The sequence below is a fragment of the Elaeis guineensis genome, chromosome 10, assembly GCF_000442705.2.
Source record: "Elaeis guineensis isolate ETL-2024a chromosome 10, EG11, whole genome shotgun sequence".
Lineage (NCBI taxonomy): Eukaryota > Viridiplantae > Streptophyta > Magnoliopsida > Arecales > Arecaceae > Elaeis > Elaeis guineensis.
In genome coordinates, this window is record NC_026002.2 from 26173461 (window position 1) to 26245549 (window position 72089).

The 72089-nt window shown below is 38.3% G+C and overlaps 2 protein-coding genes across 3 annotated transcripts; both read right to left on the bottom strand.

The window, feature by feature from the left end:
- Window positions 1–26209: 26209 nt before the first annotated feature.
- Window positions 26210–31686, bottom strand: LOC105059932 (putative disease resistance protein At3g14460). 2 transcript variants are annotated; one of them, XR_012134670.1, is made up of 4 exons: window positions 28129–31686; window positions 27268–27982; window positions 26986–27159; window positions 26210–26633 (listed from the first exon to the last, which is right to left on the bottom strand). XR_012134670.1 is itself a non-coding variant. In XM_073244067.1 (3 exons), exons 1-3 carry the CDS (start codon window positions 31522–31524, stop codon window positions 27134–27136), a joined length of 4137 nt encoding a protein of 1378 aa, XP_073100168.1. In that variant the 5' UTR covers window positions 31525–31686; the 3' UTR covers window positions 26823–27133. The 2 variants fall into 2 exon arrangements, 1 of the variants encoding a protein (XP_073100168.1); XM_073244067.1 differs by lacking the exon at window positions 26210–26633 and having other exon boundaries at window positions 26823–27159.
- Window positions 31687–63250: 31564 nt separating this feature from the next.
- LOC105059991 (putative disease resistance protein At3g14460) lies at window positions 63251–70647 on the bottom strand. Its single transcript, XM_019855578.3, is given in 5 exon segments — window positions 63251–63525; window positions 63636–64146; window positions 64294–66150; window positions 66153–67402; window positions 70236–70647. Coding segments are annotated over 4 exon segments (3507 nt in total). The 5' UTR covers window positions 67266–67402; window positions 70236–70647; the 3' UTR covers window positions 63251–63499.
- Window positions 70648–72089: the final 1442 nt, after the last annotated feature.

Sequence of the window (72089 nt, forward strand, 5' to 3'; positions counted from 1 at the left end):
AATGAGCAATAGAAACTCTAAGAAAACTTATCTACTCTAATTTAATCAAACATGATCTAGCTAAATGAGATAATTTATCCATTGTTAGACTTTTAAGATCTATCCATGATCAAACCTCTTGCTCTGATACCATAAAATATCATGCCCCAAATTCGGAACATAACATAGCTATGCTATCAAGGAGTATTGTCCTCAATAATACGAAGCTTATCAATCATAATTAGTTAAAATCTATTATAAATAAAATATAATCAAAAAAATTTAAGTTTCATCATTCATTAAGTAATTAAATCAAAATTGATTTAGAGCATCTAAATCCAAAATCATATGTCAAACCCATATATCAAAATTCATCAATAGTTGATTATAAGTCTATAATTATCATATAAATTAAGTTCAACCATAAAATTTTCAAGTTTGCTAGCGTAGAACCTCAAGTCTGAATCATCTTTCAGTCCTAACCTTATTCATTTGAACAAAAAAGAAAAAAAAATATGAGCTTCACTAGCTCAATAAATAAACCTTATATTATCTTATCTAGATTGCATTATCTTATTCAAATCAAGCATAAGTTTAAACATGTAATAATAAATTATTTAAAAAAGATAATTATCATTGAAACATAACATCTACATAATAATAATATATCATAAATCAATTATGCTCTTGTATATGCACAAATCATGCAATTTATATAAACATAATTTTTAATACATAAAATAAATAAATTCATAAATCATGTTAACTTTATAGATAAAGTCATAAATCATCTATCATTTTATCATATCATAATTCTTAATAATTTTCTCAAACTAAATGCTAAGATCATCATTATACCCATAATAAGACCATAATCATGTACCAACTACTATTATTCATTGGTAGGGTTGTATACCAATTATTATTATCTGTTAGTAGGATTGTATGCCAACTACTAGTATCTACTGATAGGATCGTATGCCAACTATCATTATCCGCTGGTAGGATTGTCTATCAATTACTATTATCTACTGACAGAGTCGTATGCCAATTACTATTATCCACTGATAGAGTCATTATCATACTTCTTAAAATAAGCATTCTTAAATCATATTTCATCGAATCATATTTTTTTAAATCATCTATAAACAAAGTACTAAATAATTTTTATAGAGCTCATGGATCATAAATAATTTTTAATAATAAAATAATCATGAAATCATTCTTTTTATGATAAAATATAAATTTTATAAATATGGAGTTTATATTTTATAAATAAGTCATTCATAATAAAATATTCATAAAATTATTATTTTATGATAAATCAAGAATTTCACAATGCATATACTCGATTCTTATTTTATGAAAATACAGAACAATCATTTTTATGATAAAATAATCGATAATTCAAAAATAAGTAAGAAATATCGGAGTTACTTACCTCTTTCGTTTTAGCCCTTCAAACTTTGCTAAAGAATTTATTGAACTTATATAACATATTAAAACATAATTAATTCCTATTCGATAAATTCAATCATAAAAAAAAAGACTATAGATTGGATGGTCGGTTTGACAGGATGTTCAGGCACCAAGCAGTTCAGGATCATCTTGTTGGAGTCAATATAGATCCCAAAGGCATGGCTCAATACTGAAATCTTTATGTCTTCTTAGAGAGAGAAAGTAGATGAAGAAAGAGAAAATAGAGAGAGAATCTTCATATCCCTCAAATGCGAAACCATGATTTAGATCATCAAGGGTCATATCAGGATGAATCAATAAGGGTGATCAGATCTAATAAACTACATAGATATCAAAGTGATTGTAGGTTATCTTGTTTTCATCTTAGGTTCATACTAAGATTCATGGATCAGATAGAAAGAGAGAGAGGATAGAGAGAGACATAAAAGAGAAGGAGAGAGAGAGAGAGAATCCTTCTCTCCCTTTCTCTTTTTTTTTAAATTTTCCTTTTCTTCTTCTTTTCTTTTCTTTCTTTTCTTGGTCGAACAGGAGAGGAAGGGGAGGTGGTTCTTGGCTGGAAGACCGATGGCAAGCCATGGTAGCAGGTGGCCGATGGCAATGGGCAGTTGGTAGCAAGGTTCAGTCGGTGAGAAATCATGAAAAAAAGCTTGAAAAATAGGGCACTCAGTCATTTTCTTGATTTTTTCAGCCATTGGCTGGTCATCGATAGTCATGGCACCATCGAGGATAATCATAGGGAGGCTAGGCTACTTAGCTTAGGGCTCGCCTTCAAGGAAAGGCAACATTGATAGCCAGAAAATTGAAGAAAATACTCGGCCAAAATGGGGGATTTTTTCTTCGTGGCTTTCTGGCGAGATCGGTGGTTGGTGACGATGCGCAAAGACATGGAAAGAAGGGGAAGGAAGAGAGAAACAAGGGTTAGGGCTTTTTACTTTGTTTCATGTGTTCTTCACCTCCATTCTCTAATGTGCATGATGAGAGGGTCTGCAGACTCAATGGGAGAAATCAAGGAGAAAGAAGAGAGAGGATGGTTGGTGCTCATCATGATTGGTGGAAGAAGACTCCATCATTTTTCTTTTCTTTTTTTTTTTGTTGTTGTTTTTTTCATACCCCATGATTCATGTGGGGAAAAGTTTTGAGCTGGGTATCACATGCTATGCATACCATGCTATCATTTGCTGCATATTTTTTAAGTATTTCTTATAAATAGGGATCCTCTGAGTATTGCTCCTTAATCACCTCTAAGCCAACAATGCTAATAAACATAGTCTTTATCAGGTAGGCCCTTAATTCTATTCAAAGCATCAATCACTTTATTTTGCACACCAGCCTTATGTCACTGAGAAAATGCATATTCTTATAGAAATGACATCTATTTTGCATGTCTCCTGTTCAGCTTCTTTTGAGAATTTAGGTATCGCAAGGCTTCATCGGAATGCAAGATGAACTCCCTTTGGATTAGATAATGTCGCTAAAATTTCAAGGCTAGGACAATAATGTAAAACTCAATGTCATAAGTCAAATAGTTATGCCGAGCTCCATTGAGATTCTCACTAAAGTATGCCACCAGATGTCCCTCTTTGCTTAAAACATTTTCAATCCCAACCTTGGATGTATCCATGTCAAAGAGCTTATCAAAATTTGGTAAGGCTAGTATTGGTGCCTTTGTCATCATCCTTTTTATGTCTTGAAAACTCTCTTCGGCCTTTGCTTGTATTTTTCACCCTTAAGGCAATCTATAGTTGGAGCCATTACAGTGCTGAAGTTTTTGATAAAGCTTCTATAAAAGGTTGCTAAGCTATGAAAATTTCTGATGTCTGTCAATATCTTTGGAGTAGGCCAACTTGTAATAGCTTGAATCTTCACTAGATCTATCTCCACACTCTTGACTCAAATAACAAACCCCAGAAACTCCAATTTTTCTACCATAAACCTGCACTTCTTAGCATTTACATACGACTATTTTGCCTTAGAAGCTCTAGGATAGCCCTCAAATGTTTTACATGATGTTTGTTATCCTTGCTATGCACCAATATATCATCGAAGTAGACAAGAACAAAGTTCCCAATGAAAGGTTTTAGCACCTGATTCATGAATCTCATAAAAGTGTTGGGAGCATTTGAAAGTCCAAGCGACATAACAACCAAATTCGTAGAGCCCTTCTTTGGTCTTGAAAGCTGTCTTCCACTTATCTTTTAGTCTTATCCTTATTTGATGATAACCACTCTTCAAGTTAATCTTCAAAAAAATTCTAGATCCCAATAGCATGTCAAGCATATCATCCAATCTTGGAATTGAAAATCTATACTTGATTGTTATCCTATTAATAGCTCTACTATTCACACACATTTTCCATGACCCATCTTTTTCAAAAGCTAACAAAGCTGGCACAGCACACGGACTTAGGCTCTCTTGAATAAAACCCTTCCTAAGAAGCTCCAAAACCTGTCTTTGAAGTTCATTATGTTTTTCTGGACTTATCTGATAGTGTAGTAGGTTTGGCAGGGTAGTCCCCTAATAAATCATATATTTATGCATATATTTTATGTATTTTATGTATTTAATGGTGCTAACATCTTCAAGAAATCCCAATTTCATACATAAGTTGGACTTTCTTGCAAAATTAAATATTTTTGAAAATAATTTAAAAAAATATGAAATTAGTATATATTCATAAAAAATAGATGTCGAGTTGATTCATTAATCTAAGCATCAAAAATTAAATTTCACACCCATTAAAAAAGTTATGAGAAATTTAATTTATGTTACTTCCTTATTTGATAGGTAAATTCAAATCGCCAGACATTTTTTGAAATCCTAGAGCCTCAGAACCCTAGTCAGCCACTCACCCCATGAAACCCTAACCCCACACCTTTTTGTTGATGCCATCAACCAGGAAAGGAGCTAGGAAGTGTAGAAAGCAAAAAAAATGCAGTTAAACTCTTCCTTGGCCAGACCCCCTTAATTCTCACACCTTTGGCATAAGGACCCCTAAAAGATAGGCTACAGGACTCCAAATGAAGTAAGACTAGATCCTACAGAATCTTGATAGGAGCAAGAAAAGAATATAATTTATAAAAGTCAATTAGGATTTTAGATGAGATAGCTACATTGAATTAAAGTTGGTAATAGTGCTGGATAAAACAAGAAACACCCGATACACCTAGATTTTTTTTAATTTTTCTTGGGGCAGAAACCTGATATAGCAACCAATTTTGGATGGAAAAAAGATAACCTGGAAGGAAATAAATAACAGCAAATGGGAGTCCAAAAAGATTCAGCATGAGGAGCTTGGGTAGCAAAAGTAAATAAGATAATTTTTCATGTGACTGTTTCTTAAATTGAAAAGATATAGCCTTCCAAATCAAGAGGGATTTACACGGCATAAATTCAAGAAAAAAATATCAAAAAATCACCAAACCCTAGGCCTTTTTAAAGGAGTATGCGTATCATGCATGTTTTCGAAAACAAAGGCCAAGAATTGCTTATGCTGAATCTTCCCCAAAGTGAATGTTCCCCATGCATTACCTTCTTCCACGTGTTCGATATAGTCAGCTTGTTGTCTGATGAAATGACCTGGTGCATTAGCAAAAAAATTAAGAATAAGGGAAATCTGTTGGCACATGTATTCCATACAGAAGCTTCAAACGTACAATCAGAGAATGTGTAGGCTTATTTCCTCTTGATGATCATAAGATGATTTGAGTTTGATCTTATGCTTTAGGCTTATGATGAACTTGGACTATAGGGAATGATACCCCATTTTAATTACCTACTTTTGAATTCATTATTTAGCACTAGCAGTTGCATGTGCAATACATGTGGTTAGCCTATGGGAAAGGAGTGGCAATTATAAAAATGTAATAAAAGTGGGGGCTACTTGGGGTTGGAGTTATGGAGGGCTTCCAACAGAAATGTGGCATGATTTTTTTTCATCATTGTGACTTTAGAGGCCATTAAACACAATATTTAAACATGTAGAGTTGATGGAAGAAAAAAGAATGTCATGTGATATTTTTATCCCCTAAATGGGTCATCCGATCATCTCTCCATATGTCACGCTCCGAACCCAACACCCGGATCGGATACTGATGGCCGCACACTCCTTAGAGTAAATCCTAAAGAATATGCAAGGCCAAAAATAATTCATTACAACTTCAACATCCATAATATCTGATTTCAAAAATAAATAGTAAAACTTGCATAATTATAATTGAAATTCTTTCAATCCTCTGATTAGATATCATGACGTTCTATCATCCATCTGCTCATCCGTAAATCCAAGACATAGCCAATCATCAACATCCTATAACTCTGAGAAGAAAAAGAAAAATGAAGGGGTGTGAGCTTTACAGCCTAGTAAGAATTTTCATATCACACCAATATAATAATATAATCTAAAAATAAGAATAAGCAATAAAATATAAAACCTCATGTTCAATATCCGAAATAATATAAATATTTATAAATTATCTGTCTTGTCAAAAAAAATGCATCATCATATGTTAACAGGTGAAATACTTTTGTTCAACAATTATTTCATATCTCATCTTTCATTTCTCTTTTTATAATCACATAATTTTTAACCTTTTCTTTCTGGCTCTGAACTAACCAAGTCTATACCTCAGTCATCATCTGAATCAATTTTTACTTAAAAGCCTTTCAAGACTGTCCCAGGATGAGCTCCTGATCGGCTGTCCCATGTACGAAAGTCCATGAGAGGCTGTCCCATGCATAAGCTCCTGGCAGACTGTCCCAGGTATAAGCTCCTGACCGGCTGATCCACCTATAAGCCAGTGGGGGCTATCCCTGGCATAAACTCCTGGCGAGCTGTCCTAGGCATAAGCTCCTGACCGGCTATCCCAGACATAAGCTCCTGACGGGCTGTTCCACATGACAAGGCTAGTCCATACCATATATCTCTTTCTTTTCATTTAATCATTATATGTTGATTTCATCAAATCAATTTCGACTTACATTATGATCAATTTAGATATTTCATATCCATATAATCATGCCATCAATCTCTGATACATATATATTGACATAACATACTCATGCTCAAAATTAAATAACAATATCTCAGATATAATAAATTCATCGATCTCAAATCTGACGATACAAAACCAATGATGCAAGATCAACGGTAAAATAGCATATATATAATGGTGATCATATACAGGGATTCTTACCTTTATCGGTGATTGATCCAAGCATAGAAATCAATGTTCTTCTTTGATTTATGAATTTTAAAAATAAGATATTCCACTCGACATCTTATGCAAACAATCGTATCTCTTCATGATTCTGATCAAATATAAAAATCATATATGAAGAAAATTACCGATAATCGATCCTAATAACACAAATCTAGGACCTCTCTTAGGATTAATCAAAATTAAGATTTGTCTAAGTATCTGGATCCTCCACTGATCCATAAGACTTTTAGAGAGAGAAAATCCATGAAGAGAGAGAAAATTCTAGAAAAAAAAATAAAGAGAAAGTGGAGAGAGAATCTTCGTATCCTTCAAATGAGACAATCATGATCGAGATCATCAAAGATCATATCAGGGTGACTCAATATAGATTAACCATGATTGATGTTATAAATTTCGAATAAGAATCAGATTGGGATCCAACCTATTACACGAATTTCAAAACAATCTCAGGTCATCATATTTTTATCTCAAGTTTATCCTAGGATCCGTGATGCAATTAGAGAGAGAGAAAGATCCTAAAGAGACAAAATCCATAAAGAGAGAGAAAGGTCTACAGAGAGAAAATAGAGAGAGAATTTAGAGAGAGAAATTGGAGAGAGAAGATAGAAAGAGGAGATAGGAAAGAGAGAGAAAGGAGAGAGAAAAAATTTTCTCTTTCTTTTTTTTTTTCTATTTTTCTTTTTCTCTTTCTCTTTTTCTTTTTTTTTCTCTTTTTCTTTTTCTTTTCTTTTCTTTCTTCCTTCTTCTTCTTCTTTTCCCGTTTTCTTCTTTCTTCCTCTTCCTTGGCTGAATAGGGGGAGGACCAAAGGGAAGGGCTTGGTGGCTCGAGCTCTGACGAGGGTGGCAGCATCTGATCGATGACGACAGAGTAAGGGGAGGCCGACGGCGAGGTTCGATCGGTGGAGGATTTAAAGAATTTGAAAAAAATAGGAGATCCACCCCTTTTCTTTTTATTTTTCGATCATTGGCTGGTCACCGGTGGCCAAGACCTTTAGAGAAGAGGGATAGAGAGATGAGGGTCCTATCCTAGGGGTGAGACGCTACAAACGACGGCGTCGGTGGTCGAAAAAGAGAGGAAAGGGCTCAATCGAAAAAGAGCAAAACAGGGTTCATCCTTTTCATGGATTTTTCAGTGAGCTCGACGGCCAGTGAGGGCGCACCGTGCTGTGGAAGGGAGGGGAAGGAAGAGGGGAAAGAGGAGAAGGGCTTACCTCAAGCTTCAGCAGCATTGTCGGCTTCAATTTCCAGTGAGCATGGGTACGGGAGGCCTCAACTTCAATTGGAGAAAACAAGGAGAAAGGAGAGAGAGAGAGAGATCGGTGATCATCGTGGGTTGTTTAGGAGGGAGAGAGGGGGTCTTATAGAGTGGAGGGAAGGTCGAATCCTTCTCGGATCCGACTTCTCCTCCGGTGACTTGGGTGGAAGAAGACTCCTAGCGGGAGTCTTCTTCGTTCCATTCTCTTTTTTTTTTGTATGAGCTTTGGGCTTTTGGGCTTGGTCCAGGGCCCAAATGGGTCGGGTGTTACATTCTCTCCTCTTTCAAATAATTTCATCCTCGAAATTAAGTTATGTCATTTGAGATACATATTTCAAAGTATACATTCTTCATGTCATTCTCAAGCTTTTAATAGTCTGCCTTACATAATACTTGTTTCACAAGATTTTGATATAATAAAATTATGTGAGGTCTCAAACTCATTCTCTTCATATTGGATTCTTTTTTTTTTAAAGAACAATAATATTTTAATCTTGTATTAAAATATCTTAGTTATTTATCTAATACATTCCACTCAAAGTTCATAATTATCTCAGACTACCTATGATAGAAAAATAAGAAAAGATCAAACATCAGGCACTCTTCACAATCATCGATTTCTTTCTTCTTTTGACTTTCCAACAAATTTAACAGGTAAACTTTCATTTTAAGAAAACCTCAATCTTCTATGTCATTTCAAGTAACAACGTTAAATTTTGAAAATATGAGATCTATATCAAGACATTTTAGATTTGAACTAATAACAGAACTATCAAGCTGTTAATAATAAACTTGAGATTTTTAGGATTTCTTGGCATTATCTACAATGAAGCAACCTACTGACAAAAATTACCCGACTATGATCAGATTAGGTCAAAATCTGTAGCATCCTTTCATTATAAATGAAATTATTCCTTATTTGCAACTAATGTATTCCATCATAATATCTTTTGAATCAAAAGATTAATATTTTTAATCAATTTAATCCACCATACTTTTGCTACGCACTCTGATCTTAATTTATCAAATTATATAAGTCTATCAAAGATAAAAATATTCTTGTATGTTAGATCAATCAAAGATGGATCAAACCTTCAAATTTCATATAAGACTTAGGACAAAATTTTAAGTTTCTTTATCTTTATTGCTCCTTGGGTATAGCACATCAAAATTAAATCTTGATCCACTTTCTATGTTTGAAATCATTGCATAAGCTTCATCACTCCTCAAAAATCCAACATATCTAGAATCAATTGGAGTTAATCTTAGATTTACCTTACAATTATTTAAATAATTCTCAAATCAATCTTCCTTTTTAAAAGAATTAATTCTAACTTGATAAACTAGAAGAACTCGAGCTAACATCCTTATAAGTAGAATCAACTTGATTATTTCTTATATAGCTCTCTTCATCACAACCCTTAGCATCAATAGATAAATCCATACAAATTCTTATCCCTTATATAGGTTATTCAAAATTTAACAATAATAAGATACCTTAGTTCAATTCAAAAATCTAAACTTTGATTTGAATAATTAGTACACTTCACCATCTTCAACAAATACAAAAAAAATTAAAGAATCTAATCCGAAGATGGTAATACGAATTATTAAAGATTTCATCATAATGTATATATCATATTCTAACAAAACTAATTCTTCATATTTAATTTAACAATAATATCAAAATATCCTAGATCCACTTAGAAAAGCAAACTTTTGACTTGAAATTCAATACAACTTGAAAGATAAAAAAAAATCATATCCAAATATGATATTTTGAATAACTAAAGATTTCACCAAGATGTGTATCTCATATTCTCATAATAAAATACAAATATATTTTTTATTTAAAATTAAGTTTCATATATGACGTCTTATAGGTTCAATACTCAAAAATATTTCTCTTTCTTCTTAGACCACATCCTAATTAACTTTCTTTTGATAAGTCCAAAATTTATAATGCTCAAACAATTATCATCGAAATTAGAAAAAGTATCATGATCTTCAATCATATAAGTTTAACATTCCAAAATCATCTAGTATACTCAACATAACATATCAATACCTCCCACTTCATTTCAGGATCAACACTTCTCATACTTAGCTCAACCTTATTAATTGAAAACCAATATATACTTGTCAATTCTATCACAGACATTATATACCACTTATGCATAAATTTCATCATAATATCTATTAATTCAAAATTCAAATATTGAATCTTTTTTTTTATGTCTATCATGTTTATCATAATTATAACCTCAAGGTCAAATATCATTAAAGTCACAATCCTGAATAATGATAACCTTAAGATCAAATACCTTAAGTTATATTCTCTGGTGATCATAACCTAAACTCTAATATCATTCTATCATACCCTTAATAATCATAACCTTAAACTCTGACATTATCTATCATACTCCATTGATTATAATCTCAAAATTTTGATATCACTTATATCACAATCCCTAGTGACCTTAAACTTGAGCTCTAGTACTGTTTTGTCATATCCTAATCATTTGTATCATTATCTCCAAATAAATGTAACCTAAGCTCTAAGCTCAGATACCACTCTGTCACATCCTATTGATCTTATATAAAATTTTGATATCACTTCATAATTCCTAGTGATCTTAAACCTAAGCTCTGACATTATTCTATCACATCCTAATCACTTATATCATAATCTCCAATGATCATAACCTAAGTTTTGATACTACTCTGTCACATCCTAATCACTTATATCATAATCCTCAAATGATCATAACCTAAGCTCTGATACCATTCTGTCATGCCCCGAACCCAACATTCGGATCGGATACGTGATGGCCGCATACTCCTTAGAGCAAGCCCTAAAGAATATGCAAGGCCAAAAATAATTCATTACAACTTCAACATCCATAATATCTGATTTCAACAATAAATAGTAAAACTTGCATAATTATAATTAAAATTCTTTCGATCCTCTGATCAGATATCATGATGTTCTATCTATCCATCTGCTCACCCGTAAATCCAAGACATAGCCAATCATCAACATCCTGTAACTCTGAGAAAAAAAAATGAAGGGGTACGAGCTTTACAGTCTAGTAAAAATTTTTATATCACATCAATATAATAATATAATCTGAAAATAAGAATAAGTAATAAAATAAAAAATCTCATATTCAATATCCAGAATAATACAAATATCAATGAATTATCTATCTTGTCAAAAAAAATGCATCATCATATGTTAATAGGTGAAACACTTTTGTTCAACAATTATTTCATGTCTCATCTTTCATTTCTCTTTTCATAATCACATGATTTTTAACCTTTTCTTTCTGGCTCTGGACTAACCAAGTATATACCTCAGTCATCATCTAAATCAATTTTTACTTAAAAGCCTTTCAAGGCTATCTTAGGATGAGCTCTTGGCCGGCTGTCCCATGTACGAAAGCCCGTGAGAGGCTGTCCCAGGCATAAGTTCCTGACGGGCTATCCCAGGCATGAGCTCCTGGCCGGCTGATCCACCTATAAGCCAGTGGGGGCTGTCCCTGGCATAAGCTCCTGACCGGCTGTCCCAGGCATAAACTCCTGATGGGCTATTCCACATGACAAGGCTAGTCCATACCATATATCTCTTTCTTTTCATTTAATCATTTGTGTTGATTTCATCAAATCAATTCTGACTTACATTATGATATATTTAGATATGTCATATCCATATAATCATGCCATCAATCTCTGATACATATATATTGACATAACATACTCATGCTCAAAATTAAATAACAGTATCTCAGATATAATAAATTCATCGATCTCAAATCCGACGATGCAAAACCAATGATGCAAGATCAACGATAAAATAGTATATATATAATGGTGATCATGTACAGAGATTCTTACCTTTATCGATAACTGATCCAAACATAGAAATCAATGTTCTTCTTTGATTTATGAATTTTAAAAATAAGATATTTCATTCGACATCTTATGCAAACAATCGTATCTCTTCATGATCCTGATCAAATATAAAAATCATATATGGAGAAAATTATCGATAATCGATCCTAATAACACAAATCTGGGACCTTTCTTAGGATTAACCAAAATTAGAATTTGTCTAAGTATCTGGATCCTCCACTGATCCATAAGACTTCTAGAGAGAAAATTCATGAAAAGAGAAAATTCTAGAGAAAAAAATAGAGAGAGAAAGTGGAGAGAGAATCATCGTATCCTTCAAATGAGACAATCATGATCGAGATCATCAAAGATCATATCAAGATGACTCAATATGGATTAACCATGATCGATGTTATAAATTTCGAATAAGAATCAGATCGGGATCCAACCTACTGTACGAATTTTGAAGCAATCTCAGGTCATCATATTTTCATCTCAAGTTTATCCTAGGATCCGTGATACAATCAGAGAGAGAGAAAGACCCTAGAGAGATAAAATCCATAAAGAGAGAGAAAGGTCTAGAGAGAGAAAATAGAGAAAGAATTTAGAGAGAGAAATTGGAGAGAGAAGGTAGAGAGAGGAGACAGGAAAGAGAGAGAAAGGAGAGAGCAAAAATTCTCTTTTTCTTTTTTTTTTTCTATTTTTCTTTTTCTCTTTCTCTTTTTCTTTTTCTTTTTCTCTTTTTCTTTTTCTTTTCTTTCTTCCTTCTTCTTCTTCTTTTCCCGTTTTCTTCTTTCTTTCTCTTCCTTGGCCGAACAGGGGGAGGACCAGAGGAAAAGGCTCGGTGGCTTGAGCTTCGACGAGGGCGGCAGCATCTGGTCGACGATGACAGAGTAAGGGGAGGCCAGCGGCGAGGTTCGGCCAGTGGAGGATTTAAAGAATTTGAAAAAAACAGGGGATCCGCCCTTTTTCTTTTTGTTTTTCGATCATTGGCCGGTCACCGGTGGTCAAGACCTTTAGAGAAGAGGGATAGAAAGATGAGGGTCCTATCTTAGGGGTGAGACACTACAAACGGCGACATCGGTGATCGAAAAAGAGAGGAAAGGGCCCAGCCGAAACAGAGCAAAACAGGATTCACTCTTTTCATGGATTTTTCGACGAGCATGGGTACGAGAGGCCTCGACTTCAATTAGAGAAAACAAGGAGAAAGAAAAGAGAAAGAGAGAGACCGGTGATCATCATGGGTTGTTTAGGAGGGGAGAGGGGGTCTTATAGAGTGGAGGGGAGGTCGAATCCCCCTCGGATCCGACTTCTCCTCCGGTGACTTGGGTGGAAGAAGACTCCCAGTGGGAGTCTTCTTCGTTCCATTCTCTTTTTTTTTTTTTTGTATGGGCTTTGGGCTTTTGGGCTTGGTCCAGGGCCCAAATGGGCCGGGTGTTACACCATACAAATAAGGAACAAAGCTTGTGGGAATCTAGATGGCCCGATTTGCACCTGATGTGAACCACTTCTTTGTTAAAGAGTTGGTCCAAAACATGACCCATTTACTCAGTAGCTTATGTCACCTTAGGACCAATATTGGTATTGAATCTATATTTATCATGTAGATGCAACAGGTAATTTGCAACAGTGCAGCCATCTTGGGTTAGTTATTTGTGCCAATAATCTCCCTATCACATAGCATGATTTGTTATTTACCCTATTTCACCTTTTGTAGTTTTATACATGCGTAGAGAGAGATGCAATCAAATTTATTCTCAACATCATGCATAGTTGGGCCGAAGTGTGACATGACTCATCTTATGAAATATCTGGAAACTCCCAAATCCTATGTAATATTTTTGCTTTACTATGTAAAGTAAAGATGTAACTGGGTTTATGTGCTTTATCAAAGTTTTTTCAAACGCATGCCTTATGTCATCCACTAAACTACGATACCAACACCTAGACCAGTGAAGTTGATCGTTGTTATCCTTCCATGCTATGGGATCATGACTTTGAGAGATTGTCCCCCAACTTCTTCATCAAAATGCTCCTCATATCCTTATCAATCATTTATCACTATATCCAGTTGGGGAAGTTGTGTGTGGGGGGGGGGGGGGGGGGGGGGGTGGGGGGTGAGGGGGTGGTGTGGTGTGGAGGGCAGAGTGGAGAGAATTTGTGGATGTTGCAGGAGCCAAAGAGGAGAGCCAAGGGAAAGACATGTGAGTGAGCAGGAGTTGTCCCTGTAAGAGATCAGATTCCGATCATAGTGGTTGTGATTGGCTGATATTAGCCTTCATGATTAGGATTCCAAGAAGACTCCTTGTGAGGCATTGTGGGGGTAAAAGTTAGAAATGTCACATAGTAAAAATCTTTTAGCATATAGAGTAATAGGTACAAATTTTTTATTTCCTTATTAAATTAATGAATAAAGATGTTGCCTTTTGGTTTAATAAACATGAAGATCTTTCGGATATGAAAAATATTAATGAAGAGAAAATGAAAAATATATTTTAACATCTTAAGTTTTTGGCTAATATAAATTCTATGGAATAAATGTATCACTATGCTAAACATTGAAACATATGAGAAGCAACACTAAGAGAGTCAAGCAGATGCTGCGTAACATGGCATAAAATCATTGCCGTTTAGTTGTACTTTCTAATATTAATCTACTGAATACAAAAATCTAGGTGTCAAAGCTCGTTTCCTTGGATAGAAATAAAATATGACTATAACAATCATCATCATCTTCTTCTTCAAATTGAGCATGCGAATCGATGAATATATCATTTACTTATCTTTTAGGCTTATGTATTGGCATTCCCTGTTGTCTAATGATATTGAATATTACCTTATTATGCATACAAACCTGGCCAAACATCTCATTTGAATGAAAACTTTTCAGAATTAGCTTGTTGGCTTACAGTCCAATGGCAATGGGCATACTATCTGGGAAGTATTTCTCTCCTGGTGGGGGTCCATCAGATGCACGATTGAATCTATTCCGAGGTTGAAGACATGATCTGTAAATTTTTAATAGCTAACATTGGAATTTTTTTTGTTCATTAGTTTTCACTCCTGTTGATTTTTCTTCTTTTTTCCTTGTAGGAAGATATTTCCAATCCCATATTGAAATCAGCTGTTCAGGTTAGCATGTTATGTGCATCAATTGAGTTCTGAATTTTTCAAGATCACTAAAAGATTGCTTGTTAAAGAATGGAAACCAACTTATTTCTTTTCTGGTGGATTTAAAAAATGCTGATTTGCTCTTCTGTCTTTCTAATGGTTCTGTTTCACAGTTAATTTGGTTGATCCTTGCTTCTTTTAGCTCCTTTATTGCCTGAGCCTCTGTATCTGATATGAAGTCTCTTCCATCCACACAGAAGATACAGATCTCTTAGTTTATTTCATGCTAGTACATATCATGAAATGTGGAGACAAAATTAAGAATGTGGTGATGATGTTAATTTTATGGGTCACAGGAGACAAAATTCCCCCAAAGGCAGAAGTTAAGAATGTCAGAAACCTTGCAGGCTTATGGTCTGGAAGACTTTAACTGTACTAGTAATGTACTGAGCTGGTTATTCCGGTTATAGTTTTAGTTATTAACATAAGCAATCCAAAGGTACTGAAGTGGATTCACTAATATAAGTTCTTTTTAATACAGTATAAATTCTTCAATTTCCATGTTTGTAGGCTTGATATCAGTATCAAGTTCTGAGATTTGTTAGTTAAAAGTATTCAGAATCCTTAAGATTCCACTACACTCTTTTTTTTTTTATAATTGAAAAAGACGGTTCACATGTCTGTTGAATCATGAAGTTTCCATTTATGTACATTCCTATAGCCTGGATTCACATCCCTACCATGTCCGATAGACTGCCTTTAAAGCAGACTGGCTCCTGACTTGATGCTGGTATGTTTTATCTGAAAATAATTGCCGTATCACTGTAATGCTGGTCACTTTGAGTATCAGTATGTGTCAAGTGCTGTTTGCAAGAAAGGTTTCTGTTGGTCTTAACAGGATGGCTGGGCTTGACCCTAATAAGTTCACTCCTTTAGTGAATTGAGGCTTATACCAATGGTCACAACCCTTCGTTTAGCAACCAGAGCTTTTGGGTTCTAGTCTTTGATGATTCATTCCAAGTATTCAGACAGGTGTTACGGTGTGGGGGACTCTCCCTCCCTTTCACTAAGAAAAATTGACCTCTTTGGTTCTTTTGTATGCTTAATTAGGTTGCACTTACAACAAAAGTGGCATATTGGTAAACCTGCCTATTTTCAAACTGTCTACTTGCAATATCTTCAACGTGATGCTTTCGGAGTTCTTGTTTTCATGAATTGGCCTTGTAATTTTGCAGGAATATATGCGGATATTGCCTTAAAGTGTGGTCTCTCTCCTGCATCTCTTTCAATTGGTATGATCAGTGACTATTGCTTGCTAGATGATGGTGAATGGTTAAATGCAATATCTCTATATGATATGTTTTTTCTTGTTGTGAGATGACATGGCTTTCCTTCTGTCAGAGTTCTGAAACAATCTTATCCCTTATTCACATGACACCTTTGGGGACTGGTATTGCAGAAGTTCATGATAACCTAGCATATTGATCATAATCAATTGAAAAAAACAGATGCATTAAAGGAGAATACTATCCTATGCACCTATAGAAAAGGTTCAATAGTTGAACTGTGGAAATTGAGCTTCAAAATTTATATTTGATTGTATGCAAGACGAGAAAATGCTGCTCAAAACAATCAAATTTGTATCTTAACTTGGCCACCATCTCATCTGTGACCCATGTATCCTGATGCATGGATCCCCTCTCCTCCTCCCCACTTTTCTACTACTTTTAGTTTTCATATCATATGAATGTTCTGGCTTTTTTGGTATGAATCCAACATATGATTAGATGCCAGAATGCACAAGAAAAATGGAAAGTAGTTGAAGAGTCTTAATTTCAGCCTGTAAGAAGGGTCCTGTGTGAGTACATAATTCAACTTGTCCCTAGTTGTCTCTGTTACCAGTCAAATGCTGTATGAACAGTGTTAGCAGATTGCCGGCATTCGTTTAAATTCTATTCTCACTCAGGTTTCCCTTTTGTGTGTCCTCTTTGGCAGCATTTGTCTTGAAGCACCCTCTTGTTGCAAGTGCTGTTTTTGGGGCAACTAAAGCATGGCAGCTAAGGGAAGTTTTTCAAGCTTCTAAGATCCATCTCACAATGGAAATAATTGCAGAGATCAACAAGGTTCATGAAAGATATCCTAATCCTTGCCCTTAATCAGATTGCAGTTTCTTTTCCCCCTTTCCTTTTCATTTCCATCTCTAGGAGTTTCGCAATTCCTCTTTAGCACTATGGATTTTGTTTGTGAGAAAGCCTAGGTCAGTTTTATACACCATTCTTGTTTCTTTCATTCGTGTATAGCATGGTAGGTCTAGTTGTTGTGTCAGTGTGCCAAGGGTCGTCGGAGGCATCGCCTTGGACCCCACGAAGTATTGTCCGTTCCGGAACGGCGTGTGCCCGCTACAGGGAACCACATGCGCCATCCCTCACGGTTTTATCCTTCGGCCGGAAGGCAAAAGGCGCCTCGTGAGGGAATGCGTGCTCGTATCCCACTTAAACACATGACACTACAGAGTTTGTCCGATGTGGGACTATTAAGGGGGTCCCCCCACGGCCTGCCCACAACATAACCCCCACTCTGGAGAGGCATGTGTTGCGGTACAGGGGGTGGGTGCCCCTACCTGGCGCACCACTGTTGTGTTAGTGTGCCAAGGATCGTCGGAGGCATCGCCTCGGACCCCACGAAGTATTGTCCGCTCCGAAACGGCGTGTGCCCACTATAGGGAACCACATGCGCCGCCCCTCACGATTTTGTCCTTCGGTCGGAAGGCAAAAGGCGTCTCGTGAGGGAATGCGTGCTCGTATCCCACTTAAGCACATGACACTATAGAGTTTGCCTGATGTGGGACTATTAAGGGGGTCCCCCCACGGCCTGCCCATAACACTAGTAAATGGTATGGTGTCATTGTAATAAATTTTATAGCTCATGTAGGAAAACACGCTAGTGAGTTGGCAATTGGCATGTAAACCATAAATAGAGAAAGGGAATTGCAATGAACTATCTTTTTTTTTTTTTTCTCTCTCTTTTTAATGATTTAAGAGATGGCAAATATCACAAATCTTTTTGCACTCTGTAATTATTATTTACTTTTTTATATTGAGATGGATTTAAGTTTTTGCCCTTAAAACTAGCTGTCTTTGATCATCATATAATAGATAAGAATAGGAGGGCCTAAACTAATTTCGGTGGGATGATGACTAAATTCCATCATAAGAGGAATGTTTTAAATCAATGTGGAAGAATCAAGAGAAACATGGGATTGCATTACATGTTATATTATTTGTTGGTGCAGAATTTCATCGAGGTCGGAGAAGCTGGAGCTGAGATGACCGCGGCCGCCGCCGGGACCTGCAAAGAAAGTCTAAAACGGAGTTGGAGGTGCTCCGACAAGACCCTCCGACGCTCAAGTCAGTACTCTGCTTCAACAGAAATGGAGTGCTCGAGCAAAAATTTTGACAGAGTTTCGAGATAAAGTTACCAGCTTAGAGAAGAATATATCTGGGGATTCTTATTTATAGATGGAGAGTATAACCGATTGACAGCGACGTCTGTAATTGCCTGGTAATGGGCTGTTCAGAGTCGTCTGGAGTTTGTTACGGAGAGTAGTGGCGTCAGGGGTCGTTCAGGGCCACATGGAGTTGGTTACAGAGAGTGGAGTGGTGGCCGTTGTCGCGACTTGCCAGAGAGTAGTGGAGCCGCGTAGAATCCGTTGCAGAGAGTGGAGCAGGGACCGACCCTCGTCGTGGTTTGTCAGAGAATGTGGAGCCACGTGGAATCCGTTGCAGAGAGTGGAGCAAGGTAGCGGCCCTCGTCGTGGCTTGCCAGGGAGTTCGGATTTATCAGCTGAAGCTCGGCTGGGATGTCTGAGGGAGCGGAATGACTCTCTGTCTCGTCGATACAGGAGAAGCTCGGACGTTTCTGAGGTCGCTGATGAGCCTGCTGTGGTCGGAGGCCTTGGGCGCTGAGGTTACATGTGAGAACCATCTGCTGTAGAGACTCGGATGAAGACTTTCAGTTGGCGAAGTCCGATAGGAGCCCAATTGCTAGGGAAGTCCATTTGGGGTCTGCCTGGCGTGGAAGCTCTTCTGAAGATTATCCGTCGGAGAAATTTAGTTTCATGCGGAACTCGACGGAAGGTCGGTCGATGGTGGACTTCGGATGGCGTTGGGGAGGCTCGCCTACTGGAGGAATATGGGGGATCTGGGGGCGATCGGCCGTTGTAGAAATCCAGCCGCTGGAGCCCGTCCGTTGTGAAAGCTCATCCGGGATCCATCTGCTGTGGAAGCTCGAACGGAGTCCGATTCTCGTGGGAGGCCAAAAGGAGGCCGCTTATTGTTGGAGCTCGATCGAAGATCAGTTGTCGTAGGAGCTCGGAGTAACGACCTGGCCGGTGGATCCTGCCCCTAGTAGAAGCTCGTCCAGGATCTGGCTTCGAAGAAACTCGACTGAAGTCTACCTGTAAAAAAAGTTTGGAAGAAATCTGTTTACAATAGAGGCCCGAATGGAATTTGCTTACAGTAGAGATCCAGGGTAGATCGCCCGTAGTAGAATGCTCGGCTCTCGCAGGAGCTCGGCTGGAACTGCTCGTAGTAGAAGCTCGGAGTAGATAGCTCGTAGTAGAATGCTCGACTCTCACAGGAGCTCGGCTGGAACTGCTCATAGTAGAAGCTCGGAGTAGATCGCTCGTAGTAGAATGCTCTCGCAGGAGCTCGATCAGAATCCTGAAGGCGGTCGACCACCGTAGAAACTTGGATGGAGTCTGATTACTGTAGAGACCTCATTGTTGAAGGAGCTCGGATATTGACGAAGTCCGGAAGGAGTTCGGAGGATAGTTGGTCACTGTAGAAGGTCGGTTGGCGGTGAGGCCCAGAGAGCTTTTGGGGCAGCCCGGTAGACGAATGGAGGAACTCATTGTCGGAGAAGTCCGGAAGGGTCGGCCTTTTACAGACTTCGACCGGGGGGTATTTCATACCCAACACTAGTCCCCCTACTTCCGAGTTCGGGCTCCGAACTAGGGAAGTATAGAGAAATTCTCACGGTCGAAGTTGCCCCCCTCGATTGCCGCATTCGGAGGTCGCCAGATATTTTGGCATTCGGCATGCTGGTACTAGAGCCTTTTCGAAAAAGATTTTTTCTTTTTGGGATTCCCACTGAGGCATAGCTCTAGATACGACGCAATAATTATTCTGTCAGCTGCCAACCATTTTCAGTAGCCTGTCATAGTGAGTGGGACACGCGGCAGGTGCAGGCCGGTCAGAGAAAATCCACGATCATAACCGCTCCAGGTCCTGTTGCCTATTTAAACACGTCCTCCTCCTTAGGGGTTTCACCCTGCCTGAGAGAGTCCTTCGGTCTCCTCTTCTTCTCCGAGAGCTCCAGCCTCCTTTAGCATCCTTCTCGGCTTTAGGCATCCTCCGGGTCTTCCATCATCCTTGCTGCCTTCCCGCACTCCCCAGGCCAACCTAGGTTAGTCTTGGAACTTCTCGCTATTTTTCTATTTTTTTCTCCTTCGTGCTCTGTTCGTTTAGCTTCCTTGAGGGCCTATTCGCTATTTTTTCTAATTTTTTCGGGATTTTGTAGCTTTCATTTGATCCAAAATATCTTCTGATATCTTCTCTTCTAGTAGTTCTAGGAGTTGGTCAGGCCCAATTCTCCAAAGTCCTGGTATCGTAGATGAATCCGTAGCCAGGACTGAACCTTGTCTGGCCTTTGCACCGGACACCATCCCCGGCTCCTTGACTCCGGATGAACTCTCACTGATAAGGATTCAGTATGGGTTCCTCCGGAGTATGAGCTAGAGCTTCTCGGGCCATCTGATCGGGCTAGCGCCCCTCCTCTCGACCGCTTCTACCAGTACCAAGAGGCCTTCCGTACCGGACTTCGGCTTCCGCTGCCATCCTTTGTCGTTGCTCTCTTTCATTTTCTGAATATTTCTTTAGTTTCCGTCGTGCCGAACTCCTTTAGATTTTTGATAAGATTTCTTTCTCTTTATAGTTTAGCCAAAGTTCGACCGACTCTTTCTTTGTTTAGGGACTTCTACACCTTCAAGCGCCATCTCTCGACAAAGAATTGGTGGTACTTCTCCCCCCAGTTTGGTAGAAAGGAGTACAGAATTGGCGCTAGAGGAAGAAAAAGCTGGAGCTGGGATGACCGCGACTGCCATCGGGACCTGCAAAGAAAATCTAAATCGGAGTTGGGGGTGCTCCGGCAAGACCCTCCGACGCTCAAGTCAGTACTCTGCTTCAACAGAAATGGAGTGCTCGAGCGAAAATTTTGACAGAGTTTCGAGATAGAGTTACCAGCTTAGAGAAGAATATATCTGGGGATCCTTATTTATAGACGGAGAGTATAAGCGATTGACAGCGATGTCTGTAATTGCCTGATAGTGGACTGTTCAGAGCCGTCTGGAGTTTGTTACGGAGAGTAGTGGCGTCAGGGGTCGTTCAGGGCCATGTGGAGTTGGTTACAAAGAGTGGAGTGGTGGCCGTTGTCGTGACTTGCTAGAGAGTAGTGGAGCCGCGTAGAATCCGTTGCTGAGAGTGGAGCAGGGAGCGGCCCTCGTCGTGGTTTGCCAGAGAATGGTGGAGCCGCATGGAATTCGTTGCAGAGAGTAGAGCAGGGTAGCGACCCTCGTCGTGGCTTGCCAGAGAGTTCAGATTTGTCAGCTGAAGCTCGACTGGGATGTCTGAGAGAGCGGAATGGCTCTCTGTCTTGTCGATACAGGAGAAGCTCGGACGTTTTCGAGGTCGCTGATGAGCCTGCTGTGGTCGGAGGCCTTGGGCGCTGAGGTTACAGGTGAGAACCATCTGCTGTAGAGACTCGGATGAAGACTTTCAGTTGGCGAAGTCCGATAGGAGCTCAATTGCTAGGGAAATCCGTCTGGGGTCTGCCTGGCGTGGAAGCTCGTCTGAAGATTATCCGTCGGAGAAATCCAGTTTCATGAGGAACTCAGCGGAAGGTCGGCCGATGGTGGACTTCGGATGTCGTTGGGGGGGCTCGCCTGCTGGAGGAGTATGGGGGATTCGGGGGCGATCGGCCGTTGTAGAAATCCAGCCACTGGAGCCCGTACGTTGTGAAAGCTCATCCGGGATCCATCCGCTGTGGAAGCTCGGATGGAGTCCGGTTCTCGTGGGAGGTCGAAAGGAGGCCGCTTATTGTTGGAGCTCGGTCGAAGATCAGTTGTCGTAGGAGCTCAAAGTAACGACCTGGTCGGTGGATCCTGTCCCCTGGTAGAAGCTCGTCCAGGATTCGGCTTCGAAGAAACTCGGTTGAAGTCTACCTGTAAAGAAAGTTCGGAAGAAATCTATTTATAGTAGAGGCCCGAATGGAATTTGCTTACAGTAGAGATCCGGGGTAGATCATCCGTAGTAGAATGCTCGGCTCTCGCAGGAGCTCGGCTGGAACTGCTCGTAGTAGAAGCTCGGAGTAGATCGCTCGTAGTAGAATGCTCGGCTCTTGCAGGAGCTCGGTTGGAACTGCTCGTAGTAGAAGCTTAGAGTAGATCGCTCGTAGTAGAATGCTCTCGCAGGAGCTCGATCGAAATCCTGAAGGCGATCGACCACCGTAGAAACTTGGATGGAGTCTGATTACTGTAGAGACCTCGTTGTTGAAGGAGCTCGGATATTGACGAAGTCCGGAAGGAGTTCGGAGGATAGTTGGTCACTGTAGAAGGTCGGCTGGCGGTGAGGCCCAGAGAGCTTTTGGGGTGACCCGATAGGCGAATGGAGGAACTCATTGTCGGAGAAGTCCGGAAGGGTCGGCCTTTTACAGATTTCAGCCGGGGGGTATTTCATACCCAACATTATTAATTAAGATAGGTCTTGTTTAAGGCTGCTATTCTATTCTTTGTATTCTAGTTCTCTTAATATGCTTTTATGACATAGCAATGCCTTGGATGTTATAATCTCTGCATATTCTACTTCTGTTTATTTTGAATTAAACATCTCTTATGTAAATTCATCTCCATACTGTTGGGATGGCAGGCACCTTTGCTCATGTAGTTTGTTCTTCTATTCTTCTTTTTGGTGCTCTTTTCTTTTTTTTGTTTTCTTTGGTGCGTTGATTGAAACTTGTAAAACCTTGAGGATTGGCAATGTATAAGCACACTAAATCCCCAGGGTAATAGCGATGAGGGGATGAAAGCTTAGCAAATCTGTATAGCACCTGTTTTTGTTGAGATTTCGTAATTTCGAAATATCCTGAAGCCTTGAGTGTTAAGTGTAAACTTAACTCCCACTTGTAAACATTTTAAACTGCTGAGTCTAAATACTGGTTTCTCATATCATGTCAATTTAGATTTTTTAGTCATCCAAGGAGCACTTGAATATAACTTTTAACCATTATAATCTCAGAAAAAACATAATTTATTAGCGAATATTGCAAGCGGTAAGTGAACCTGACACTAAAAAGGTTCTACAGCCAAGAAGCTACTACAGGTGCGCTCCACTAGGCGTTGACCAAGGCACAAACTGTTCTCAAACATGTTACTTGAATTTGTTTGCAATTTTACCTTGGTCGTACTATGAACCTCATCGAACTGCATAGTCAAGATGTTTCCAAATTCATTGCAGCCAACGCAACCTCAGCTTACAAAGTTGTTCTCAGTCATATAATCATGTTTAGGGTATGTTTGATTTGCAATATGAATTGAAATAGGAATTAAAATGATCATATCCTCTAAGGCATTTGGTTCACGATGAGCATTTGAATGGATTTGAATATTATTGGAGAGTAGAAATTAGATTTTGGAGACTGGAACATTTTCATTTTCTTTTGAAATTAGAATGGAAATGAGATTTCTCTTAACTAAATAGTTTGAATGCGAGTTACTCATTTTTATTTTTATTCTAGAATCCAATTTCTTGCAACCAAATATGCTTTAGGTGATGCTTTTACATTGTCATTTTCAAGATTACACTAGAAATAACCAACAAAGAAAATATGGTTAAGAGTAGCCTATGGGCAAAATTTAGTATTCTGATTCAACGAAAGAAAATGGTTTCGAAAGAAATTGCATATTACATTTTCCATCAATCTTCCTTAGCAAACTCTCTCATTTTAAAAGCATAAAATTAAGATAAAATCCAAAACAAGAAAATGCATGGCTAATGTATGACAACCCTCCAACTTTTAGATATCTTTGGCTCTAAGTGCATGTACGCAATATTTTTAGAATAAGGTTTTCCTAGTTAATTGATTGTGCATGCCACTCACCAGCAGCAACTGTTCCACTTTAGTAGTTTAGTAAATATAAAAGCATTTTGGTTAAGAAGTAATAGAGAGATCTTTGATGATCTTGAGGGGAAAAAACAACTTTTGAGAGAAGAAAATTAGGGGAAAAAAAGGGGGAAAGAACAGGAAGTGAACAAAAAAATATTTGATAGAGATAATGAAGATATTTTTGATGATCTTAGAAAATAACGGTACGAAACTCTCTGATGTTAAAGGCATGAAATGAAGAGGAAAAAAAAAATGAAAACAGGAAGAAATAGAGGCTAAGGCTAATTATTGGAACCTAAATAGATCATGTTTTTGAAAAAAGATTGGGTTTTCTAAAAGGGATATTAACACCCTTTTCCCACAAGAACAACAAATGTCCAATAGCAACAGGCCTTGATCTCCGTAAGGTGGATAAAAGTAAGCTTTTTTATGTAAAGGATGAAATTTTTTCCTCGCGATGTGGGACTAAACTTCGCCATTCCATTTCTAAAAACTAGTGCTTTGTCCAATGAAAGTTTTAAATTTTCAAGTCCATTTGCTCCAATGATTGGACGAGTACTCTCTCTCTCGGTCCCTCAAAGCCGCGGCCGCCCTCCTTTCCTCTCGCAAAGCCACCTCAATGCCCTCCACAGCCCCGTTATCAAGCCCGACTTCTCCTGCTTCACCATCCTCATGACTGGCCTTGTTGATCCCCTCCTCAAGTGCAGCCCCTTGGCCCACGCCCAGACCCTATTCGATGATTTGCTCCGTCGGGACGTCGTCGCCGGGACCTCATCGTCGGCCAGCCTGCTGCTGTCGATTCCACAAATCCGAATCCAAATTTGGATATGTATTTATGGATACTGATTTTAAATATTTTTTGAATCTAAATAAGTATTTGGTAAAAAATTAATAAAATAAATTGTATAGCCCAAAATTCAAACCAACATTTTGGGGTTCGAATGGCAAGCTTCGACCACCAATGTACAACATGATTATTGTTTGATATAAGTAGTTTGTTTATTGATCCTTAAGTATCATTTGATGCATGTTGCATATTTTATTTCATGTTTTATGATATTTTCAAAGCTTTCTTGTTTAAAATATCATTATTAATTCTTCTATATATTTTCTATATCACTATATAATTTTTCTTACAAGCTCTTTGAAAATAGATAATTCATGATCTAGATCATTAACAAGGTTGATCTTTGTGTACGCTTAACAACCATGCTTTAAATCCTTTGTTATATGTAAATTGTATGTAATCTATAGGTGAATTTCATTTATGTCCTTTATGTTTATATAAATTAGTATTACTTTTTATCACTGAGTTTCACTAAAAATTTGATTTATATCCAAGATTATCTGACTTATATCTATATTAAGATAATCAAAATATAGATAAAAATAATATTCGATATATATCCGTATCCATTTAAAATGACTATAGATACACTTAACTTTAAATTGTACCTGTATCCGTTTAGAACAAATATGGATATTAATATTGAAATCTATTTAACATCAATATTCGTATACATATTCATTGAAAAATATGGGTATAAATATGGATATATCACTTTCCGATCTATAGCCCATGCATTTTCAACTCTAGTTTATAGGCTGTCTTATATATTCATTTTATCTTTTTTAGGAGAAGACAATCATTTTGAACTTTAGCATCATTGGATCCTTCCATTTACTTTTGCTAAGATGGCATCATTATTCATTATTTAATTTTTTGTTCGGCTCTAGAAGGGCCTATTCCCCACCTTTCCTAATGTATACCCACCCCCATCTTGAGGGACTACTCCAATAGAAATCGAACCCTTGACCTCTAGGCCAAATCGCAAGAGATGATGCCATCCGTGCAAGCACCCAGTCATACAACTTGTTAATAGTTGATCTTTCAAAGTTCACCTCCTCTTGTTGCCATGCTTTCCTCAAATTTTTGTTATAAGCTTCTAAATTGTTTAAGCAAGTGCTCAATGTTTCTCATTTGATAAATCTTCATAGCCAATACTTTATACAATGCAAGTCATGTTACTCTACAATTCAACATGCATCCATATCAACATTTTTCCCTCGAAGTGATGCTCATTTTATTTGCATTGCTTCTTTGTCATATGGTCAGGGACATGAAGCATCAATTCATATGTTGGTCACAACCTTGCTGATCAAATATGATCTATTTTTTCAGTGACTGTATCAAATAGTTGAGTAATATAAAATTGTAACAATGCCATACCAAAAGGTCAGCAATTTGCAAGCTATAGAACACAGAAGTAGCAATCAGAATCTGCAAGTCCTTTTTACAAACCTTAATTCCCAGCAAACACAAGCACGTGGAAAAGCATACCTAAAGATGCTTCTGGTGTGGACCTACCATACTGTTGTTGACTATTTGCGAAACCACCCCTTTCGCAGGTGGTAGAAGTTGGAATCATTTAAGAATTGATGCCAAGATCATTCCCCCACATCCCCCCTCCCCGGGCCTAAAAAAAAAAAAAAGAAAAGAAATTGATGCCAGGATAATTTCAAAAAAATAGACAATCAAGTTAGACGAGAAACTAATTTTTTCTTAACACATTATACATTCAAGGAAGATGACAGCAATCAAGCGTGGTTAATGTTGCCCAAGGATTTAAATATCATTGCCGATACCCATGCCAAACACTTGTTGGTGCAGTATGTGCGTGTGTCATGCCAGCAAATGTTCAATTTTGCATCAAAGCAAAAAACAAAAATATAAAAACTTAGTTATTTTTTGCTTAGATAAAAATGATTAAGAACAGATCTAATAGGCCTCGTGCTGATCCATGTCGATGGTTCTGCAAGGATATGTACCAGGGAATGAGAGCTGCTATTAGAAGGAAGCCTTTCTAGGAATTGACCCATGCTGCAATCAGCTGCAGCATCAATCATTGGAGATACAGCATTTGTAAAATGTCGAATCACCTCACGCCTCATCACTCGTTTCTCCAAGGTTGCATCATCAATTGTTTCTTTGTTCTCTGCTTCCTATGTAAAGACACAAAAAAGCAGAGCAGTTGGTGCCCGTAAATACAAGTGTTGCTCATTTAAAAAGACAGGCAAAATTGCAGAGTGATAATTAGCCACTTTAGCTACCTGAATGTGGAAGCAGGAGTTGAGGGCATTGCTCTATTGTTAAGAATTTGGGGAAGAAAATGCAATTCAGCCCTTCCACCATCGTGAGCCTGGGGCAGTTCACAATCTGCAGCACCTCAAGTGCATCTCGGTTCTGCTGCGCCAACTGCAAACGCCTTAGGTCCTCGCAACTATCAACTACCAGGGAATTCAGTGTGCGTGGAAGCAGTTGATCTGTCACGACTAAGATTCTAGGACAGTCCTTTATAACCAAGCTTTGGAGAGATGTGAGTGCGGGCAGGCAGCTTGTAGGTGGGATGCGCATGCAATTCAGCCCTTCCACCATCGTGAGCCTGGGGCAGTTCACAATATGCAGCACCTCAAGTGCATCTCGGTTCTGCTGCGCCAACTGCAAACGCCTTAGGTCCTCGCAACTATCAACTACCAAGGAATTCAGCGTGTGTGGAAGCAGTTGATCTGTCACGACTAGGATTGTAGGACAGTCCTTTATAACCAAGCTTTGGAGAGATGTGAGTGCGGGCAGGCAGCTTAGAAGCGGGATGTGCATGCAACCCCATATTGTCAGCTCTTCAAGTATGCTTATGCTGAATCTTTCCGGAAGCAAATGCCAAGAATTAGTGAAATGAAGATGCTCAATGGATGTCAAATCATCAAACCCATGCATTATCTTCTCCCACGTGTTCGATATAGTCAGCTTGTTGCCCGATGAAAAGACCTGGTGCATTAGCAAAAAAGAATAAGAGAACTCTGTTGGCACATGTGTTCCATACAGAAGCTTCAAACATACAATCAGAGAATGTATAATTGTGTAAGTCTCTTGAGTAATCAATTCGAGCACTTCAAATCTAGGATGGAGGGTACCTGAATGCAGTTGATTTTTTGTATTTCGCACCAGTTGACCAATGCAGGGCAATCAACGATACGCACATAGCGAGGCATAGATGAGAGCCGATCTTCTACCATAATCTGAAGTTTAGGACAATCTGTTATGCTTAAGTTTGTAAGAGAAGTAAGGTTTTGCATCCCCGGCAATGATGTCAACTGTTGGCACCCCTCAATATGCAGATATTGAAGCTTGGATGGCAGTCCTTCCTCTGATAAGAGCTGGAGTAGAGGACAATCTTTTATGGTTAAGTTTGTAAGAGAAGTAAGGTTTTGCATCCCCGGCAATGATGTCAACTGTTGGCACCCCTGAATATGCAGACTTTGAAGCTTGGATGGCAGTCCTTCCTCTGATAAGAGCTGGAGTAGAGGACAATCTTTTATGGTTAAGTTTGTAAGAGAAGTAAGGTTTTGCATCCCCGGCAATGATGTCAATTGTTGGCACCCCTGAATATGCAGACTTTGAAGCTTGGATGGCAGTCCTTCCTCTGATAAGAGCTGGAGTAGAGGACAATCTTTTATGGTTAATCCTCTAAGAGAAGTAATGTTTTGCATCCCCGGCAATGATGTCAACTGTTGGCACCCCTGAATATGCAGACTTTGAAGCTTGGATGGCAGTCCTTCCTCTGATAAGAGCTGGAGTAGAGGACAAACAGATATATTCAGTTCCACAAGTGAGTGGAGATTATGCAGGCCTGCGATGGATTTGAGCTGCTGGCAACCAGAAATGCACACCCTCTGAAGCATGGATTTTGATATGGATGCATCCAATTTTCCAGGAGAGTCATGAATGTATAGAGGAAGGGACATTATTTTTTTACAATCAATTATATGGATTTTTCGAAGTGACGCAAAGGATAAAGGATTTCCCACCCATTTTGGAAACTTGGAACCACCATACCCATCTATAACCCACTCTTTGAGGTTGGTGGGAGGTTGGAGATACTCAAGCAGCGCTTCCTCCCTTTTTTCATCGGCTGGAACATCCTTATTTTCCTCTAGAGAAACTTCTAGATCCGATTCATCAGAATAGCAATGATGTTTGCGGGGACAATGTAGATGCAACCGCTCAAGTTTATGCTTATATTTAAGACCCAAATCCTTCGCATCCTCTATGCCGACCAAATTCCCGAGCCCTCCGATGCAAAGACCTCCTTGGAGGTTCACCAAGTCCTTGAACACTCCTATCCCACCCTGCACTTCATAACGTCCACGCAATATCTGAAGATTTGTTAGCTTTTCGATTCCAACTGGCAGACAGAGAATTTGAGTGTCCCTAGTATCTAGGTGGCGGAGGTTAGTAAGGCTTCTTATGCCACTGGGTAACTCTTTAAGTTCTCCGCACTCGTTAAGACCCAACCTCTGCAGGTTGCGCAGCTGACGAACTGATTCAGGAAGCCTTTTAATACATTGTGAAAATAGATTCAAGCATCGTAGGTTAATAAGGTTACCTAGGCCATCTGGTAACTTTGCAAGAGCATGACAATCAAGAATCAATGTCTGTAGGTGGTAAAGGAGGCATACTGATTCAGGAAGCTTCTTAATACAATAGGATCTGATATGTAAGTAGCGTAGGTGCTTCAGGTTACCGAGTAAATCTGGGATCTCAACTTTTTCCCACCAAAATTCTAAACATCTTAGCAGCGAAAACTGGGTTATTTCTTGGATTACTATTGAAGGTGGACCCAAGTGTTCCACTCGTGACAAGGTCCGTAGGGCCCTAACATTGTGGGGGCTCGGTGATTTCACTAATTCCCCGACACCTTGCACGTACAAATGGCGAACCTTATCAGGAGAACCGGGTAGCTTCTTATCCACAATTGCATAGCACTCATTTCCAGCAATAGATTTTGCTAGATCATGTATCATATCATGCATCTTAAATGTAGTATGAGGTAAGTAATTTAAGGAATCAAAGAATGATCTTGTTAGTAAGTCATTAAAACATTCATCTCCGATGTCCTCCATTGTTTTTCTACCTCGAGGTGGGATGTAACCTTGCGCCATCCACAATCTGACTAAAACATCTTTGTCGAACTCATAATCCTTTGGAAACATGGAACAGTAAATGAAACAGGGTTTCAGATGTGCTGGCATGCGATTGTAGCTTAATCTAAGAGATGCCAAAGTCTCATTGTTCTTGTCCAGTTCCCATAGACCACTTTGTAAGACCTCCATCCAACTGTCTTCATCCATCTCGTGTCTTAAAAGGCTTCCTATTGTCTTCACAGCCAATGGTAAACCGGAACACTTCTTGACAATCTGCTTACCGAGATGCACCAAGTGTGGATGTTCTTCAGGGTCTCGACCACCAAATGCATAATGCTTGAATAATGACCAAGACTCGTCTTCAGACAAGCAGCCAGGATGATAAGGAAGCACTGTCTGCATGATCTTGGCAACCGAATCATTCCTACAGGTCACAATAATACTTACTACTGTTTCTGCTCCAACAAAAGGGATTCTTAAGGACTCCCAATGGCTTTGTTGTTCATTCCAGACATCGTCTAAGATGAGCAATAGTTTCCTCCACTCCACCTTTTTCTTGAGAGAATTTTGAAGTGGGCTGATTTCTATAAGATCACATGATTTTTCAGTAATAGACTCGATGATGGCCTTTGTTAGCCTCGGAACATCAAAATCATCGGATACACAAACCCATCCAGTCAGATCAAAATATTCTTTGACCTTGGAGTCATTGTAGACCAGCTGAGCGATGGTGGTTTTTCCCAGTCCTCCCTTGCCGACAATCGGAATGACAGAGATACCATTTTCCATACCCTCAGAAAACAGCATATCAATTACCTTCTGTTTGTCATGTTCCCTTCCATAAATACTCGACTCATCCACCATGTGGCTGCTTGGTGGTGGGCTCAAAGCTCTGAAGACCCGTCGCTCTCCATCTTCCTCTCTTAAACGGAGGCGTTTCCGATCCTCCGAGATCTCATCGAACCTCTTCCTGATCTTCCTGATTCTATCGCCCATGCCATCGGGAATTGAAACATTAACTATGGTGGAAAGAGAAGTACTTACCTCTTCCTCATCGTCCCTTGCTTCCACTCGCTTCCTCTTGCGGGAAGCTCCGCCTTCCGCTTGGGCTCGCAGTACCTCGTACTGGTACTCGTCCAGCACATCTTCCGCATCATAAGTCACTTCTTTAAGCTCCTTCAGCCAGAGCTTGACGGCTTCTTCTCGTATCTCCCTCTCCTCCGCGTCATGGAGCACTGCCTGGATCCTTTTCAATGTTCTCTCCAGCTCCTCCAGATCTTCCAAGACACTGCTGCGTGGATAAGATGGCGAGGCTGCCCATCTATGAACATAGCCCAAAACTTGGCTGGTTTTTGATAGGATGGAAGAGAGGAAAGCGCTCGCCATTGCGCAACCTCAGTTTCCTTTTTGCTCTGATCAGACACGGCAAGCAAGCAAAGAGAGCTTTGGCCTCCTTCTGGTCTCCTCCTCAGAAAGAGTGAACCGGAGTCAAGTCAATGGCGAGGAAAGCAGAGGCCTCCTTCACTTGCAATGATTTCATCCACTCGTTTCGGCTGTCCTGATGGACAACGTTATTGAAGCCAACCAAAAAAAGTCTTGCCAAAAACACGCGCAGCCGCAATAAAACAACATAATGGGGGCAGATTTCCACGCACTGTCGCGCGAAAAAAACCAATCGCGACCCCTTCTCCAAACGAGGAGGAAGAAAATTTCCAAAAAGCTTCTTTCAATAAATCTGGACCCTCTCTAAAATTCAAAAAATAAAATCGTAAAAAAATCGACTCCTCTCATCGAAATCTGTTTCTCTATGCACAACAAAGAAAAGAAAAAAATGATTAGTATGCAAAAAAAAAGGCCCGAGTTAGATTTCATTTCTCCATGTACCAAAAATATCAGGATTTCGTTGCTCCACGCACAAAAAAGAAAAACACCACGAGTAAATTAGCGCACACGAAAAACCCCACGTTCTCCGCGCACAAAAAAAAATAAAGGAGTACTCTTCAAAAAGGACTCCAACAAAACGAAAAATAAAAATAAAAAAAGGAGTTCAAAATGGGACTCTTCAAAATGGAAATCCGTTAGTAATATTTTCGCTTCAAAAGGAAATCTGTTTATAATATTTCTCCATGCGCAAAATAGAAATCCACTCAAAAGGACTCTTCAAAAAGGAAAATTTCGCATAAAATAAATTAGCATACAACAACCAAAAAAAAAAAAAAAAAACATGCAGAACGTAAGCCAAAAAAAATTTCGTTTCTTATTTCTTAAGTTTGGAAACTCAAAGAAAGGTTAAAATTTCACTACTTATCTATAAAAAAACCACAAGCAAGATTTTTAGTTAGAGTCTTCAAAAAGAAAAAAAAAAAATCATTCAAAGGTATACAAAAAAAAATAAGGCATTCATGTGTCATGACGAGGGGTTATGATCCAGCATTTTAAATTTCAATCCATCATTATGCTAAGCTTGTGGAGAAAAGTTTTGGGCTGGATATCATATTCTACCCTTCTTAAAAAAAATTTCGTCCTTGAAACTTGATATATCTTCACTTTTTTATAATTAGGGATATCTAATCTTCATATCATGTTTACCATACTCTTAAACCAGTTTTCATCAATCCTAACTTCCTCATCTAAAATGACACAATCTTAAACAAGGCATCGATGAGTATAACTTTTTTTAAGTGAAGAGATAACATATAATAGCTTATTCAATTTTGTAAATATGTAATTGAACTTTAAAGACATAAAGGAACGAGAAAAATTCGTAATTAAAAAGCATATGAGCAACTATGAGTTAACTAGAATGATATCTGTAACAACTTGATCCCTTGTACTGACATCCTGCTCCATCAAAGCAAATACTCATGCATTCTCTTTTTGGTTCTGATTAGTGGGTTTGGCGGACTTAGAGTCATTCTTTTTATTAAGACAATTCTGTGCCAAATATCCCTTCTTGTTGCACTGAAAGCACATTCTGAGTTTCTTAAAACAAAGCCCATTATGATTTCTATCATAATACTGACAATCTCTGCTCCTTTCTTCTTATTAGAGTGGTTCTCTAAGTTTTTATGTTGGTCACTCCGAGTTTCTATTGGTCTAGTCCTCTTCCTATCCTTCTTTTTTTTGTTCCGATCTTTTAATATCTGATTCAATTTTCAAATCTCATTCCCATACATCCTTGTAGTCATTAAACATGTGAGAGGACAAATGAGACTAAATTTTATATCCTAGACTATGCTCAAATTTATTTACTTTGCTTCTTCCAGACTCCATGAGCTAGGGGCAATAATGGTCTAACTTGTTGAATTTATTTGCATATATATTCTAGTACTATCATGTCATCTTTTTGCCTTAAAGCCAAGAATTTATTCTCTTTTATTAATCTAATTGATTTTAAAAAATATTGATTATAAAATATTTTCTTGAACTACTCCCATATCAGCTGGTTATCAACAGCCTCATATACAGCTTTTATTGAAGTCCATCAAAACCCGATATTTTCTTTTAACATAAGAATGGCTAGCCTAACCTTCATATCCTTAGAATATTGTAATGCATCAAATATCTTTTCTATTTCAAAATCCAGATCTCCACGACCAGATGGTTAGGTCCATCCTCAAATAGTGGTGTGTTAAGCCTTCTAAACCTCTCACAATATGACTTTAAAGATGGTGTAGGTCAAGAAGCGACTTGTGTTTGCTGCTATTACTGAATAAACTGAGCCACTACTTGACATACTCTAGCAATATCTGCCTAAATGGCTGGCGTATAAGAGTCTGCTCAATCGGTTGGTTGGTATCTTCCCTCATAATCCTCTTGCTCCTCTCCTCCTAGTGGCATGGTTCGCTAAGACTTCATCCCCTCTATTGTTCATCATCATCTATCAAAACCACAAACATTAATCAGCTTCCTTAAATGAGCAACAGAAACTCTAAGAAAACTTATCTACTCTCATTTAATCAAATATGATCTAGCTAAATGAGATAATTTACCTATTGTTAGACTTTTAAGATCTACCCATAATCAAACCTATTGCTTTGATACCATAAAATATCATGCCCCAAATCCGGGACATAACATGGCTATGCTATCGAGGAGTATTGTCCTCAATAATATGAAGCCTATCAATTATAATTAGTTAAAATCTATTATAAATAAAATATAATTAAAGATTCAAGTTTCATCATTCATTGAGTAATTAAACCAAAATTATTTTGGAGCATCTAAATCCAAAATCATATATCAAACCCATATATCAATATTCATCAATAGTTGATTACAAGTCTATAATTATCATATAAATTAAGTTCAACTGTAAAATCTTCAAGCTTGCTAGCGTAGACCCTTAAGTTTGGATCATCTTTCAGTCCTAACCTTATTCATTTGAACAGAAAAAAAAAAAAGAAAAGATATAAGCTATACTAGCTCAATAAGTAAACCCTCAATTATCTTATCCAGATCAAGCATAAGTTTATACATTAATAATAAATTATTTAGAAAAGATGATTATTATTAAAATATAAAATTTATATAATAATAATATATTATAAATCAATGATGCTCTTGTATATGCACAAATCATGTAATTTACATAAATAGAATTTTTAATACATAAAATAAATAAATTCATAAATCATGCTAACTTTATAGATAAGTCATAAATCATCTATCATTTTGTCATATCATAATTCTTAATAATTTTCTCAAACTAAATACTAAGATCATCATTATACCCGTGACAAGACCATAATCATGTACCAACTAGTATTATTTATGTGATAACCCGGCCCAATTGGGCCCAAAACCAGCTCAGAGCCCACCCGAGAAAAAAAAAAAAAAAAAGAAAAAACAGAGCAGGAAGACTCCCGATCGGAGTCTTCCTCTTCCCCGATCAAGAATCGGAGTCCTAGGGCCATTAAAAGACCCTAGGACGAACCCTATAAGAAACCCCCCTCTCTCCTCTATGGGTAGATCCATCAGCCACCGATGATCGCCGGAGTTTTTCTCCGATTTTCCCGATTGAAGCCGCGGCCTCCTATTCTTGTGCTCGCCGGAAAACAGAGGCCGAAGACGCCGCCGGAGCTCAGGTAAGGCTCCAACCTTTCTTCCTCTCCTTCTTCCATTTCCCCTCTGGCCCCAAACATCATTGTCGGTCGCCGACTTTGCCGGAAATCGAGAAGAAAATGATGCCCTATTTTTTCCCCTGTTCGGCTGAGCCATCTCCCTCCCTTTTTCGGCCACCAACGCCGCCGTCCATGGCGCCGCACCCCTAGGTTTGGACCCCCACCCCTCTACCTATCTTCCCCGAAGGTCATGGCCGTCGGTGATCGGCCAATGATCGGAGAAAATTCAAGGAAAGGGGCGGTCCCCTGTTTTTCCATTTTTTTCTAACTTCCCACCGGCCGAACCTCGCAGCCGGCCATCTCCGGCTCCATCGCCGTCGGTCGCCACTGCCGGACCACCGGTTGTGCCGCTGCAGCCCGTCGGACCACGGGCGACGCCCCTCTGATCCCCTCCCGTTCGGCCAAAGAAGAGGAAAGAAGGAAGAAAAGAAGAAGAAGAAGAAAAAGAAAAAGAAAAGAAAAGGAAAAAGAAAAAAAAAAGAAAAGGAAAAGAAAAAGAAAAAGGAAAAAGAAAAAGAAAAGAAAAGAAAATACAAAATAGAAAAAATAAAAAAAAAATAAGAAAAGAGAAAAATTTCCTCTCTCCCCTCTTTCTCCCTCTTTCTCTCTCTTCTCTCTCTTTCTCTCTCTATTTTCTCTCTCTAAAAAGAAAAGAAAAAGAAAAAGAAAAAGAAATATATATATATTAATAATAATAATAAAAAAAATACATGTGAGAGAAAGTTTTTCTCATCTCTCTCTTAAGTCTTTCTCTCTCTAAAAATTGGACTTTCTCTCTCTACCTTCCCTCTTCATTTTCTCTCTCTAGATTTTCTTCCTATTTTCTCTCTCTAGACCTTTTATCTTTTTTTATGGATTTTATCTTTCTAGGATCATTCTCTCTCTGATTGCATCACAGACCCTAGGGTAAACTTGAGATAAAAATATGATGATCTGAGACTGCTCCGAAATTCATGCAGTAGACTCGATCCTGATCCGATCTTTCTTCGAAATTGATAATATCAATCATGGTCAATCTATATTAAGTCACCTTGATATGATCTCTGATGATCTCAATCATGATTGCCACTTTTAAAGGATACGAAGATTCTCTCTGCACTTTCTCTCTCTACTTTCTCTCTCATGATCGACTTTCTCTCTCTAAAAAAAAAGATCTATGAATCCTATACGAGTCATACCTTCATCTTTTAGGGGTTCATATTGACTCTAACAAGATGATCTGAAATTGCTTTGATATCCGTGCTGTATGTCAATCTCATCTGATCGTATCAAAGATCTTTCAAATTTATTATTAAAGAACTCTATTGATTGATCTTGACTTTAATTCGATCTGTGCTTCACGATTTCTTGATCAAGTCACTTGAATCTGACTCTCAGATAAAAGATCCTGAATTGCCCTGGTATCTGGATGGTCTGACACATCCGGTCAACAGTTCTCTTTCCTTATGATTTAATCTTATTATATTTATGAAATAGAAATTGATGATGATTTGATATTTTAAATAGGATTAACTGATTCTTTTAATGAAGTCTGAAGATCTAAGATGAACGAGGTAAGTAGATCTTATGCTCCTTATTTATTTTTAAATGATCATATTTTTATGCAAAGAATTGCTATTGATGAAATCATAATTTTTCATAAAATAAGGATCAGCATATGTGATATGAAAAAGCATGTTTTATTATGAGCATTGATTTTATGAATATGTCTTATGAAAATAGCATGATTATGAAGCATGAATTTCATTATTTTTTCATCTATGTATATGTATGCTTTAAGAAAAAGATATAAAGATTTCAAAGGCTCTCAGATGGCTATGAATGAATCCCTTCGGGAAGGTCGACATCCGGAGCTAGCATCCACACGAAACATGGCCCTGCCAGCGGGTATAAAGTTGGCACAAAAATTAAGAACTCTGTCGATTAAGAAACATGGCCCTGTCACGGGTATAATAGTGACCTTAGCACGAATATCTGTGAGCAATGTTTTGAAACATAACATGAATACATGATGAAAATGATTTACGATTCATGATTGTGAAATATACATGATTTATATATGCATGATGAGTTTATAACTTATTTTGTTATATACTTTATGAAATACTTTATTTTGTATTATCTATTATTTTCTAAATATTGCATTATCATGAAAAACTTATGTTTGATCTGATAAGGAAGCGCAAGTTCTACTTATTGGGCTAGTGTAGCTCATATTCCTTTTGTTTTCTTTTTGAACAGAGAAATAAGGTTAGGATCGGCAAAAAGAATCCAAGCTTGAAGATCGGCATAGCAAGTTGAAAAATTTGACAACATAAGTTTAATTTATTTTATAATCATGGATTTGTAGTTATTTATGAATGTTGAGATTCAGGTTAGTACTTGCTTTTGGATTTAGATGCTCTGAACCCATATTGGTTCGATTATTTGATGAATAATAGAATTAAATTTTTTATTTGATGGATTTTAGATGATTATGATGAATTGGCTTCGTGTTATCGTGGGTTCCATCCCTCGGTAGCATGGCCGTGTTATGTCCCGGATTTGGGGCGTGACAATTTATTATAGGATCGTATACCAACTACTATTATCTTTGGTAGGATCGTATGCCAACTACTAGTATCCACTAGTAAAATTGCATGCCAACTATTATTATCCACTAGTAAGATTGTCTATCAATTACTATTATCTACTGACAAAGTCGTATGCCAATTACTATTATCCACTGACAGAGATACATAATTATCTGAGAGCCTTTTATCATACTTCTTAAAATAGGTATTCTTAAATCATATTTCATCGAATCATATTTTTTTTAATTATATATAAATAAAGTACTAAATAATTTTTACAGAGCTCATGGTCTATAAATAATTTTTCAAAGTAAAATAATAATGAAATCATTCTTTTTATGATAAAATATAAATTTCATAAATATAGAGTTTATATTTCATAAATAAGTCATTCATATTAAAATATTCATAGAATCACTATTTTATGATAAATCAGGAGTTTCACAATGCATATGCTCTATCCTTATTTTATAAAAATATAGAACAATCATTTTTATGATAAAATAATCGATAATTCAAAAATAAGTAAGAAGTATCAGAGTTACTTACCTCTTCCATTTTAGCCCTTCAAACTTTGCTAGAGAATTTATCAAACTTATATAACATATTAAAACATAATTAATTTCTATTCGATAAATTCAATCATAAAAAAAGAAGACGATAGATTAGATGGTCGGTTTGACAGGATGTTCAGGCACCAAGCAGTTTAGGATCTTCTTGTTAGAGTCAATACGGATCAAAAAGGGATGGCTCGATACTGAAGTCCTTATGTCTTTTTAGAGAGAGAAAGTAGATGAAGAAAGAGAAAATAGAGAGAGAATCTTCATATCTCTCAAATGAGAAATTCATGATTAAGATCATTAGGGGTCATATCAGGATGAATCAATAAGGATTAACGGAGATCAGATTCTATAAATATCTGGCAAGGATCAGGCTAAGATCTAATAAACTATATGGATATCAATGTAATTTTAGGTCATCTTGTTTTCATTTAGGTTCATATTAGGATTCATGGATCAGATAGAAAGTGAGAGAGGATAGAGAGACATAAAAGAGAAGGAGAGAGAGAGAGAAGAGAGAGAAAATCCTTCTCTCCCTTTCTCTTTTTTTTTTATTTTTTTTTTCTTCTTCTTCTTTTCTTTTCTTTCTTTTCTTAGCCGAACAGGAGAGGAAAGGGAGGTGGCTCTTGGCTGGAAGACCGACGGCAAGCCATGGCAATAGGTGGCCAACAGTGATGGGGCAAGGGGTAGTCGGTAGCAAGGTTCAATCGGTGAGAAACCATGGAAAAAGGCTTGAAAAATAGGGCACTCAGCCATTTTCTTGATTTTTTCAGCCATTGGCTGGTCATCGACAGCCATGGCACCATTGAGGATAATCATCTTGTTTTCATTTAGGTTCATATTAGGATTCATGGATCAGATAGAAAGTGAGAGAGGATAGAGAGACATAAAAGAGAAGGAGAGAGAGAGAAGAGAGAGAAAATCCTTCTCTCCCTTTCTCTCTTTTTTTTTATTTTTCTTTTCTTCTTCTTCTTTTCTTTTCTTTCTTTTCTTAGCCGAACAGGAGAGGAAAGGGAGGTGGCTCTTGGCTGGAAGACCGACGGCAAGCCATGGCAATAGGTGGCCAATAGTGATGGGGCAAGGGGCAGTCGGTAGCAAGGTTCAATCGGTGAGAAACCATGGAAAAAGGCTTGAAAAATAGGGCACTCAGCCATTTTCTTGATTTTTTCGGCCATTGGCTGGTCATCGACAGCCATGGCACCATTGAGGATAATCATAAGGAGGCTGGGCTACTTGGCTTAGGGCTCGCCTTCAAAGAAAGGCAACGTTGATAGCCAGGAAATTGAAGAAAACACTCAGCCAAAATGGGGGATATTTTCTTCATGGTTTTCTGGCGAGATCGGTGGTTGGTGACAGTGCACAAAGACATGGAAAGAAGGGGATGGAAGAGAGGAACAAGGGTCAGGGCTTTTTACCTTGGTCCATGTGGGTCTTCACCTCCGATTTCTGATGCGCGCAATGAGGGGGTCCGTAGACTCAATGGGAGAAATGAAGGAGAAAGAAGAGGGAGGATGGTTGGTGCTCATCATGAAATCCTTTGAAGGGGGTGGAGGATTTTATAGAGCAGAGGAGAGATCAAATCCTCTCCAGATTTGACTTTCTCTCCAACAGGATTGGTGGAAGAAGACTCCTTCATCATTTTTCTTTTCTTTTTTTTTTTTGTTGTTGTTTTTTTTCATACCCCAAGATTCATGTGGACAAAAGTTTTGAGCTAGGTATCACATTCTACACACACCATGCTATCGTTTGTTGCATGTTTTTTAAGTATTTCTTGCAAATAGGGATCCTCTAAGTATTGCTCCTTAATCACCTCTAAGCCAACAATACTAATAAACATAGTCTTTAACAAGTAGGCCCTTAATTCTATTCAAAGCATCAATCACTTTGTTTTGCATACCAGCCTTATGTCATCGAGAAAATGCGTATTCTTATAGAAATGACATCCATTTTGCATGTCTCTTGTTCAGCTTCTTTTGAGAATTTAGATGTTGCAAGGCTTCATCATCTGAATGCAAGATGAACTCCCTTTGGCTTAGATAATGTTGCTAAAATTTCAAGGCCTGGACAATAAAGTAAAACTCAATGTCATAAGTCAAATAGTTATGCCGAGCTCCATTGAGTTTCTCATTAAAGTATGCCACCAGATGTCCCTCTTTACTTAAAACATTTTCAATCCCAACCTTGGATGTATCCACGTCAAAGAGCTTATCAAAATTTGGTAAGGCTAGTATTGGTGCTTCTGTCATTATCCTTTTTATGTCTTGAAAACTCTCTTCGGCCTTTGGTTTTGCAAGTGTATTTTGCACCCTTAAGGCATTCTATAGTTGGAGCCATTACAGTGCTGAAGTTCTTGATAAATCTTCTATAAAAGTTTGCCAAGCTATGAAAACTTCTGATTTCTATCAATATCTTTGGAGTAGGCCAACTTGTAATGGCTTGAATCTTCACTAGATCTACCTCCACACTTTTGACTAAAATAACAAACCCCAAAAACTTCAATTTTTCTACCATAAATCTGCACTTCTTAGCATTTACATACGACTGATTTTGCCTCAGAAGCTCTAAGACAGCCCTCAAATGTTCTACATGATGTTTGCTATCCTTGCTATACACCAATATATCATCGAAGTAGACAACAACAAACTTCCCAATAAAAGATTTTGGCACCTGATTCATGAACCTCATAAAAGTGTTGGGAGCATTTGAAAGTCCAAACGACATAACCAACCAAATTCGTAGAGCCCTTCTTTGGTCTTGAAAGCTATCTTCCACTCATCTCCTGGTCTTATCCTTATTTGATGATAACCACTCTTCAAGTTAATCTTCGAAAGAATTCTAGAGCCCAATAGCATGTCAAGCATATCTTCCAATCTTGGGATTGAAAATCTATACTTGATTGTTATCTTATTAATAGCTCTACTATCCACACACATTCTCCATGACCCATCTTTTTCAAAAGCTAACAAAGATGGCACAGCACACGGACTTAGGCTCTCTTGAATAAAGCCCTTCCTAAGAAGCTCCAAAACCTGCCTTTGAAGTTCATTATGCATTTTTGGACTCATCTGATAGTGTGGTAGGTTTGGTAGGGTAGTCTCCTAATAAATCATATATTTATGCATATATTTTATGTATTTAATGGTGCTAACATCTTCAAGAAATCCTAATTTCATACTTAAGTTGGACTTTCTTGCAAAATTAAGTTTTTCAAAAATAGTTTTGAAAAATATGAAATTAGTACATATTTATGAAAAATAAATATCGAGTTGATTGATTAATCTAAGCATCACAAATCAAGTTTCATACCCATTAGAAAAGTCATGAGAAGTTTAATTTATGTTTCTTCCTTATTTGATAGGTAAATTCAAATCGTCCAAGATATTTTGAAATCCTGGAGCCTCAGAACCCTAGCCAGCTATTCACCCCATGAAACCCTAACCCCACACCTTCTTTTTGTTGATGCCATCAGTCAAGAAAGGAGCTAGGAAGTATAGAAAGCAAGAAAAAGGCAGTTAGTCTCTTCCTTGACTAGACCCCCTTAATTCTCACACCTTTGGCATGAGGACCCCTAAAAGGTAGGCTACAGAACTCCAAATTGAGTAAGACTAGATCCTATAGAATTTTGATATGAGCAAAAAAAGAATATAATTTATAAATATCAATTTGGATTTTAGATGAGATAGCTACGTCGAATTAAAGTTGATAATAGTGCTAGACAAAACAGGAAACACCTGATACACTTAGATTCTTTTTAGTTTTTCTTGGGGCGAAAACCTAATATGGCAACCAATTTTGGGTGGAAAGGAGATAACCTGGAAGGGAATAAATAATAGCAAATGGGAGTCCAAAAAGATTCAGCATGAGGAGCTTGGGTGGCAAAAGTAAATAAGATAATTCTTCATGTGACTGTTTCCCAAATTGAAAAGATACAGCCTTCCAAATCAAGAGGGATTTACACGGCATAAATTCAAGAAAAAAATACCAAAAAATCACCAAATCCTAGACCTTTTTAAAGGAGTCCATGCTCCATATTGCAATCATCTGGAATTGGGCGGCACAAAGAAAGAGAGAGAGGGCAACAACAAGGGCTTAGGGTTTGGGTTGTAGCTTCAAGGAAAGGGGTGCCTTGAAGAGAGCCTTGTTTCCTCCATTATCACTTCTATCACAATACATCGACTCTTTAAAAGATCCAATGAAAAATTAACAAGACATCTTGAGGAGACAATTACCTCATTTTCTTTGTTAAACCAATGAATGTGATATGGTTGTGGGTGTCTCTCTATCTTGAGTTTCAGCTTATCCACCATCTCTTGAACAACCAGATTCTCACTACTTCCACTATCAATAATCAGATTGCAAAGCTTTTCTCTCATGGTACAATGCATTTGGAATATGTTCCTATGAAGCCAGTCATCTTTGTTATTAACTAATGGTGCAAATATGAAATGTCAGGTGACAAGCACTCCACCAACCTTATCACCTTCAATTCCTTCTTGCTCAACCATATGCCTCGTAAGCTTAAACTTGTTGATCCACATCATCCATATTAGCAAAATTTTCTTCAAATTTTGTCTCATGATCTTCGATAAGATTAACACGAACACCAACCCTTTTTGGACACTCATTGGACTTATGCCCAACTTCAAAGCACCTATGGCAATTGTTAGTCATCGGCCCTTGAGTGTTTTATTGTATTTGAACTCTTTTCCTATTATTGGCAATCACTTGCTGATTAGGAAGAGTCGGAGCTACTATCTGACCACCTCGAGAAGTATTACTTGCCTTATTAGCTGACGCACCACTACTGCGATCATTCCTAATCATTTTAAAGAACCTACAAGTGAGTTGGGCCTCAACTTTTAGTACAAGTTGATAAGCATCACTCATTTTATAAGGCCATTGTAAGCTCACTTGATCATATATGGCCAATTTGAGACCATTCACATATCTACTAACCCTTTGGCTCTTAGTTTCAGCAAGATTACTTCTCATGATAGTCTAGGAAACTCTTGGGTGTACTCCTTCATAGTCTTCTCATGTTGCCTACGTTGCCTTAAGTTCTACATCCTCTGGTACCAAGTCTTTATAATCCCGAGGCAAGAATTAAACTTTTAACTTCTCTTCCATCTTGTCCCATCTTCTAACCTTCTCTTTTCCCCTTGATTCTCGATCACTTTGATAGTGTTTCCACCAAGTATAAGCCGGTCCCCTTGGCTTTGCTCCTATAAGTTTCACCTTCCTTTCTTCAAGTACTTTTTTTCAATCAAAACAACTTTCAATGCTGTCCACCCAGTCTAAAAATTCTTCTGCTTCTATGTCTCCATCAAATTCGATACTGTGAACTTGAACCCCACATTCTTTGTAATTTTGTAGAGAACGCATAATACGAGTTTTCTATGATTAAGGCCTCTCATTACGATGAATAGGTCTTCCCAAATTAGATCTGTATCCATCATTAAAGCTATCGCTTTCTACCTCCAACATATGATTTAGTTCATTTTCAGCCTCCCTAACATGATTAGATTCTTGGTCACTCCCATCCCCACGATTATGGTCATTATTTAGTTGAATAACCAAATGAGTAAGTAGCCGAACTTGCTCTTGTAGCGCTTCAAACATCTCAACAGTAACATATCTGCCCCTATGGTCATGGTTTCCTCTTCCACCTTTTCTACCTCTTGCGGCCATCATTCTTACAGCCCAAACCTTAATAAACCCTAGAGCAAGCAACCACAAGGAAAGAACTTACTCTGATACTAATTTGATACAAACAGCAATAGAAAATAGAATAGATAAATTAGAAAACAAGTGCTAGAAATTTTCAGAACAACAAACTCATGCCAAATCTTCCACAAACAGTTGGTACTAGGAGTAGCTCAAAATAGAACATCAAGTATTCACCCAAAACTAGAAGAAATATCTGAAATATAAATACTTCCAAATTAGGATAATAGAGAAAATCAGTGGCTTTTGCTAGCCTCTCGTGCATACCACAATAATAGAGGGATCGGAAAGTGCTATGGGATTAACTCCTCAAAGCCCTAGTCTCTTAATGCTTCAAAATCCTAGCTAGTTTGCAGCTGTAGCTCTCTGCAGAATCTCTCTCCAGAAAAAATCACTAAAAGCTAATGGAGTATGTCGGAAGCTTCAAACTTATATCTACCCTAAGGATTCTTAAGAAAGCCAACACATATTACATAAGAACCACCCCAGAAGACCACGTAACCTTCTAACACCCCAAGAACATAAGTTTTAATACAAAAACACCCCAAAGGCCCACATAAGAATTGCTACCCTTGACCAAAGCCCAAAATGTGCTATGATGACATTACCCCTGCACCTAATTAATAAGAAGATAACTGGAATACTACTATACATATTACTTTATATATATGTACACATTTGCATCAGAAGAATTCTTCAATCCAGTTTTCTTTTATTTATTTGTTGATCTTCGAAGTATAACCTCATTGACTATATCACTCTTTTTTTTCCATGCTCAATTTGGTTCTTAGCAATGTATCCATCTTTAAAGCACCAAAACATAGGCGACCTAGGTGTCATGGGTTTGAAACACGGAATAGCCTCTTTGCACAAAAGGGATAGAGGTCAAAAAGAAATGCTTGAATTTCTATATCTGCATTATTCAGGCTAATTGGCATTAGAGAAGTGATTGCCTGTTGAGGATACTGGTCCAAAAGCACCTGTTTTTGAGTTTATCACAAGCTGCATATTGATATATCAGCTTGGCTCCTATTTCCGCAAGAATACTTTAAAAACATCTTGGCTGAAGCCAAGCTAAACAACGGTTTATTATGTTATAATGAAAATATAACTTATAACGGACATCATAACGTCATAACTCATAACGACAGTCTAGGAATTTATAATGATAATGGCAATATAAAAGTTCAGGAGGTCTCCTTTTACATTTTGCATATGGGAATCTAAATGACACATAACATAGCGTTACAAGTCACAAGTAGGGATGGAAATGGGCCCGGCCTGGACTGAGGGTATGCAAATTGTTCAATAGGGAAAGCCCAGAGACATGGCTCAAACAATGTAAAAGTTGGATTGCTGGCCCGCCAATTTGCATTCATAGTTTAACAGCCGATATATGAATGGAACAACCACCATTATTTGGCATTGTTGCTGTTTGTTTAAATAGAAACATTTTGAAGTTCAGTTCTTTATACCATCTGAAAAATATTTTATTATTTTATGAGCAGTGTTTCAGGCATATAACAGCGAAGTACCCAATACAGTGCATTGTTTCCTGTTATAATGGCAAATAGCAGCCATTATGAGAGTAATTATCTCATTCGCAAATTTACAGAGTAAATGATTGAACTGACAAATAAACAGGTTTGCCTTGTTTCTTGAGTTAACCTATGATGTTCCATGTTGTTGGCTCTGTTGGGCTTATCAGCTATCACTACATGATCATTGGTTGCTTAAACATTAGAATTCCATATTCCCATTATTCCTGTCAGTCATTGTTCGATAACTGATAAATTTGCTAAAGTATTTTAGGTATACCTGATGTGGACTAGTTCAGCAGACCATCCTTATGAGTGGTTCCTATCCCTAAAATCTACACACGTACCTATGACTTCACTGTTTTGAAAGGAGCTTTGTTGCTTTCATGTTGTATGGATCTATTTGTAGCCTTTTCAGTCTCTTCCCTCCAGTTTTAATACACGATTGGATTATAATGTTAGATTTTATTAATGTTCCTTTTTTGTTCCTGATGAAAATTTCTTATTATGGATGCAGTTATCATATTCGACGTAGGCTACCATTGACTGGTACCCGATACAGAATAGTCTGCAACAGTTCTGGGCACTGCTTAATTTTCTTTTGCCCAGCATTTTTAATTCAGTACAGAACTTCAAAGAATGGTTTAATGCACCATTTGCAGATTGATGCGAAGTATCTCTTACAGATGAGGAAGAGCTATTAATTATTCATCGTTTGCATCAAGTGATTATTAATACTTGCACTGCTATCTGTTTATTTTTTGATGTAATTATGTCACTTTTAGTGATGACATTCTCTATTTTTCAGGTTATCAGACCATTTTTGTTGAGAAGATGAGGTCGAGAAAAATCTTCCAGGGAAAACACAAGTGATACTAAAATGTGATTTGTCTGCTTGGCAGAAAGCTTATTATCAGCAGGTCACTGACAGAGGACGGGTTGGTCTGTGGTACGTTAAACGGATGATTATGGTCTTTATTTTACTTTCTTGACATCATTTTATCTGTTTCTGTACACCGGTAATAATTGAATTATATGCTAATATTCAAAAAAAATTGTACTGTTTACTATATCATGTGTCATTTCAAGCCAACAAAATATTGAGTTTAGGTCAAATTGGAATTTACGAAGGAAACCCTTAACATATTATTTGGATTAGAGGTACACGGGGTTCATAAGGGGAAAGGAGGGGAGAATAAAGAATAAACTCCTGTTTGGTAAAATTTTTTGAGAGGTAAAGGAGGGTAGAGAAAGGTTCTCTCAATCCCTCCATACTCCTCACTTACTCAATTTTCTGTACTCAAATTTGGAATGTAACGGAGAGGAAGGTTCACGCTTAATTTTTATTTTTCTAACTTATCCTTAATAAAATTTTAAAATTACAACTAGATCATTATATAATCTATCTTTCCAACTGCCTTTTTGCTCTTCGCACAACTCACCCTATAACCGTCCCTTCATCCGCAGGCTGCTCATGCAAATCTGGATATTACGATCTTTGGAAGACAGATTTCAGTGACAGAGATTCATAATCTTTGTCAAAATATCATAAATATTAAATAGTATATCTATTAATGAGAAAAGATATATTTGTAAAAATATGTATAAAAGTTTTTCTACCCCTCCTTTAACCCCTTTATCCAAACAAGAATAACATGTACCCTTCTTTACCCTTTCCCTCCCTTTCCAAATAAAGGTTCATTAATTCTCTTACCCTTCCCTCCGTTCCCCTCCATTACCCTCCTCTCCCCTCCCCTTATGAACTCTCGTGTACCCCCAATCCAAACAAAGCATAAAGGGGATATCAAGAATTAATAGAACAAAGTAAGAGTACATGGAATGCTGTTTCAAACTTTCAATTGAAATGATAATGACTCCTGAATCCAGATTGTTAGATGGGAGATATGATGGTGTGACCGGTTCCATATTTCTCAGCTTTTATGCAAAAGAATGGAGTGATAAATGAAGATGTATCTATTAGAATTAGAGCTAGGTGGATGAAATGGAGAGGTTCTTCTAGAGTATAATGTAATTGATGAAGTTCTTTGTGACGGCAGAAATTTTGGTAAGGTCTACAATGTGTGGTTCATAATTTTAGGAAATAAACAATCATCTAAGCAACAGATGAACATAACATGGATGAAAATGCTGAGATGGTCTGGTAATAACTAGGAAGGACAGTTAGGAAAGAATTTTATCAGTGTCCTGGGTTCATAGCATCTGAATACAATAAGTTGTAGAGAACTAACTGAGATGCTTTGGGCATGCGTAGCAAGACTTTAGCAGGCCTTGGTATGGAGAGGTGCTTAAATTAGTGTTTCAGGTTAGCAAGAGACAGGGGAGACCTAAAGCAATAAGGGTGGGAATAGTGACAAAGGATTTGGAAAAGATAACATCAGGGGTAGACCTAAAAGAGGATCTCCATCTAGTATTCACATTTTAAGCATTCATAAGATGGCAGAATATTCTCTTACAAGAAATTTTATTCCAGCAATTTGTCTTTGAGCATCCGCTTTAAGCATAACAATCGGGTTGGGCATATTTTTGTTGACCCAAAATAGATTTGGACGATATTGGGTTAAAATTACAAAACCAGACCTGACCTGTTTTTCAAAATGGGTCCATTTTTTAGCCCCAATCCAGCCCATGGGTCTTCCAAAACAGATCGGATTGGGTCTAATCAGGTCCGCACAAGGTCTGGTCACAGGTTGACTCGCTTATTTGTAGCCCTATCGTCTACACTTCAACAAGGATTAAAGTAGCCCTTTTTTGGGGTAAAATTAAAGTACCCTTCTTGTTTGGCTTCTCAAAGTTTCATTGTACAACTCATAGTTTGACATCGTTTCTATTGCAGTCAATCTCCTAAGTGCGCTTGAGTTCGGTAATGAGCAACTTGCAAAACAAGTCCACACTAATCGGAGTTTTGTCCAGCGGAGACCCTCCGATACTTATGTCAGTGAGGAGTGGTGAATAGGATAGTTAAAAGTAAATTTTGATAGAATATTAGTCTAGAAGTATCTTATCTTCCTATTCCCTTATCTCCCTTTTATATAGGCAATTTGGGTATAACTGTTGAATATATGGAATCTCGCTTATTGTGGCACGAAAGGGCAGTTAACCTTTATTATTGGACCGTTACCATGGGGTTAGTGGGCAATTTATGCCCACTAATGATCGTGGTGTGTAGTAGTTTTCGACAACTGCGGTGTCATAACTATAGAATCTGATATACCGACTGTATGTCGATGTTCTCAGAGTACCAACCATATGTCGGTGCTTTTGATATGCCAATTTACCATCGGTCAGTCTCTAATATACCGACTGACCGTCGGTTATACAGTCAATTGAGTCCTTACAGTTGACTTGGATCTGCCAAGGAGTCGATTGAAAATTATCGATCGATTGTCAGTGTATTGATTCATAGTCGAACGCCCCTAGTCATGAACCGATTGGAGATCGGACGATGAGCCTTGTAGATGTTGTAATTGTATTAGAACTCATTTATCGGTACGACTATGATGGCCTATTATCAGATACCGACATATAGTCGGAAGGCCGACCATAAATCGGGAGAATTTGGTTCGGTTGTCCCAACAGTTGCCCCCCACTCTCAAGTCTAGGGTGGCTTGACACATTGGATGAGGGGAGTCATCACGTTTCATTTTGAGCTCCGATTGTACAGTCATTTTGATTTTAGGCATTAATGATCCCCTTGAAAATCAAGAGGTCTCTAGCCATTTTATCATTTCGATGATCGTGCGATCATTCTTGAGATGTCAATATGAGGAGAGTTATTTAATGTTGCAGTCGATCAAATGATGGAATGATTTGATTTGATTTGATTTTAGTTGGTCGGGAGCTGCCACGTGTCTAACGACTGTTGGCTCCTGTCGATTGACACAGATTGTATCCATGTGTCTCAATCTAGTGGTAGGTGCATCGAAAGGTTTGATTGATGGTCAATCTGGATACTGCCACACGTCAAGATCAGGGATGACCTCAATTTGAATGAACATATTCCAACCATTGATGGGTTATATATAAGGGTTGCTTGCCTCCTCTGACCGAGTTCTTAGTTGCAATTGAGAATTTGAGAGTGCCCTCCATGGTGTTGACTATTGAAGGTTCCATTGGAGGATTCCAACAGGGGTTAAAAGCTCCAGTCTCCTTCCCCATGTCTTTGTGATCTCCCGCTTCTCTGCTAGTTTTTAGGTTAGGCCTTCCTTCCTCCACGTTTCCTCCGCCCCTTCTTTTCTGCCATCACCAATGGCAAGTAGCGGTAGAAAAGGTAAGGATAAGATTAGGGTAGATGAGGATAGGCCAAATCCTGAACTTCCTTGGGGTAGTCGATCGGTTGGTCCGACCAGCAATTCCCTTTTGGGTCCGACAGTAGATGCTTCCTCTTGGACCGAATCTGCAATCGTCCATCTCCGAAAATAGTATTGCATCCTGAAGCAATTTCTATTGCATGTTTTTGGTCCAAATGGTTGGGTGATTTTCTCCGCTCTGGATCAAGTTGCTTTCTATGTGGAGAACCTTAGAGCCAGCCTTTGTTTTTCAATTTTGAACTTCATTTGGAATATTTTGGACTATTACCGACTCTGTCCAACCCAACTTGCATCGAATTCCATTCGGCTTCTCGTTAGTTTTGCTCTGTTGTGCCACATGCTTCTGACCGTTCCTCGAGTTTTCTTTTTTCGACCCTTCTTCGTCCTTCGCCCCCACCCTAAGGTTGAGGATTTGTGGTTCTTCAGCCTGAGGAAGCATCTATCTTTTATTACTGGTCTTCCTTCTTCCATCCATGATTGGAGGATCCAATTTTTTTTTGTTTTTTATTCTTTGCCTTAGAGCTTTCTTTCCACCTAAGGGAAACCGAGGACAAGCCCGAATGAGAACTGTTAAGTTGAAACCGCTGACACAGAAGACGTCCTCCAACTGAAGGACATGGAAATCCCTCAGCAATGGGAGCTGTTGATGAAATAGACTCTTTATGATGCCAGACTTAGTTCGACGCTTGCCGTAGGTATAGTATAGTCGATCCTTTATTTTTATTTTTTATCCGACTTTAAATTTGTAACTAAGTCATTTTCTTTTGCTTGCAACTATGTGACCTCCGACGCAACCTTCAGCAGATGAACTTTCAGAAAGAGGCCCGCTATCGGTGTGGGTCCCTCTCGCACCTCGAAGAAGGTTCGGCCCGACATACCATCAGTGGTCGCCCTGAAGCCATCGCCAAAGTGGTGGTTGCACTATCCTCTCCGACGGTTCTACCCTCCATCGAAGCCCACTCACCGATCAAGCAACCAAACGATGATGACGTTGTCATGGTTGCCGATCCAGAGTCAACCACCGAGGGGCCGATGGTATCCCAAGTGCCACCCATGCCCGAACCAGAGCCGGTCAACATAGAGCCGATCGCATCTCGGGTGCCAACAACACCCAAATGGATGGCTGCTTCCGCAGATCAGTCATCCGCACAAGAATGTGGGTTGGATTTCCATTGGTGAATCAGCTTTGGCAAATCCAATGCTGGCTAAGTAGCTTTTGGAGGCTGCACTTCTCTCGACTGACATGAAGAACAGGAAGAGTTGGACCGTATTCGACATGTTCTCATCGTATTATCCGATGATCCTCAGCATAAGTTGGCACTTCATCCTTCTATCTCTTATACTTGCCTCCTCCCACTTTTTTTTTAACTCCTTTTTTTTCTCAGCTGATGCATGACATGTCGGCACTAAAGAGAGGGTACAGGGCAATCATGGACCTCCATCGATCATGGGCCAACAGGGTTGCAGCCATGAATGCCGATAAGGCCATTGTCATCGAATGTCTTCAAGCGACAATAGAACGGGAGGAGAAATATCAAAAGGAGATCTCCCATATGAAGACTAAGTTGGAGTCAGCTAGAGCTAAGCTAGAGTCAGCTTGACAGTCGGCTGAGTCCCAAGAGGAGTGAATTAAAAAGAAGAAGCATATGATCAGTCAGCTCCGAAGGGAACGTGACGGTTGCATCCAAGAGCTGGAGGGGGAACGTGAGAAGCATCAGGCCACCAAAGCTCGATTGGCACTAGCTGGTGCAGAGTCGACCTCCGCCAAGGAAGAGACAAGGTCGACTCAAGAGGCTCTCAGTCGGGCATAGGAGCAGGCCATCGAGGATTACAAGAGATCTGAAGACTTCAAAAATAAAATCCTCGAGGGTGGTAATGCGGCCTATTGGGTCGTGTACGAAGATGGCCGAGATGCTGCCAAGAATCTTTATCTGGACCTAGATCTGAGCAACATCACTATCCCAACCTTCGAAAATAAGATGATAGAAATAGAGCCGAACGACGAAGCGGCTGCTCTAACTGAAGAAGCCATACCTACGCCGACTGAAGTAAAGCCAGCTAGTGTCGAAGGTCAAGAGATCGAGGCTGCGGTGCTGATCAGTGTAGCGACTAAGGAGACCAAGCAATAGTCGGTGTAGATGTCATAGGTCTTTTTTGTTATCAGCCTGTAGTCCGACTTTTCTTTTTGTAACTGGACCTTAGTCCAATTTTGTATTCTATTATTGACAAATGAATGAAAGTAAATTTTTCAAAGTATTGAACTTCTTGAATGTGTCATTTGTCATAGGTAAGCGTTATAGATAAGCATTACCAATATAGATGAATATCAATCGACAGCCAACTATCAATCGATGTGCCGACTAACAATTGATAGTTGAAGTCATAGGATTTGCCTGCTAGTTAGGTATCAGCCAACTAAGCTTTAGGCATGAATTTTTTTCAGTATTTGATATATGAGGGCTAGCTAAATTTCCTTTGACCGATCAGAGTCAAGTCTGTATACTTTTCGCTCGATCGAAGTCGAGTTGACTTATTATTCTGCTCAATTATAATTGAGTCGGCATATCATTCCACTCAACCGTAGTTGAATCAGCCAGATATCGATATGTAGAGTCGACCAACCAGAGTCGGCATGTACAGTCGTCTGACCAGAACTGGGTTGGCATGTATATTGGCCGATTAGTCATCAGTCAAATATCATATACTCAGTCAAAAATTTGTTGAAAACTAATCATATCATTTCAAATATGTTGTACATGTAGACAACTTCATTGATAGTACATTCAAAGATTGTCTGCATTCCACGTCTGGAGAACAGTCATTTCATTGAGGGTCTCTAGTCGGTATGCATCTGAATGAAGTATTTCGATCATCCTATAAGGTCCTTCCCAATTTGGAGAGAATTTTTCTTGATCCAAGGGTTTTGAAACTTTTACTTTTCTTAAAACCAAGTCTCCAGGATGGAAGGCTCTTGGTTTGACCCTCGTGTTGTAATATTGGGCCACTCTTTGTCGGTATGTAGCCATTCTTGTTTGAGCTTGCTACTAAACTTTCGAGAGCAAGTTCAAGTCGGCTCTTCAATAGTTAGAGTTGTTTGGCTCTACATACTGCTTAACCCTCATTGATGGCAGCCCGATCTCTAGGCGGATCATTGCTTCTGTTCCATATGTAGGTCGAAAGGTTACTCTCCTATCAGAATGCAAGGGGTTGTCCGATAAGCCCATAAGATAAGGTATAGCTCTTCTACCCATAAGCCCTTAGCTTCATTCAGTCAAATTTTGAGGCCATGCAGGATTGTTTGATTTGTGACCTCTACCTCACCATTAGATTGTGGATGGCCGACGGAGGTGGATTTGTGAATAATATGAAGTTTCACATGGAACTCTCTGAATTTTTGATTATCGAATTATCGACCATTATCGATGATGATGGTATGTGACAATCTAAATCTGCATATGATAGACTTCTGAATGAAGTCTTCTATCTTTTCTTTAGTGATTTACATCAAAAATTTAGCTTCCATTCACTCAGTGAAATAGTCTACCGCGATAATCAAAAAATTTTTTTGACCAGTTATCGGAGGGAAGGGATCGAGTATGTCAATTTTTTATTGTGCGAATGGCCATGGTGCAATGATTGATGTCAAATGGCTTGTCGGTTGGTGCTGTATACTGGCATACTTTTGATATGTTTTGCATCTCTAAACAAGCTCAGTTGCATCTTTCTTCATAGTGGACCAGTAATACCCCTGTCGTAAAATTTTATAGGCCAGTGATTTGCTCCTCAAGTGATTTCTGCAAATTTCTTCATGGACTTCTCGGATAGCATAGTCAGCTTCGAAAGATCTCGGGCATTTGAGTAGTGGAGAGAGAAAATGACCTTTTGTATAGTTGCCCATCCATCAACACATATTGAGAAGCCGTCCACCTTAGATGCTTGGTTTCCAATGAATCTCCCAGAAGGCTGCCATCAGTTAAGTATTAAATGATCGAATCCATCCAACTTAATTCACCATTTATTTGATGTAGTTCTTCGACTTTATCGATATTTGACTGTTCGAGATATTCAATGAATGTTCGATCGAGTAGATTGAAAGAAATAGTCATCAATCGGGATAGTGCATCGGCATGTGAATTTTTACTTCTTGAAATGTGAGAGATCTCAAAATATTTGAAGGTTTAAATGAGATCCTTCACCTTCTAAAGGTACTTTATCATAGATAGGTCTCAGGCTTCAAATTCTCTCTTGACCTATTTGGTGATCAGTTGTGAGTCGGTAAAGATCCCCAAGATATCTACACCAAGCTCTCTCATAATCCTTAAGCCGGCTAGTAAGACTTCATACTTAGCTTGATTATTAGATGCTTTGAAGTTAAATCGAAGGGCATATTCAGTCATAGTCCCTTCGTAGTTGGTGAGGATGAGGCCGGCCCCGCTCCCTTGGGCATTGGACACTCCATCAACATGTAGGATCCATACCGATTCAGGTTCGACCTCAAAATTCCTAACTCGATCCAACTCACCATCGAATTTATAATCAAATCTATCATCGAGTACAGTGCATTTGATGATAAAGTCGGCCAAGACTTGAGCCTTCATTGACAATCGTAGGTGATATTGTATGTTGAATTTGTTGAGTCTGATCGTCTATTTCGTCATCCAACTGGACACGTCAGGTCGATGTAAGATCATCTTCAAAAGCTGATCTGTCGGATGACTATTGAGTATGCTTGGAAGTATGGTAGAAGTCACTTAGTTGATATAATCAGAGCATAGATCATCTTCTCTACCCTCGAGTATCTTATCTCAGCATTGTGGAGTACTTTGCTGGTGTAGTAGATTGGCTGTTGAATTCAGTTTTCATCCTCCTGGACAAGAAGCGAGCTGACAGCTTCTAATGATGTAGCCAAGTAAGCCAAGTAGAGATACAGCATCTCTCCCTCCTTCGATTTCGTAAGTAATGGGGGAGATGTCAAGTACTTTTTTAGATCTTAAAAGGTCTATCAACACCCATCCGATCATAAAAAGTTGTTTGTTTGCTGCAAAATCTTGAAGAAAGATAAATAACTTTTTACTGACTTTGAGATGAATCGACTGAGTGCAGCAATCCTCTCGTTAAATTGTTGTATCTCTTTTTTGGAGCTAGGATGCTTCATATCGATAATGGCATTTATCTTCTCTAAGTTAGCTTCGATTTCTCATTGTGACATAAGAAAACTAAAAAAAAATTAACTGTTACATCGAATGTACACTTAGTTGGATTCAGCTTCATCTGATATCGTTGAAGTGTGCCAAAATCTTTCTCCAAGTCTCGGATGTGCTCATGGGTATCGGCACTTTTCACCAGCATGTCGTCGATGTAGATTTCCATGCTTCATCTGATTTATTATTTGAAAACTTCATTGACCAATCGTTGACAGGTTGCTTTGGTATTTTTTAAACTGAACGGCATCATTTTATAACAGTAGATACATTTGTCGGTTATGAAGGCTATATTCCCTTCATCTTCAGGTGTCATTCGGATCTGATTATATTTCAAAAAAGTATCCATGAAACTCAAGAGTCTGTGCCCGAATGTTGCATCGACTAATTGATCGTCTTTGGTAGAGGGAAGCTGTCTTTAGGACATGCTTCATTTAAGTTGGTATAGTCGATGCAAATTCTCCACTTTTCTTTAATTTTTCTCACCATCACGATGTTGGCTAGCCAATCTGATTAGTTGGCTTTCCCAACAAAGCCTGCCGTAAGAAGCTTATCCACTTTTTCATCAATGACCTTTTATCTTTCTGGTGCAAAAGATCTTTTCTTCTGTCTCACTGGTTTAACTTTTAGATCGATATTCAAGTGGTGAGTTATTATTTCTGAGAGAATTTTTGACATATTTGCTGTCGACCAAGTAAAAATATTGATGTTGACTCTCAATAGTTCTACTAGTTGCTTTCGTTCCAACTCAGGTAATTGTGATCCAATTTGAATAGTCTTGGTCAGATCATTCTCTCTCAATGGGATCAAAATCAGTTGTTCAACCAGCTCTCCCCTTTCTTTGCTATCCCTCTGGTCTAGTTTGTCAACTAACAATGGGTCTTCAGGCTTATTACCTTTGGTTGAAATCATGAAGCAGCGTTGAGCTAGTTATTGATCTCCTCGCATCTCCCCGACCCCATCCCTTGTTGGAAATCAGACAAGGAGATGGTAAGTCAAAACTATCACTCTCAACACGTTAAGTCCCGATCATCCGAATATGGCAGTATAAGCCAAAGGAACTTGCACAACCGTGAACATTAAGAGGACGGTGCTTTGTCATGGTTTGGTTCTTACAGTTAGAGGGAGAGTAATTTCGCCCTCCACACTGACTGCATCTCCAGTGAAACCAACCAAGGATATAGAAACTCTTTCGAGTTAGTCAGTCGGTAGTCACATTTGTGAGAAAGTGGAGTAGAGTAAGACATCAGTTGAACTTTCATTATTTGTGAGAACCTAATTAAGACATCATCCCAAAACACAATGCTAAGAATACATAGATATACACATTAACATCACTTTGTTTAAGATTTCAGGATCTTATTCTTTCTGGCATATGTATTCATGTCGCCATGTGAGCTCTATAACTACGTCAGTTGTCAAATATATGATAAGCCTGAGGGACTCTTAAAGGTGATACAGGGAGATAAGAGTTGATGCTCTTTAGTGGAGGTTTTCCTCTTGGTGATGGCATTAATTATTAGTCATATGTGAAAACACTTCTACTTTGTTGCTCAGCCATTTTGATCATCGAATCACCATTAACAATTATAGAAGAGCTAGGATGTCCTAGGCTATTAGTGGCACTAATTTCACCTTCCTACACCTTTACTATCAGCTAGACCTGATTATTTGCATATGCTAGCTTTTGCAATGTATGTTAATGGTCGAATAAATTTAGCCTCACCTATTATGCAGTATTGAATGTTGAAGTTGTACTTTCTATTTGTTTATGTTGATCTCATAGCTATAGAAATATAATGAGTGCCGGATGAGGTTATCTGCACAACATGTAAATTAACCCCCATGCTTAACTTATTATTTGGAATGAGATAGTTTAGTTCCACTTGTAATTTTTTGGGCCATTTCATCAAGGGCTTTGAGTGGCATCCTACTCCCATCAAACTTTTCTTGGCTACATGATTGTAAAGACTAAAGAATTATCCTGTAGTAATCATCATGATGACTTATCTGTAAAAGTCTGCAAAAACATTGTTGTGTTTCTATTTCTTGCGGCCATGTTCCATGCTCACTTTTTGTGATAATATTTCGACAGTCCTAATCGATGAGATTTCTTTCTAGGATCCTTCTTTAAGCATCAATATATCAAGTTTTTGCATTTAATAATTTACTGATGCTCTAGTCTTATGTGCCTCGGGTCATTCTTTCCAATATGAGTGGCTAACATGGACAAGGGCTGGTCGTATGGTTATAATATTCGAGGGCATATATCTAATAAGAAAATTTTATTCATTACATGTCTGAAGCACAATTTTTGCTAAAATTTTTTTGCATGATATAATAATATAGTTGGAATCTTACTTTTTTATTTGCATGCTTTTTTTTTTTGATGATATATCCTACAAAATAAAGATTCATGGGCAACAAGGCAGAAACATCAGGGTCAAAACATGATCGCTGTGTTATTTGGAGTTTCTTGTCGATCTACATTCATTTTGTATAATGAAGCTTAGATACAAAAATTGAAATAAAGATATCTTAATTATCAATTTTGACTCAAGACTAAATTCTTCTTATTCTATTCAACTTATTTCTTTTTCCTTTCCTCTCTATAGTTTGGTGGCTGTTTTAGTTTCTACTCCAAACTAGCACCAAATTTTAAAGCATCGTTCATCGAACTTCAACTAAAATATAACCAAAAAACAAAATAGGTGAAGTCGGCAACTGGGTTGCCGACTTAGTGCAATAAAACCCCCCAAAAAAAGCCATAATATAGGCAAACCCCTATTTTGCACTTGGAGGGTGGAGGCCCTTCTTCGGCTTTGATTGCCCTCAAGCCCCTCGATGCAGGCTCACCAGCTGTCGGAGACATTGCAACAGTATCGCCATCTGTCTGGAGGCCATCAAAAGCCTCTGGACACCCGATAAGGACCTCTCTCCCTCTCTCCTTCCCTCCCTCGCCCTTACCCTTACCAAGCTTGGCAAAAGCTCGGATGGCCTCCGATAGTCACCGGAGGCTCTCTCTTCTTCTCCCTCTCCTTCTCTCTTTCTTTCTCTCTTTTTTCTCCCTCTTCCCTTCTCTGCCCTATCGGTTCGGTCCAGCACGGATCCATACCGAACCATACCATCGGTTGGTCGGCATAGGATCCAGTTCGGATCGACGGTTCTTGTTTAAACCTTTGGTCTTTAACATTTACTAAGCAACCACACCTATCAAATCTTCAACTAGTCTACTAATATCAGCCATTTAACAAGCCTTATCCCAAACACATGTTATTGAGTATTACAAATCAATGTAAAACTCCAATTTTTTTAAATTTTGAAAGATTCAAATTTAATACTTTTTTGTGTTTGGATCTCCATTTGACATATATCCTCTGCATTAATGCTAAATCCTTGATTAAGGCAACTACGGAAAAGAGGGGCTTAGCTTAAAACTTGGGCTGGTTGGTGGTAGGGAGATATCTTTTATTGCTAACAAACTTTTAGGTCAATTGACAAAAAATGTGACCATTCCAAAGTTCCCTATTTTTCTGTAAGAGCCTAGGCAAGGAGGAAAGTGATGTAGCACAAGATGCAACTAGCAAGTACTATGATCAATTAGACCAAACCAAGCATCGAAAGAACCTGTGGATTCACAGGCAGATTTAGAGCTTTCAGCAGATTTTCTTATAAATTTTTGTTATGGATCATATCAAATTTTATTCATATTTCCATATTTGTAATAGAATAATCCTAGCATATTTTCTTATTATCGAGTCCTATTTTGAGTATGATGTTGCATTGGGTTTAATGCCCGAATTAATGTTAGGGTATCATGTCCCATAAACATACATGTGATATATTATAAGGGACAGCCTTTGACATGTTGATAATTTTTTTTTTGTGAAAATTTCTTTCACCAAGGGAAGAATTCTTCAATCTAGTTTTCTTCTGTTTGCATGTTGATCTTCAAAGCATAATCTGGTCGATCAAATCACTGCTTCTTACTTTTGTCACTGCATCAAGAAGAGCTCAATTTGGTTCTTGGGAATGTATCCATCTTTAAAGCATGAAAACATTGGTGACCTAAGTGTCAAAAGTTTGAAACATGAAAATAGCCTCTTTACACAAGAGGATAAAGCTATGCACATTTGGCCCTCCACCGACACTACAATGGCGGGAGCCTTGATGCCCTTTGATCATCGTATAATAGATAAGAACAGGAGGGCCTAAACTAATTTCGGTGGTATGATGACTAAATTCCATCATAAGAGGAATGTTTTAAATCAATGTGGAAGAATCAAGAGAAACATGGGATTGCATTACATGTTATATTATTAATTAAGATAGGTCTTGTTTAAGGCTGCTATTCTATTCTTTGTATTCTAGCTCTCTTAATATGCTTTTATGACATAGCAATGCCTTGGATGTTATAATCTCTGCATATTCTACTTCTGTTTATGTTGAATTAAACATCTCTTATGTAAATTCATCTCCATACTGTTGGGATGGCAGGCACCTTTGCTCATATAGTTTGTTCCTCTGTTCTTCTTTTTGGTGCTCTTTCCTTTTTTTTGTTTTCTTTGGTGCGTTGATTGAAACCTGTAAAACCTTGAGGATTGGCAATGGATAAGCACACTAAATCCCCAGGGTAATACCGATGAGGGGATGAAAGCTTAGCAAATCTGTATAGCACCTGTTTTTGTTGAGATTTCATAATTTCGAAATGTCCCGAAGCCTAGAGTATTAAGTATAAACTTAACTCCCACTTGTAAGCATTTTAAACTGCTGAGTCTAAATACTGGTTTCTCATATTATGTCAATTTAGATTTTCTAATCATACAAAGAGCACTTGAACATAACTTTTAGCCATTATAATCTCAAAAAAAATATAATTTATTAGCGAATATTGCAAGCGACAAGCGAACCTGACACTAGAAAGGTTCTACAATAAGGAAGCTGCTACAAGTGCGCTCCACTGGGCGTTGACCAAGGCACAAACTGTTCTCAGACATGTTTCTTGGATTTGTTTGCAATTTTGCTTTGATCGTACTATGAGCCTCATCGAACTGCATAATTGAGATGTTTCCAAATCCGTTGCAACTAACACAACCTCAGCTTACAAAGTTGTTCTCACTCATATAATCATATTTAGGGTGTGTTTGTTTTTGCAATATGAATTGAAATGGGAATTAAAATGGTCATATCCTCCAAGACATTTGGTTCACGATCAGAATTTGAATGGATTTGAATACTTTAAGAGAGTAGAGATTAGATGTTGGAGATTGGGACATTTTCATTTTCTTTTGAAATTAAAATGGGAATGAGATTTCTGTTAATCAAAGAGTCTAAATGGGAGCTACTCATTTCTATTTTTATTTTAGAATCTAATTTCTTGCAACCAAATATGCTTTAGGTGATGCTTTTACATTGTCACTTTCAAGATTCCACTAGAAATAACCAACAAAAAAAATATGGAAAGATTAGCCTATGAGCAAAATTCGGTATTCTGATTCAATGAAAGAAAAGGGCTTCGAAAGAAATTGCATATTACATTTTCCATCAATCTTCCTTAGCAAACTCTCTCATTTTAAAAGCATAAAATTAAGATAAAACCCAAAACAAGAAAATGCATGGCTAATGTACGACAACCCTCCAAGTTTTAGCTATCTTTGGCTCTAAGTGCATGTATGCAATATTTTTAGAATAGGGTTTTCCTTGTTAATTGATTGTGCATGCCACTCACCACCAGCAACTGTTCCACTTTAGTAGTTTAGTAAATATAAAAGCATTTTGATTAAGAAGTAATAGAGAGATCTTTGATGATCTTGCAGGGAAAAAACAACTTTTGAGAGCAGAAAACTAAGGAAAAAAAAGGGGGAAAGAACAGGAAGTGAACAAAAAAATATTTGATAAAAATAATGAAGATATTTTTGATGATCTTAGAAAATAACAGTAGAAAACTCTCTGATGTCAAAGGCATGAAATGAAGAGGAAGAAAAAAATGAGAACAGGATTTATTGAAACCTAAAATAGATCATTTTTTTTTTTTAAAGACTGGGTTTTCTTGAAGTGATGCTAAGCGTGTCTCACACGCTAACAGCGGAGTAACCAACAGCTCCCCTCCAACCCCGAGATCAACGAATGATCAATGGTAGCGTGCCTTTATCATGGGACGATGGATAAGAGTAACCTTTTTTGTGTACAGAATGAAATTTTTTTCGTTCCTCGCGATGTGGGACTAAACTTTGCCATTCCATTTCTAAAAACTAGTGCTTTGTCCAATGGAAGTTTTAAATTTCCAAGTCCATTTGCTCCAACAATTGGACGAGTACTCTCTCTCTCTCCAGATCCCTCAAAGCCGCGATCACCCTCCTTTCCTCTCCCAAAGCCACCTCAACGCCCTCCACAGCCTCATTATCAAGCCTGACTTCTGCTTCACCATCCTCATGACCGGCCTTGTTGATCCCCCCATCAAGTGCAGCCCCTTAGCTCATGCTCAGACCTTGTTCGATGATTTGCCCCATCGGGACGTCATCGCCTGGACCTCATCGTCGGCCAGCCCGTTGCTGTCGATTCCATGAATCCGAATCCAAATCCGAATTTGGATATGTATTTATAGATACTGATTTTAATTTTTTTTTTCAATCTAAATAAGTATCTAGTAAAAAAATTTATAAAATAAATTGCATAGCCCAAAATTCAAACCAACATTCTGGGGTACGAATGGCAAGCTTCGGCCACCAATGTACAACATGATTATTGTTCGATATATATCTGTATCCATTTAAAATGACTATAGATACACTTAACTTTAAATTATATCCGTATCCATTTAAAATAAATATAGATATTAATGTTGAAATCTATTTAACATCAATATTCATATACATATTCATTGAAAAATATGGGTATAAATATAGGCATATCACTTTCCGATCTATAGCCCATGTATTTTCAGCCCTAGCTCATAGGCTGTCTTATATATTCATTTTATCTTTTTTAAGAGAAGACAATCATTTTGAACTTTAGCATTATTGGATCCTTCTAATGTACTTTTACTAAGATGGCATCATTATTCATTATTTAACTTTTTGTTCGGCTCTAGGAGGGCCTATTCCCTACCTTTCCTAATGTATATCCACCCCCATATTGGGGGACTACTCCAATAGAAATCGAACCCTTGACCTCTAAGCCAAATCGCAAGAGATGATGCCATCCGTGCAAATGCCCAATCATACAACTTGTTAGTAGTTGATCTTTCAAAGTTCACCTCCTCTTGTTCTCATGCTTTCCTCAAATTTTTGTTATAAGCTTCTAAATTGTTTAAGCAAGTGCTCAATGTTTCTCATTTGATAAATCTTCATAGCCAATACTTTATACAGTGCAAGTCATGTTACTCTACAATTCAACATGCATCCATATCAACATTTTTCCTTCGAAGTGATGCTCATTTTATTTGCATTGCTTCTTTGTCCTATGATCTGGGACATGAAGCATCAATCAACCTTGCTCATCAAATATGATCTATTTTTTCAGTGACTGTATCAAATAGTTGAGTAATATAAAATTATGACAATGTCATATCAAAAGGCCAGCAATTTGCAAACTATAGAACACAGAAATAGCAATCAGAATCTACAAGTTCTTTTCACAAACCTTAGTTCCCAGCAAACACAAGCACAAGCGGAAAAGCATATCTAAAGATGCTTCTGGTGTGGACCTACCATACTGTTGTTGACTATTTGCGAAACCACCCCTTTCGCAGGTGGTACAAGTTGGAATCATTTAAGAATTGATGCCAAGATCATGCCCCCCACCCCCCCGGGCCTAAAAAAAAAAAAAAAGAAAAGGAATTGATGCCAGGATAATTTCTAAAAAATAAACAATCAAGTTAGACGAGAAACTAATTTTTTCTTAACACATTATACATTCAAGGAAGATGACAGCAATCAAGCTTGGTTAATGTTGGCCAAGGATTTAAATATCATTGCCGATACCCATGCCAAACACTTGTTGGTGCAGTATGTGCGTGTGTCATGCCAGCAAATGTTCAATGTTGCATCAAAGCAAAAAACAAAAATATAAAAACTTAGTTATTTTTTGCTTAGATAAAAATGATTAAGAACAGATCTAATAGGCCTCGTGCTGATCCATGTCGATGGTTCTGCAAGGATATGTACCAGGGAATGAGAGCTGCTATCAGAAGGAAGCCTTTCTAGGAATTGACCCATGCAGCAATCAGCTGCAGCATCAAGCATTGGAGATACAGCATTTGTAAAATGTCGAATCACCCTCACACCTCATCACTCGTTTCTCCAAGGTTGCATCATCAATTGTTTCTTTGTTCTCTGCTTCCTATGTAAAGACACACAAAAAAGCAGAGCAGTTGGTGCCCGTAAATACAAGTGTTGCTCATTTAAAAAGACAGGCAAAATTGCAGAGTGATAATTAGCCACTTTAGCTACCTGAATGTGGAAGCAGGAGTTGAGGGCATTGCTCTATTGTTAAGAATTTGGGGAAGAAAATGCAATTCAGCCCTTCCACCAACGTGAGCCTGGGGCAGTTCACAATCAGCAGCACCTCAAGTGCATCTCGGTTCTGCCGCGCCAACTGCAAACACCTTAGGTCCTCGCAGCTATCAACTACCAAGGAATTGAGCGTGCGTGGAAGCAGTTCATCTGTCACGACTTGGATTCCAGGACAGTCCTTTATAACCAAGCTTCGGAGAACTGTGAGTTCGGGAAGGCAGCGTATAGGTGGGATGTCCGTGCAACCCCATATTGTCAGCTCTTCAAGTATGCTTATGATGTATGTTTTCGCAAACAAACGCCAAGAATTGCTTATGCTGAATGTTTCCCTAAGCGAATGCCAAGAATTAGCGAAAGGAAGATGCTTAATGGATGTCAAATCATCAAACCCATGCATTATCTTCTCCCACGTGTTCGATATAGTCAGCTTGTTGCCCGATGAAGCGACCTGGTGCATTAGCAAAAAAGTTAAGAGAAATCTGTTTGCACATGTATTCCATACAGAAGCTTCAAACGTACAATCAGAGAATGTATAGTTGTGTAAGCCTCTAAGTAATAATCAATTGGAGCACTTCAAATTTAGGATGGAGGGTACCTGAAAGCTGTTGATTTTTTGTATTTCACACCAGTTGACCAATCCAGGGCAATAAATAATTTCCACATCGCGAGGCATAGATGGGAGCTGATCTTCTAGCATGATCTGAAGTTTAGGACAAGCTTTTATAGCTAATTGTGTGAGAGAAGCAAGGTTTTGCATTCCCAACAGTGATGTCCGCTCTCGGCACCCCTCAATATGCAGATTTTGAAGCTTGGATGGCATTCCTTCCTCAGATAAGAGCCGGAGTTTACGACAAAAGGATATCTTCAGTTCTTCAAGAGAGTGGAGATTACACAGCCCTCCTATGGATTCGAGCTCCTGGCACCGATCAATGGACACCCGCTCAAGCATGGACTTTGATATGGATGCATGCATGCATAGAGAAAGGGACCTTACGTTTTGACATCCAATTATATGGATTTCTCGAAGTGATGCCAAGGATAAAGGATTTCCCACCCATTCTGGAAACTTAGAACCACCATACCCATCTATAAGCAACTCTTTGAGGTTGGTGGGAGGTTGGAGAAACTAAAGCAGTGCTTCCCCCTTTTTTTCATCGGCTGGAACATCCTTATTTTCCTCTAGAAAAACTTCTAGAATCAATCGATCAGCATAAAGCCAAGCATGTGTGCGGTGGGCATCCCAAAATAGATGCAACCGCTCAAGTTTATGCTTATATTTAAGCCCGAAATCCTTCGCATCCTCTATGCCGACCAAATTCCCGATCCCTGCGATGCAAAGATCTCCTTGGAGGTTCACCAAGTCCTTGGACACTCCTATCCCACCCTGCACTTTATAACGTCCACGCAATCTCTGAAGATTTGTTAGCTTTTCAATTCCAGCAGGCAGACAGAGAATTTGAATGCCCACAGTATCTAGGTGGCGGAGGTTAGTAAGGCTTCCTATGCCACTGGGTAACTCTTTAAGTTCTTTGCACAAGCGAAGATCCAAACTCTGCAGGTTACATAGCTGACGAACTGATTCAGGGAGCCTTTTAATACAAACTGAATATAGTTTCAAGCATCGTAGGTTAATAAGGTTACCTAGGCCATCTGGTAACTTTGCAAGAGCACAACAATAAAGAATCAATGTCTGTAGGTGGTAAAGGAGGCATACTGATTCAGGGAGCTTCTCCATACATTCCGATGCGATACGTAAGTAGCGTAGGTGCTTCAGGTTACCGAGTAAATCTGGGATCTCAAATGTTAGCCAACAAAATTCTAAACATCTTAGCAGCGAAAACTGAGCTATTTCTTGGATTGGACGTGGACCATACTGAGTCCATCGTGACAAGCTCCGTAGGACCCTAAGATTGTGGGGGCTCGGTGATTTCACTAATTCCCCTAGACCTTGCACGTATAAATGGCGAACCTTATCAGGAGAACTGGGTAGCTTCTTGTCCACAATTGCATAGCACTCATTTCCAGCAATAGATTTTGCTAGATCATGTATCATATCATGCATCTTAAATGTAGTATGATGTAAGTAATCAACACAGGAATCAAAGAATGATCTTCTTAGCAAGTCATTAAAACATTCATCTCCGATGTTCTCCATTGTTTTTCTACCTCGAGGTGGCATGTAACCTTGTGCCATCCACAATCTGACTAAAACATCTTTGTCGAACTCATAATCCTTTGGAAACGTGGAACAGTAAACGAAACAGGGTTTCAGATGTGCTGGCTTGCGATTGTAGCTTAATCTAAGAGATGCCAAAGTCTCATTGTTCTTGTCTAGTTCCCATAGATCACTTTGTAAGACCTCCATCCAACCGTCTTCATCCGTCTCATGTCTTAGAAGGCTTCCTATCGTCCTCACAGCCAATGGTAAACCGGAACACTTCTCGACAATCTCTCGACAATCTGCTTACCAGCATCCGCCAAGTGTGGTCGTTCTTCAGGGTCTCGACCACCAAATGCATAATGCTTGAATAATGACCAAGACTCCTCTTCAGACAAGTAGCCAGGATGATAACGAAGCACCGTCTGCATGATCTTGGCAACCGAATCATTCCTACATGTCACGATAATTCTTGCTACTGTTTCTGCTCCAACAAAAGGGATTCTTAAGGTCTCCCAAAGGCTTTGTTGCTCATTCCAGACATCATCTAGGACAAGCAATAGTTTCCTCCCCTCCACTTTTTTCTTGAGAGAATTTTGAAGTGGGCTGATTTCTGTAAGATTACATGATTTTTCAGTAATAGACTCGATGATGGCCTTTGTTAGCCTCGGAACATCAAAATCATCGGATACACAAACCCATCCAGTCAGATCAAAATATTCTTTGACCTTGGAGTCATTGTAGACCAGCTGAGCGATGGTGGTTTTTCCCACAATCGGAATGACAGAGATACCATTTCCCATACCCTCAGAGAACAGCATATCAATTACCTTCTGCTTGTCATGTTCTCTTCCATAAATACTCGACTCATCCACCATGTGGCCGCTTGGTGGTGGGCTCAAAGCTCTGAAGACCCGTCGCTCTCCATCTTCCTCTCTTAAACGGAGGCGTTTCCGATCCTCCGAGATCTCATCGAATCTCTTCTTGATCTCCTTGATTCTATCCACCATGCCATCGGGAATTGAAACATTAACTATGGTGGAAAGAGAAGTACTTACCTCTTCCTCATCGTCCCCTGCTTCCACTCGCTTCCTCTTGCGGGAAGCTCCGCCTTCCGCTCGGGCTCGCAGTACCTCGTACTGGTACTCGTCCAGCACATCTTCCGCGTCATAAGCCACTTCTCTGAGCTCCTTCAGCCAGAGCTTGACGGCTTCCTCTCGTATCTCCCTCTCCTCCGCGTCATGGAGCACTGTCTTGATCCTTTTCAATGTTCTCTCCAGCTCCTCCAGATCTTCCAAGACACTGCTGCATGGATCTGATGACGAAGACGGCGAGGCTGCCCATCTATGAACAGAGCCCAAAACTTGGCTGGTTTTTGATAGGATGGAAGAGAGGAAAGCGCTCGCCATTGCACAACCTCAGTTTCCTCTTTGCTCTGATCAGACACGGCAAGCAAGCAAAAAGAGCTTTGGCTCTCCTTCTGATCTCCTCCTTCACTTGCAATGATTCCATCCACTCGTGTCGGCAGCCCTGATAGACAACGTTGCTGAAGCCAAGCAAGAAAGTCTTGTCAAAAACTCACGCAGCCGCAATAAAACAACATAATGAGGGCAGATTCCACGCGCTTTCGCGCGAGAAAAATCTTCAAACGATGGGAAGAAAGCTTCCAAAAAGCTTCTTTCAATAAATCTGGACCCTCTCTAAAATTCAAAAAATAAAATCATAAAAAAATCGACTCTTCACATCGAAGTCTGTTTCTCTATGCACAACAAAGAAAAAAAAAATGATTAGTATGCAAAAAAAAAAGGCCACGAGTTAGATTTCATTTCTCCATGTACCAAAAATATCAGGAATTCGTTGCTCCACGCACAAAAAAGAAAAACACCACGAGTAAATTAGCGCACACGAAAAACCCCACGTTCTCCGCGCACAAAAAAAAATAAAGGAGTACTCTTCAAAAAAGGACTCCTCCAAAACGAAAAATAAAAATAAAAACAAAAGGGTTCAAAACGGGACTCTTCAAAATGGAAATCCGTTTGTAATATTTTCGCTTCAAAAGGAAATATGTTTATAATATTTCTCCACGCGCAAAATAGAAATGCACTCAAAAGGACTCTTCAAAAACGAAAATTTCGCATAAAGTAAATTAGCATACAAGAACCAAAAAAAAAAACATGCAGAACGTAAGCCAAAAAAAATTTCGTTTCTTATTTCTTAATTTTGGAAACTCAAAGAAAGGTTAAATTTTCACCACTTATCTATAAAAAAACCATAAGCTAGATTTTTAGTTAGAGTCTTCAAAAAGAAAAAAGAAATCATTCAAAAGTATAAAAAAAATAAGGTATTCATGTGTCATGACGAGGGGTTATGATCCTGTATTTTAAATTTCAATCCATCATTATGCTAGACTTGTGGAGAAAAGTTTTGGGCTGGATATCATATTCTACCTCCTTAAAAAAAGTTTCGTCTTCGAAACTTGGTACATCTTTATTTTTTTACAATTAGGGATATCTAATCTTCCTATCATGTTTACCATACTCTTAGACTAGTTTTCATCAATCCTAACTTCTTCGTTTAAAATGACACAATTTTAAACAAGGCATCGGTGAGTATAACTTTTCTTAAATGAAGAGATAATATATAGTAACTTATTCAATTTTATAAATATATAGTTGAACTTAAAAGATATAAAGGAATGAGAAAAATTCATAATTAAAAAGTATATGAACATCTATGAGTTGACTAGAATGATATATGTAACAACTTCATCACTTGTACTGACATTCTGCTCAATCAAAGCAAACACCCGTGCATTCTCATTTTGATTCTGATTAGTGGGTTTGGTGGACTTAGAGTCATTCTTTTTATTAAAATAATTTTGTGCTAAATATCCCTTCTTGCTGCACTCGAAGCACATTCTGAGTTTCTTAAAACAAAGCCCACTATGATTTCTATCATAATACTGATAAATCTCTACTCCTTTCTTCTTATTAGAGTGGTTCTCTAAGTTTTCATGTTGGTCACTCCGAGTTTCTATTGGTCTAGTCCTCTTCCTATCCTTTTTTTTTGTTTCGATCTTTTAATATTTGATTCAACTTTCAAATCTCGTTCCAATACATCATTGTATTCATTAAACATGTGAGAGGACAGACGAGACTAAATTTTATATATCCTAGACCATGCTCAAATCTATTTACTTTGCTTCTTTCAGACTCCATGAGCTAAGGGCAATAATGGTCTAACTTATTGAATTTGTTTGCATATCATGTCATCTTTTTGCCTCAAAGCCAAGAATTTATTCTCTTTTACTAATCTAATTGACTCAGAAAAATATTGATTATAAAATATTTTCTTGAACTGCTCTCATGTCAGCTGGTTATCAACAACCTCATATGCAGTTTTTATTGTAGTCCATCAAAATTCGATATTTTCTTTTAGCATAAGAATGGCTAGCCTAACCTCCATATCCTTAAGATATTGTAATGCATCAAATATCTTTTCTATTTTTAAAATTTAGATCTCCGCGACCAGATGGTTAGGTCTATCCTCAAATAGTAGTGTTAAGCCTTCTAAACCTCTCACAATATGACTTTAAAGGTGATGTAGGTCGAGGAGCGATTTGTGTTTGCTGTTGTCACTGAATAAACTGAACCATCACTTGATATACTTCAGCAATGTCTGCCTGAATGGCTAGTGTATTAAAAGTCTGCTCAATCGGTTGGTTGGCATCTTCTCTCATAATCCTTCTTGCTCTTCTCCTCCTTGCGGCATGGTTCACTAAGACTTTATCTCCTTTATTGTTCATCATCATCTATCAAAACTACTACCATTAATCAGCTCCCTTAAATAAGCAATAGAAATGCTAAGACGAGCAATAGTTTCCTCCCCTCCACCTTTTTCTTGAGAGAATTTTGAAGTGGGCTAATTTCTGTAAGATCACATGATCTCCAGTAATAGACTCGATGATGACCTTTGTTAGCCTCGGAACATCAAAATCATCGGATACACGAACCCAACCAGTCAGATCAAAATATTCTTTGACCTTGGAGTCATTGTAGACCAGCTGAGCGATGGTGGTTTTTCCCAGTCCTCCCTTGCCGACAATCGAAATGACAGAGATACCATTTCCCATACCCTCAGAGGACCGCATATCAATTACCTTCTGCTTGTCATGTTCCCTTCCATAAATACTCGACTCATCCACCGCTTGGTGGTGGGCTCAAAGCTCTGAAGAACCGTCGCTCTCCATCTTCCTCTCTTAAACGGAGGCGTTTCCGATCCTCCGAGATCTCATCGAACCTCTTCCTGATCTCCCTGATTCTATCCCCCATGCCATTGGGAATTGAAACATTAACTATGGTGGAAAGAGAACTACTTACCTCTTCCTCATCGTCCCCTGCTTCCACTCGCTTCCTCTTGCGGGAAGCTCCGCCTTCCGCTTGGGCTCGCAGTACCTCGTACATCTTCCGCGTCATAAGCCACTTCTTTGAGCTCCTTCAGCCAGAGCTCGACGGCTTCTTCTCGTATCTCCCTCTCCTCCGCGTCATGGAGCACTGCCTGGATCCTTTTCAATGTTCTCTCCAGCTCCTCCAGATCTTCCAAGACACTGCTGCGTGGATCTGATGATGAACAGAACCCAAAACTTGGCTGGTTTTTGCTAGGATGGAAGAGAGGAAAGCGCTCGCCATTGCACAACCTCAGTTTCCTCTTGGACAAGCAAGGAAAGAGGGCTTTAGCTTTTCTTCTCATCTCTAAGCGGCGAGGAAAGCTAACGACCGCCTTTTTTTTTCTTTTTCATGGAAAGCAGAGATCACGTTCACTTGTTTCGGAAAAAAGGTTATAAAATAAAAATATAAAAAAATAATAGATAAATGAAGATCACAATCACTTGCCATGATTCCGTCTTTTGACATCTCATATTAGCTGTCCTGCTCCGATCATCGTGCCAAAATAATATTAGAAATTTACAATATGATTTTATATATGTCAAAGTTGCTCAGCGTGCTAATGTCTACATTTATACACGTCAAGTTGATCGCCGTGCCAATATTGTATTTTTATTTTTCCAGAAGATCATACCGATGACTGTAAGGCCTAAATAATGTCTAGAGGCGTTTTTTTTTTTTTTTTTTTTTTTTTTTTTTTTTTTTTTTTTTTTTTTTTTTCTGATGATCTGAGGGGTTGGGGTGGGTTGGAGGCAGATTTGGTGCCTGTGGGACGTTGCAGGAAGGAAGATGTTCACAGGCGGAGCCTGAGCGTGGCAGTTGTAGGGAGCGACACGTACGATGCGATCCAGGGTGGGAGGGAGTGCTACTAGTCCAGTAGAAATAATTTGGTGGGGCATGCTTGCTACGCATTCAATTTGTACGAGGAGCAGTGGTTCCGAAAGTTTAAGAAGATTTGCTTCTTGCTGGCGTTGAATTAGGATTGAAATTGGATTGCGATCATATTTATATTTATATTTATTTTTTATAAATATAAATAAAAATATTATTAAAATATAAAAATTTATATTTATATTTGATGGATACAGATACAATTTGGATATCTATAATAATAATATAATTATATATATAAATTAAATAATTAATTTTTTATTAATATAAAATTAAAAATATTATTGAATAAATAATAAATTAAATTATTAACATGCTTAAATAATTATATATTTAAAAAAAATTAATAAATATTATATAAAATTATATAGAATTACAAATAGATTTGGATATTTAGATACAGATTTTTTTTTTTGATGAATATAGATATATAAATACATATATTAGTTAAATTCTTAAATTTTTGTCCACGTTTGGATTGATTTAGATATAAAAATAAATTTGAACAGGTATTATTTATGTTACTTTTATCTCTAAGTTGAACAGAAGACTGTACGATAAACGAATCAGTGCTCCCACTATTAATAGAAATGAGATGACAGTAAGCCTAAAATTTTTGTTTTTCTTCACCTGAGTTGGAACCTATTTGGAGTCAGGCAGACTAAAAAAGTATTTAGGTCTAGATAGCACGATTAAAAGAAAACAATTGCAACTACAGCTAAGCTTTCTAAGTAAAAATAGAAAAAATTAACACAGCTACCAAATCTCTTTTGTAAAAGTTGGTTCCTTTGGCCTGTACGAATAGAAATTTTACTGGCCAAAGATTTCAAAGTGTATTAGTTGGCTCTGCTGACCAGCAACTGGAAAGATTTTATTTTATTATTTATTTATTTATTG

Excerpts from the sequence above, each read along its gene's own strand:
- LOC105059932 (XM_073244067.1), bottom strand. The coding sequence starts at position 31,524 with ATGGCGAGCGCTTTCCTCTCTTCCATCCTATCAAAAACCAGCCAAGTT. Across the intron at positions 27,983-28,128 it reads AAAAAATCAACTGCATTCAG|GTCTTTTCATCGGGCAACAA; the intron begins GTACCCTCCATC and ends CTAATGCACCAG. Across the intron at positions 27,160-27,267 it reads ACTCCTGCTTCCACATTCAG|GAAGCAGAGAACAAAGAAAC; the intron begins GTAGCTAAAGTG and ends GTCTTTACATAG.